Below are 72,089 nucleotides of genomic sequence, written 5' to 3' on the forward strand. Positions count from 1 at the left end.
TAAAGGAAGTCCTGGGTTGGGTGATACTTGTTGATTCCACCGCTGAAGTTCTACCTTCAGACAGTGGATGAGGGTAATTGAAAATTCTAGAGGATGTAAATGTTGCTTCCAAAGTGACTTTAAGAGCCACTGTAATTTTCTCATGTGAAGTTTGGCTAGAGGTAGCAATGGAACAGTAGATGCCATGAGGCCTGAAACCCTGAGAAACTCTCTGGCTGAAATGTGGTGAAGAGGCAGCAGGCTTTGGAAGTAGAAGGTAAGGTCCTGTGCCTTTGGAGGGAGAGAGAACCTTGTGAGGTCTGTCTGTATTCTGCACCTGAGAAAAATCTGATCTTGAAAGGGGGTGTGAATGGATCTTTTCAGGTTTATGGTGAATCCCAGAGTTTGTAGAAGAGAAATGGCAAAAGAGATATTTTATGAAAGAGAAGGTTGTCCAGGTAAGGAAAAACTAGGAAGCTCTGAAGCCTGCAGTGGGAAATCACAGGGAGTAGACATTTGGTGGAAAGCCTTGTAGAGGCACCACAGGGCAAAGCAGAGAACTGAAAATGCCAGGAAGACACAGAAAAATGTAAAAACGTCCTGCAGTTGGGATGGATTGGAATGTGCAGGTGTTAAGATGAGAAAGGTCTAGGATGGGTCTCCAATGACCATCCTCCCTGGGTACCAGGAAGAGTCTGGAGTAGAAACCACTTCCTTTTTGGTTTTGCGGAACATGCTGTATGGTCCCTTTTACCAGTACTTCTGGAAAGGAAGGTAATCATTCCCTTGGTGGTTGAGGGATGCTCCTGAAGGGAGGTTGGGAATCCCATACCATAAAGTACCCTTTTTGAATGATAGAGAGAACCCAGGAGTCTTGAGTTATGTTTTCCCAGGCTGGGAGAGACAGAGAGAGATACTGGGAAAGAGGGATGTGGGCAAGGTGATTTGGACAGTCAGAGACAGGCTGGCTTGTCAGGGAAAGGCTGTTTCTGAGCCAGAGTAGTAGGAGAAACTTTGGGTTGTGAGGCTGCCTATAACCCTTTTTTGGTTTTGGCTGGGAAGGGGGTAAGTGTCTACATTCCAAAACAGGTATAGCAGTATAGTTTCTTTGGAACTTCGGCACTGGGGAAATAAAAATTTGTTTCAATTCTTGCAGTGCCTTACCTTTTTCCTGCAGGGATTTGAACAGGTTAGCAGCTGTAGGGCCAAACAAGGCAGTGTTGTCCAAATGTCCATACATAAGCTTAGACTTAATGTCCTCATGTAAAGGCTGTAGTCTTAGCCAGGAGAATCTTCTTAAGACTGAGCTAGGGGCAGCTGCCCTGGCAGAAGCCTCTGCAGCATTATAGCTGCATTTGATGGAGTGCCATTTTATTTGGGATGATACTCCAAGTAAAGACACAGCCAAGGTCTTATTTTATGAATCAGTTAAGTCAGAAATGACCTGGGAGAGATGAGACAAAAGCTCTAGGGCAAATTTACTCATGTGCATTTGGTAATTAATGGCTCTGAATGCTAAGGTGACTGAAGTGTACACTTTCTTGCCCATCCTTTCCAGGATCCTGCTATCCTTATCAGAAGGTAGGAGAGTAGTTGAAGGTAGTGGCCTGGATGGTTTGTCTGAAGCCACTGAGCTAGCTAAAGGATTTGCTGAAGGACATCTGAACAGGAACTTGCAGTCCTCAGAGACCTTGTAAAAACAGTTGGATTTTTTAAGTGCAAGGGGCTGGGAGACTGATACCAGAGTGTTCTCCCATTTAAAATGATACGTCAGTTGGACCAAAGTCGCTCCCAAGGAAAGATCAGTCAGGCCATTGGATTCCTCCTCCAGGGTCAGTCAGTAAAAGTTTATTTTTCAAGGCTTGCTGTGCTCATTTCACATTGAAAGATTTTTACTATTAGTATGATACCATTCATTTGATTGACGAGGCATACAGGGCTTGATAAGCACTAAAAATCCTAATCATTTGCTGTTTAAAAAGGTATGCCTCTTAGGGTTGCAGCTACTGGCTCATAAGAGCCACATTTAAAAGAACAATGTTATCAGTTCCCCTAAGGGTATAATTCTTCCCTAGGATTGGTTTGCCTTACGTTTCTAAGGATGCTGATTGGTTTAATAAGAAAGCATGGAATATTACAGGTTTCAAGCAGGCCGTGAGGTGTGCTGATGTTATAACTATGATAGGAATTCATGTGAATGATTTAACTGTTTACATTGATATGAAGGGAAATACATAATGGATTTTTTACAAGGTTATAGAAAGTGATTCCTTAGCCCAAGCCTGATTGTTGGCCGGGCCAAAGGTGTGGTCTGCTAGATTCCTGTAATTGATTTGCATGGAGACATGATTAATGAAGCACTCTTATTGGCTATTAATCTTCCTAAGAGTAGATCTCCTCCCAAATGGTCGCCACTGGCATTTTGAGCCATCCTGAAGGCTATCCATTTGTTGGCACCAAACCTCGACTATTGGAAGGCTGATGGAGGTGTGTCAATTTAGACAGCTGTGATAGGGAGTTATGGGGGCATGCTCATCTGAGCCTTGCTATTGGTTTTAGCTCCTGTAAAGAAATCATCCATTCTGAACAATTTTAATTGGTTCCTGATCATTTAAAAAGAACAAAAGAACAATTACTGGTGATTGAAATAGAATCTGAAGAAGGCTAAGTCTGAAGGAGCTTATCCAAGTATCCATCTTTTTTTGGAAGGACACCTTCTCATTTGTTTTCCTGGCATTGTGAAGGATTTTAATGTTGTTTTATTAAAGCCTTGATTTTATCTGAAGTCCATGGTGGTACATCCTCTTGTTTTTCTCTGTGACTTTTTGTGCGGAGTACCTTCAGTAGCGTTTTACTCTTTTTTTTCACATTGTTTTCCTGTTTACTACACTACACATGGCTGAAAGTGCGGTTGATGTTCCCAGTATGGATTCCTCTAATAAAGAGCTTATACAGAGTAACAGACCAGCACTCAGAATGGTTACTGGTTTGGTCAAAAGCATGAACAATCCACTTCTATCATTCAACTTAGATCTTGAATGTGGCAACTTATCATTGGATTCTTTTCTCACCACCAATTTTGATACCATCTTTCAAGAAGTTGGAAAGGCAGCTTACTGGCTAAAATGCCTACAGTGGCAATGATTCCATATAGAAGCTTGCCTTCATCACCAGATCATACCTAGAGGCCTACGGGTAAGGTGTATGTCGAGTTATGGCAACACGTATCCTGATCTGTTAGCACAATGGCAAGCTATAACATTGAGACCAGTTTCAAATATATGAAACTTCTAATTGATTTCTTTGAACCTGAAGAAGAAAAAGCTGATTTAATCAGAGTGAAACAAGTTGAACTTGAGTGTGTGGATTTAACAGAAGTCTGCATTATGAAGCTTGAAAGTCTACAGAACAGATTGGATACTTATGAGAATAAACTGAAAAGTGTAAAGAGCCATAAATTAACAAGGGACTTTATTGACTACAAGAATGGCCATCTTTTTGAATGGCCAAGAGAGAAAAAAGGTAATGAAAATGAAAGACATGTAGTTAAGAATCCTAAGAGTAAACAACCACTCAAGAATGTAAATACTGAATCTCATTCCAGAGCTGGCCATCTCTATACATCAGCTAAGCATGTGCATGAAGCTGTTAATTAGACAAGTTGCTCAGAAGTTTCCACAATCAGTTTGACTAATACTTCTTCTATAGTAAATAATTTGTTGGAACCTATACATAATAAAGAGCATGATGGTTTATTGGTTGACCCTGGGAGAGCCCCTCCTGTTCCATTAAGTACCAGAGCGAAAGAAGGAGCTACCTATGCACCCATCTTTCAGAATTTACCTTTTTTAATTCAGAGCAGGAATCCGTGTGCATCCAGGTCAGTGAGCAGAGAAAGGAAGAAATGGAAAGTTTACTGAGGGATGACATTGGTCATGGATCACTAGTCTATAATATAGCTGGATGTGACTTAACTATTGAACAAAAAATATTCTTGGAGAGAGGATTATTTTTTATACTCTCTCTACTTTCTCCATTAAGTGAATTTACCATAGAGTTAAAGTGCTTTAGCAGGAATGTCACTGTCAGATACCTATTTGAAAATAATAACATCAATGAGAACAACAAAGTCAACCTATGTAAGAAAACTACTACCTTTGTACCCCTCTTACATCTAACAGTTGATGCTTTTATACGACTTTGTGAAAATGAAGTTGTCAGTCTCAGACATGGAGGAAGTAAGAAGCACTACCACAATCTAAATCATGATGAGCATCAGTCTTTAAAGGAATTAATGAAGAAAGAAGGTATCATAATTAAACCAGCCGACAAAGGGAAAGTTATAGTAGTTATGAATTGCGAGCACTACGTTAGGAAAATGGAAGATCTGTTGCGAGACTGTAACATATATGTAAAGATTGACAAAAGGGTGTATTGAAATTGCAGATGTGCAAGACATACTCTATGATAAATGAATGAGTAATGTATCACCAAGGATCAATATGATTACTTTGAGGTAATCCATCCAACTATACCTACCATCAATGGTTTACCGAAAAGACATAAGGATGATTATGATCCACCTATGTGTCCAATTGTGTCAGGGAGAGGCTGGATCACTGAGCCTTTGTCAGTTTTTATAGAAGGTGAATTAAAAAACTACTACCTAGAGACAATAGTGTATTCTGTGACACCTCCCAATTTTTGGAACATCTCTATGCAACAGTGGGACAGAGGACTAATTATAAAGGACTGTTACTAGCCACTATGGACGTGCAAAGTCTCTTCACGGTAATACCTAATGAGTATGGCATTGAAGCCATTAGAAGATTTGCTATTGCTAATGATACTGACATTGGTCTTGTTTGCTGTCTATTAGAAATGGTGCTGGAAAACAATGTTTTCATTTATGGAGATGTTTACTATTGGCAAAAATGGGGTGTCGCCATTGGCACCCCATGTGCAATTAGCTACTCGAATCTTGTACTTGCACAATGGGAGAATTAGTGGGCCTTTAACCCAAGGAATGTATGGAACCATCAACTAAAATTTTACCATAGGTTTGTGGACGACATCATCTTTGTTTGGAAAGGAAATGTATCCAGTTTACATGACCTTGTCACCTACCAAGGTAGTACCACCAGTTTTTTTTTTTTTAAATTTGATTTAAAAGTATCAGATGAAGTGATAGAATTCTTAGATGCTGAATTACATTTGGATCTGATTAAAGGAATTGACATGAATTTATATAGGAAACCTACATGGAGGAACCATATGCTGTTTCACACCAGTATGCATCCTAGACATGTCTTCCACAACCTGGTTGATAATCAGGTTACATGGATCTCTAAAATATGCACTCAAGATTATATTTACTTGGAAGAACAAAAATAATTGATTGAATGCTTCACAAAGAAGGGATTCAATAGGAATAAGATTGCTATGACTTCTAATGAAGTAATGGTCATAAGAACATGGAGGAGTCACCCTCATTACTCACAAAGAAGCATAGACACACATCATAAGATGAAGGTGAATCAAAACCAGAATACTCTAAGGTGCACTTTGACATAAAGTACAGACAATGTCTCCATCTGTGAAACCATTAGGAAATATTGGCCTGTCCTAACATCAGATGTGAAGATCAGGGATATCATGGTAGATATCCCTACGTTTGCATTCAAAAACAAAAAGAATTTGAAGAGACTGCTTTGCCATAAAGATAGTTTTGTGAATAGTGGCCATATACAGCAGAACCCTGTTAGAAAACGTACAGGGACATGGAGGTGTGGTTTTTGAAAAGCTTGTACATTTGTACTTAATAGGAATGAATTTATACATCCACAAATGGGATTGAGATATTCCTTTCAAGGCTTTGCCAACTGTAAAAACAAGAACATTTTTATGTAGCTACTTGTGAGTTATATCCAGCTTACTGTGTTGGGAAAATGAATAGAGCTTTTAAAGAGCGTATTCTTCACCATATGTCTGATGTGAGGAATCAAGTGGTAACAAATGCTTTATACAACCATATTAGCTTGTCACAGCTTTAGGTTTATGGCACTCACACAGGTTAGAGAAAGTAAAAGAGGGGGTGACCTATGGAATAAAACTGAAGTTGAGGAAACTAAAGGGATCATGGAATTAAGGACTGACCATCAACCAGGGCTAAATGGTATGGTACTGTTCAAACCCATTCTCAAAGAACGAGGTTTAAGGAAGTAAAATGACATAAAAAAGTGTATATATATCTTAAGACCTGACTATTGACTTGGGGCAGAAATAGGTTTAACAAGAAGGCAGAGATTGGCCCACATATAGATATGAATGATGCTATTGGCCCATATCCTTGAAGGCAAAGCTCTTCCCTAATAATATCATAATTGGTTTGTTGTATGTAATGAAATCTGTTGATTGGTTGAGCATAAAGCCTTAAATATTGGATGCTCTGAAGAGGAGTGCTGCTTTTGGTTACTGCGATAGGAACCTATATGGCATGGATGGCTAAACTATTGGATGTCAACATGACCATGAAAAATACATTTAGCATAAGCCCCAAATATTGCCTGATCAAAATTGTATTTTTTAAGGCTAGCTGTAATTGCTTCCTATTGAGATGTTAAAAAGATTAATACTATCAGTATGATACTGTTCACTTGATCGTTGAGGTACAAGGAAGTATACAGGGCCTGATAATTACTGAAACACTAGTCATTTGTTGAATAAAGAGGTGCGCCTCTTAAGGATGCAGATATTTGCTTATAGAGAGATATATTTAGAAGAACTAAGTCATGGCCATCATCTCCCTCTGGGTATAACTTTTCCCTTATGATTGGTTGTCATATGCTTTTAAGGTTGCTGATTGGTTAAATAAGGAAGCAGAATTAAGAAAGCAGAGATTGGTCTGTATATAGATATGAACATTGCCATTGGCCCATTTTTTTGAGGGAAAAGCTCCTCCCCAATAAGATCATGACTGGCCTATTGCATGTTTTGAAGATTGTTGATTGGTTGAGCATAAAGTCTTGAACAATGGATGCTTTGAAGAGGTGTGCTGCTTTTGGGTCATTGTGGTAGGAACCTATGTAGCATGGCTAAACGGTTTATGTTGAATCCAATGGTATATTGGATGCTAATATGACCACGAGAAGTACATTCAACATAAGCCCTAAATATTGCTTGATCAAAAGTGTATTTTTCAAGGCTTGTTGTGATCATTTCACATTGAAAGATTATTACTATCAGTATAATTCCATTAATTTGATCGTCGAGGCATACAGGGCTTGATAAGCACTAAAAATCATTTGCTGGATTAAAAGGTATGCCTCTTAAGGTTGCAGCTATTGGCTCATCGAGAGCCACATTTAAAAGAATGATGCTATCAGTTCCCCTATGGGTATAATTTTTCCCTAGGATTGGTTTGCCTTACATTTCTGAGAATGCTGATTGGTTTAATAAGAAAGTATGGAATATTACAGGTTTCAAGCAGGCTGCAAGGTGTGCTGATGTTATAACTGTGGTAGGAATTCATGTGAATGATTTAATTGTATACATTGATATAAAGGGAAATACACAATGTGTTTTTTACAAAGCTATGGGAAGTGATTTCTTAGCTCCAGCCGGAGTGTTGGCCGGGCCAAAGGTGTGGTCTGCCAGATTGCTGTAATTGATTTGCAGGGAGACATGCTTAAGGAAGTGCTCTTATTGGCTATTAATCTTGTTAAGAGTAGATCTCCTCCCCTCCCAAATGATTGCCACTGGCTTTTTGAACCATCCTGAAGGCTATCTATTGATTGGCACAAAACCTTGGAAGGCTGGTGGAGGTGTGTCAATTTAGACAGCTGCAATAGGGAGTTATGGAGGCATGCCCATCTGAGTCGTGCTATTGGTTTTAGCTCCTGTAAGGAAATCATCCATTCTGAATGATTTTTATTGGTTCCTGATCATTTAAATAGAACAATTACTGGTCATTGAAATAGAATCTTAAGAAGCCTAAGTCCAAAAGCAATTATCCATATTTTTTGGGAAGGACATCTTCTCATTTGTTTTCCTGGTGTTGCAAAGGATTTTAACATTGTTTTATTAAAGCCTTGATTTTATCTGAAGTTCTGAGGACAGTGAGTGTGCATGTCACTTCTGGCTGATGTCCAACTGCAGCCTATGTGTGACGTACCACACAGACTTTTGTATACTGGCCAATATCAAGTTGCCTACGACAAGGAACTCCCTCATGTAAAGAATGCGGCAACAGATAAATAGAAAGACATCATGTTTATAAACTTATTAGAAATACTTTTCATCCAACCCAATATTGTATTCATAGATGACTAATTACCCCACTATTGTCTGGGCATCATACACAACACTAGACATACAAGCACAGAGATTTCTGGATTTTGTAAACACAAATTCCCCGGACCAGACTGTCAATACACCAAACAAAAGTGCAATCCTAGTGGATCTAGTCCTCACCAATATGGGAAAGTTCTGCAAACTCCCCTAGTGTAATGTCTTGTCTGTAAAGGTCAGACCACAAATTGAACTCCTTTGAAGTATAAATAAAACCTGGAACCCCTGCTAACCCTGGAATATACAGGAACTACTCTAAGGCTAATTTGCTACTGTTAAATGATAACCTAGCAAAATTTCAAGTCCCCATAAATACAGAGAACATTGCTGCCTACTCTGAACTTTTCACAGACACCCTATACAAGAATAGTAATAGCTGCAGAGAGGCAGCTATACCCATCAGGAAGTAGTACAGAACCAACTCAAAAAATCAAGCCACCCTAGTGGAATCACACCAACAGGCTGTATAATGGAAGGAAGAAAATGATTGCAAAAATTAGGAAGTGCAGCACCCAGCAGGAAAAATGCACTCTCAAACTAAATAAACAACTCAGAGGATAAATAAAGTCTACCAAAGCCAAATTTGTGTTAAATCTGGTCTCCCAGGACAAGGACAACCACAAGGCATTCTTTGGCTATATGCTATACTGAGCCAGAATATATAGCAAACCAAGTGGACAAAAAAATTCAGCTCCAACTTTACCCCTCTCTCCCCCTCAACCTTCCTCATAAAATACCATCAAATATATCTCCCCCTGCTATCACTAGGGGGCAGGTCCTTAATGCTCTAAAGCAAAGAGCACTGCATCAATGGGCCCAGACAATATCTCAGGACGCCTTCTAAATAGCATGAAACATGACCTATCAAGACCTCTGGAATTACTATTAAACTGCAGCATCCAAACAAGCTCTGTGCCTCATGAATGCAGAAGAACAGTCATCCCTCTGCACAAAGGTGGGTCATCTACAAACCTTAGAAATTACAGACCCACAAGTATCACTAGTCTTATATGCAAGGCCATTGAAAGAATTATCATGGAGATGTGGACATTAGTCTAGTAAACACCTATGAACTAATCTGTATTTAGGAGCAGGAGTTGAGATTCAGGAGCCTGAAAAGCAGACCTAAAGGTATCCAACAAGGCTTCTGGAACAGGAGTGACTGCCGAAAGACTAGGGATATCCATCTGAAGCAAATTATGTCACTTCTGAGCTTCAGACATGTGAGAGCTTTTCCACTTTAAAAGGTGCATCATTTTAAGGATAGTATCCCCAAAAGGAAGTTCCTTCAAAGGGAAATCAAAAGAAACTAAATGTTCCTCACCAAAACCCACAGCAAAAGGAGACAAGCTTATTCTTCCCAAATTCAAAGACTCCTCTCAGAATCTAAATCTTCGTTCTATCAAAGGAGTGGAAGTAGAAGGAATTCCTTTAAGAAAAGAGCCTGAACAAATATGGGGAGGCTTCAAAGTGATAAGGGCTTTAAAAATCCTTGTGTACAGTCTTGCCATTCTTTCTGGGGGGGTCTTTAGCAATTAGAGAAATATGCCTTGCTTCCTACTTCTTATTTAACTGGCATCCACCCATGCAAATCTTGGAGGATCTGAAACCTGGTATACCTCTATTATGGAACCCAGGACTTCCTTCCATTCAGGGATTTGCAGAATCCACCCAGCCCTTCACTGTCCTAGTTTCCTCCTTCTCATTCATGGCAGATGTCAGCTTTAACCCAAGCAATCTTTCCTGTATCAGCTTCTGGCAGGGTCATGACAGCTGAAACAGGCATCTAAACCAGAAGGTTCAAGGTGTCATCACTGGACAAAACAATGATGTCCAGTAGGGGCTAGATAGCAAAAGTCTCAGATTTAAATTTCTTCAATTTCTCCTTTAACAAAAGGCTGGATATCCAGTTGGGAAGATTACAAGGACATGGTCCCTTGAGCAAAAGGTTTATGGCACTGGTTCTCAAGGTATACCAACAGACAGGTCAGACAGCTGTGCAGGGTTTTTGGGACTAAAGCCTGGCTGACATAATATGCCCTACAATTGCATTTCACACCCAGGCAGAAAAGGCATTTATCATGGGGAATTTCTCTCCCATGGTCACACTTCCTTTTTCTGTATGACATGTATCTTCAATAAATCATACTAGAGAAAAGGAAGGATCCCTAATGGGATACACATCTGTCCAATGGCTCAGTAGTTGCAACCTAGACATATGACCAACAGTTGAAAAACAAAGCACTGCATTCAGACTAGTAGCAAAGAACTTCTGAGAGTTTTGCAGTTATATGCTAGTTATGTACCTCATGCTTTTGGGAATAGGGCATACATCTGATATACGATGCATGGAATGGCCCGGACTTTGGTATGCTGGCTGGTTGTATGGCTACCCTTAACAGGACATCCTAATAGTAAGAAATATTTCAACAGTGATTAAGTAAGGATACCATATAATGCATAAATTGGTTACTTTCGTAAAGTGTGTGTATTTACAAGTTAGGATTCACTAATGAATGGTATGTTGGGGGTCAGTGGGATTGATGTATACTATTACTATAAAGCTCTTTTTCAATAGAAAAATCACCATGATATGAAAACAGAACATTGTGCAAGTGCATATGCTAACAGCTTGTTCAAAATATGCAGATATACTTTTGTCCCTTAAAAAGAGTTTATATGTCAAGCATACAAAAAATCCTTCACATATAGTCGTGAGCTTAACTTACACAGAAGTCTACGATTCAGGAAGCAGCCATAAACATTTTGGCTGGCTGCAAAATAAGGGGTAGCTGCATATTCTAATTAGCATATGACATGGCTCATTATGTGTTAATGAAGCAAAAAATAAATAAATAAATAAATAAACAAACAAATAAATAAATAAATAAATAAAAGATGCTTATAAACAACCAGATGTTGCTTATCCATGCACTGGCTTTGCTACTGTAAGCATCAGACAAGATAACCTCAGACTAGCATATCCTCAGCAGCATTAGCAAAGCTGTGTGATTAAGCTATCATGAAGAAAGAGTACAACACATAAAAGAAGCTCACTGATGGCTCCACATGACTATCATTGCAATAACTGATATGTATAGCAAATACAAACACCGACAATGATGTATTAAAACAAAACAGAATATAGCTTAACTATGCATTTCTTGACCACTCTGTCCATCAGTCATAATAAGACCATGTGGAAGACCCCTCCACAGAAAGCAACATAAGCAGAGAAACAATCTGGGAAATATAACTATAAAACTCGCCCAGTGACAGTCTAACTTGCATTTTATGATTGTACTAAAAAAGGTTGTAGACATGAATATGTCTTGCTAAATCCCCCCATTACGTACATTTTAGATTACTTATACAGAATTTAAAAGAAACACTGAAGGCAGAAAGCACTCATTGCAAATATTTACCAGCATACTAAGAATGCTCCATTGTATGGATCAATACATTACACTGAAAGAGTTCAGACACTAATATGTGTATTGTTGTAGCAAATTGTTTTCAGGACTTGTTCAGCAGCACTTGGAAACAAGGCAATATTTCCTAGCAAGTTTTAAGTTCCATAGCTGACCTCACACCTATAAGGTGTAGATAAAACCCTCTGGAATATGGTAATTAGCTTTCAACTCATTATCCTTTCTGACTTCCTCAATTTGCACAAAGTGCTGTGTAGATAAATACAGTGTTGGTTCCTACATGATGATGTGCACACTTTGAATAGTACAAAAATAGGGACTAAGCTTTTGCCTGTATAATGCCTTATAAGTGTGCCTCATTGGTGGTACTGATCAGTCAATGACGTGTTAAGGATTCATGCTATCGGGAATCACACTTTGAGAGGGTGTATCAGGCATTATGTAGGAGTGAACTTTGATGCACATATTTGTCAGTATAACTCCACAATGTATGTGAGGGAGGTGTGCACACATCTCAGACATAGGATGAAGATGGCTAATGATGTGGCTGAAACCTAAAGCATACCTACAATGTAAAAAGTTTTTATATTTATGCCAACTTTTAAGATATTACTTGAACAAAGGTATTACACAAGCAATGCACAACATTATGAGTAACTCTGTCCTGTTGATACTTGTTTCTATCCTCACACTGATAAAAATCTTCACATTTCCAATGATCTCATTCACAACTGTATAAGGGATAATAAAATTTTTATTTTTTAATCCACAAAGGTTGAGTAATAAATACAGTTAATTTTGTCAATATTAGTTTATTTTTGCATAACATTTGGCATTGTGCATTGGTGTCAGCCATCGATGGACATTACTGAATAACACTAGCCATCCCATGGCAAAAACTCAAAAATGTATCCTTAATGCACAAAGAGTTGCCATCAGTTGTGCAAAGAAGGCTGCTGTCTATAATCCCTTCTCAACATATTGAACATTACTGAATGCAGAAAAGTAATTCACCTGCAAGCGCTTGAATGGCTCCACTTGTTAATAAAGTAATGACAATACAATAGATACAGGGCTGGAATTCTCACACAATTTTTGTCTTGATGAAGGGCAGGCGAGAAATAGAGAATGGCAGTTCTGAGTCCAAATTGACTTGAAATACCATTGAATCTTTCTCATGTGCAATGTAGCAAAGGATAGCATTGGAATTCTTAATGCTAAGTGCACCACAGTCTCTACCTGAGGTCAAATATAACAATAGAAGGACTGGATATATATTCTGACGGGAACTGGACTTTATCTGAAGGAAGGAAGGCTGACAGTCAGTGAGTATGGATTCTTGATTCCAAGGGAAATGAGAGCCAGACATTATGAGGTTAGTACCCCAGATGGTACAGGATGTCCATTGTCAAGTGAACATCTTTTAGAAGTTTCTCTTCTGAAGAAGATTGAATGAGAGGATTGTCCACATAAGGCAAAATGTGAATTCCTTGTAGTCTGCAGAAGGGAATAATAGGAGCAAGGCACTCTGTGAATATCCTTGTGGAAGTAGAAAGACCAAAAGGTAAAGCAGAAAACCGAAAGTGAAATGAGAAACTTAATTTTAAGCATCTCCTGCAGTCTGGGTTAATAGAAATGTGCAGATAGGCATCCTTTAAATCCACTACCAATAAGAAAGCTCGAGGAAGAATCACAGGGAATAAGGGCTGAATTATCAGCATTTTGAAACTAGGAATTTTGAGAAAGATGTCGATTAAGAAGACATCCAGAATGGGTCTCTGATAATTTGGGTCTCCAATAATTGCACTCTTTTCTAGAAATCAGAAAAATTCAACCTCTTCCAACAGGATGGTGGGGGGGGCAAACTCTGTTGTTACCTGAACAAAGGGGTCCTGAAGAGGGAAGATGAAAGGAGCATGGTTTTGAGATGGCTGTGGAAAACCTGAGTGCCATGGAGCAGCAATCCAAGACATTTTGTAACCTCTGATGATGATGAAAGGATCCATATGTCTGTAGTTATGGATTCCCAGACTGTGAGAAAGAAAATTTTACAAAAAGGAGAATGGGAGACTGTCTGAGGTGGGGGGGGGGGGTATTGTCATGAAGAAGCCAGCTTATTCAAAAAAGGAGGCTTAGATCTCAGAATTCTGCTGGAATTTATCCTGGGGTTTCTTTTTGTTGGTCCTGTTACCCTTTTGAGCAGTTTTCTGATCTTTTTGAAAAAAAAAAGGCTAGGTTTTAAGCACAGTTCCTTTGAAACTTTGGTACAGAAGATACAAAGATTTGCTTTAAATCTTACATTGTCTTAATCTCTTGTAAACTTCTGAAGAGGTCTACAGCAACAGAACCAAAAATATGCTCTTTATCCAGAGAGAGAAATCTAGGAGCTTAGCTTTGACATCCTCTGGTAAGAACTGAAGTGTGAGCCAGTAGCAACTGCGTTAGACAAGAAACCAGTTGCATCATAACTGCATTTAATAGAATTTGAAGCTACCTGTGCTGCAGACTTTAGCAGAGAAAAAACAGATGACTTACTGTCTGACTCTGGCAAACCTGATACTACTTTCTTCAACTCCTCCACAATAATTAAAATATATCTGCTTATGTTAGTTTGATAATCTATAGAACTGAAATAAAACAGTAGCAAAAGTATATATTTTTGTTATATCAATCGCTCAAGTCACCAAACAAAGCATTGGAAGAGGGAAGCAGCTAAGCAGATTATTCATCTAAAGGGACATTACAACAGGATCAGAAGATGGGTTCTTATATAAAAATGTATGAGAATGAGGACCCTTATAAAATCTGTCCATTGTTTTTCGGGGCAAGGGGGCTGGGATACAGGATTGAGAGAGACAGTAAAGAGTGCATGTAATAAAGCCTCAAAGAGGGGGAGGGAAGAAGGTTTAAAGATGCACATTTTCCAAGAGGTCATAATATTTCTTCTGCCTGTCTGATACATACTTTGCTTCCCTCTGAAAAGGCTGCATTTAAGAATAGCATGCCCAGTGGAAATCTCTTCCATTGGACAGTCAGAAGACAATATATATTCTTCAAGAGATGCACACCCCACAGGGGGATATATTAGTGAGGTATAAGCTAGAGTGTCCACATCAGATTTAGAGTGCTCAGCATCTGAAGAGGAATCATGTTGCCTGTTGAGATATGAGGTAGAAGAAGCAGTAGAGAAAAACTGAGGGGACTTAAAAGACATAATGGATTTGAAAAGCCCCAGAGAGAAATTATACTAATCCCTTTGAGGGTCCTTAGGAGTCTATTGAGAGGGAGAGGAATGCTTGACTTTCTGCTTCTTTTCAGGGGCATACCTCCATCAAAGAGCCAGTTACTTCTTCTCTGACAAGAATCTGAGGCATTACCCTAGTTCCCTCCAAAATACTAGAAGAGGTTTCCTAACCCTTCTCACCAGAGGTGGACATCTTGCCAGACAGTAAGGACATGTGTGAAGGTTGTGCCATACTGACCTCCTAAGGGATAAAAATAGAGAGAGCAGCCAAGGAACCCAGGCAGTTTGAGGACTCATTTAGATACACACCAGAGATGGCCTTGTCTGTCTGGACAGCTGAAGCTTTAGGCTTGGATTTCTAAACATAGCAGGAAGTTTCAGATGTCTTATCCTGCCTAAGGTACATTACTCTCTTATTCTCTAAAATTTTAAAGACAATAATCTGCTACAAAGTGTCTTAGGAATAAATGACTGACAAGTAGAACATTATTTGTAATTATAGTTAGCTCCAAGGCAATAAAAACGACACAGTGTGATTGTCCCCATAAGGAAGATTTGTGTGTTTTAGCTGCTTTTCTGTATATATAGACTTCTCTGTATACGTAGACTAGCTACTTATTCTGCTGTGTTACTGCCTCTTAAATCATTTTTCAGTTGTGTACTTGCCTTGCGTCATTTAAAAAGTTTTAAATTGTTAATTTTGTAGAGTTTTAATTGCATTTACTGTTTAGGACTACACACTCAAGTGTGTTAGCCTTTTCTGTGTTTATTTACTGTATTGTTGCAATGTTTAGCCTGTTTCAACAAAAAAATACTATCTTGTTTGCTCGCTTCCCACCTTTTCTAGCCAGTCCATATCCCAGGCTTTGCTTGTCTCAGGACTTTATTTTCTGCGCTCAGAGCTATCCAGACCTTGTAGTGGTAGAGGGAAGTCCTACTGCTTACCAGTGGGACTGGTAAGCATTGTACTGCCTATCTAACACTAGAAGAGTGGTTTCCAGTTCTGAAATTGTAATTTTATTAGCCTTTTTGGGCTGATTTCTATCCCTTTCAACTTTCTGGCTTAAAATCGCGTGTGTTTGCACATTTTTCACATCGTGCAGCACTGCGAGGCTACAATTAAACTATTCCAGGTGCCAGAAAGTCTGCTCTTCAAATTTTCCATTAGAACTAGCTGGTTTCTCAGTAGTAGCACTAAAATCTGAACCCCTGTGACTAGCACTTGCTCTAAAACTGGCTGGAAAGCACTAGGAAGCCTGAAACTGATTCAAGCACTCAGCTCTCCTTGTCAATAAGGAGAAATTAATCATAGGCACTAAACAGCCTATAATTGCAAAGTACCTTGCAAAGGTAAGGGAAAACAGCTCTTAAACTTTACAAAAAAGCACCTAAACAGGCATGTCCAAGGGTCAGCTTCTGGTGATTTCTCCTGTCCACATGGTGAATCTGGGCATACTGGGGCAGTGTGGCAACTGCCTCATGTACACAGACAATCCTCTCCTCCTACCACCCAACACTACAACTTGCAAGAGATGCACTTACATAGCCAAACTGGAAGCAAAGCACTCTCCAGCCAAGATTGTGCTAGACAGTCAAAAGGAGAGGGTTGACACCTGCATTACACCTCAAGCAACTCATAGCCCTTCAAAACCCACACCATCAAAACCCACACATAGCAGCACTAAACCCACATATGCGGAAGCTCTTAGCATTAACCTGCCCAAGCAACAAGGACCTCCGAAGCCGAAACACAAACAAACACCAGTCACAACCAAAGTGACACATAGCTCACAACACCAGTGTGCCACCCAACAACAACCCCTAAGGCAAGATAATGTACCCAACACTTTAGTCATAGGTGACGCTATAGTCAGCCACACTGATATCCCACTCACCAGGCAGAACAAGGAGAAAATTACAGTCAGCTGCCTGTCGGGTGCCAGGATCCACCACATAACGCATGCACTCAAGTCACTCCACAACAAGTACAAATACAACTCTGTCATTGTCCATGCTGGAGTGAATGACTTGAGACGTACCTCCCTGGACTACATGAAAAGAGACATGGAAGAGCTCTTGGATCATGTGACTCAGGCAGGTATGACCCTAGCCCTGAGTAGCATCCTGCCTTCGCCCAGAATGATACCACAGTATAAGGACAAAATGATTGACTTCAACAATTGGCTAAGCTTCTGGTGTCATTCAAAGGGGATCCAGTATTTGTCTGCCTGGGAAGACATGATCGACAAACCACAATACTTTGCCAGAGATGGTCTGCATTTGTCACCCCTGGGATTCAGGTTACTGGCTAAAGCTCTTGCCACCCCTATAGTGCCTTTTTTAGGCAAGGTTCAAAGGATAAAACCACCACCATAACAGATACAAGCATGCAAAATCTGAAGGTAATGCTACTCAATGCTAGAAGTCTAAACCTCAAAATGCACTCCCTCAAGGCACTCCTAAAAATGGAGAACACCGATATCTGTGCAGTAGCTGAGACCTGGTTCAAGGCTCTAGAGAGAACAATACCAGGCTACAACTTTTATCACACTTTTCGGCCACAAAACTAAGACCAAAACACTAAAGGTGGAGGAGTGTCCATATTCACCAAGGATATTCACACCTCCAGGCTAGTTGCCCAACACAATACATCTGAAATTCTCCACATGCAACTAACACTAGCTGAGACTGCAATCCAAATTGTAGCTTGCTACAGATCCCCACCATGACCCAAGATTCTCACTATGCCTTTCTAAACATACTGGAAAATATTAAAATACAACCAAACACCCTAATACTGGGTGATTTCAACTACCCTGTCATTAATTGGGAAAACTACTCGGGTAACAACTCCTTTTCCCAATGGTTCTTGGAATTCATAAATTCCAATGCCCTGGATCAACTAATCCATTGTCTCACCAACATCCTAGACCTGGTTATTACCGACATGGGAGATAGATGCTCCACACCAGTGGTTACCCCCTCATTGGTCAGGTCTGACCATAAGCAAATCACCTTTAACATCCACATCCCACCCCCACCCCCCAGTAAGGAAACCTCCTTAAAAAAACGTTTCCAAAGCCAACTTCATGCTACTGAAGTCAGAAGTGACAAACTTCACAACACCCACGCAGATGGGATCTGGAAGTTCGACTGCAGAATCCTACACTAAGGCACTGTACGAGCACATCCACTCATGCATGAATCGTGCCATCCCAAATAGAACCAAGATGCTCTTCTCCAAAAAAAGGAAGCCAATCTGGTGGTCCCCTGCTATAAACAAACTATACAACAGAAGGAAGAAACTGTTGCAGAAAAGAGGAAAATCCCAGGATGCAAAATACTCCCTCACCAGCCTCAGTAAGAAGCTGAGATCCCTCATAAAATCCTCAAAAGCTAGTTACGAAAATAAAATTGCTAAAGATTCCAAAGACAACCACAAGGCATTCTATAGTTATAGCAAGAATCTAAATGGCAATGCTCAGATCTGCTCTGAGCTACAACAGAATGGCATTAAATATACCGATCCCAAGGATAGTGTCAATATCCTGGCAGATCGATTTAGTGCCAACTTCACCCCTCTCTCACCCGCTAAAGGGCCCATCTCAATACCAAAAGATTGCCAAATTCCGATAATCACTGTCACACAGGTAGAAACTGCACTCTCCAAAGCTAAGAATACAGCATCCATGGAACCAGATGACATCCCAGGCTGTGTACTACATGAACTACAAAATGAACTGGCAACTCACCTAAGTGTCCTGTTTAATCATAGCCTCACCTCAGGCTTCGTGGCCACTGAGTGGTGCACAGCTACAGTTATCCCGCTCCACAAGGGAGGATCAGCCTTGGATCCCAGGAACTACCGTCCCATCAGTCTGACAAGCCTGATCTGCAAGGGCATGGAACACATTATCATGGAACTTATAAACAAAGACATTGGCAACCTTCAAACACTGGACCCCACCCAGTTTGTGTGGGGGAAGGGCCAATCCTGTCTCCTGAATCTGACTGACTGCTTCAAATCAGTCTCCAGAGCTATGGACGAGGGTAAGGTGGTCCACACAGCCTATCTGGACCTTGCCAAGTCCTTCAACACCATCCCCCACTCTGGAATCATAGATAAACTTACTAAGCTGAGCATAAATCCCTACGTCACTCGATGGGTTACCAACTGGCTTACTGACAGAATCCAGACTGTAAAAGTAGCCGACTCCAAATCCAGCTCCAGACAAGTGACAAGTGGAGTACCTCAGGGTTCAGTCCTGGGACCACTCTTGCTTGGCATCTACTTCTCTGAAGTACAGACCAACACTAAGGGACTCTGGCTAACAAAGTTTGCAGATGACTGCAAACTGGGAGCCATTACTGAATCCCCAAATTATGTTTATATTCTACAAAAGGGCCTTACAGAAACAGATGCCTGGTGCCAGAGCCATGGCCTCAAGCTTAATGCCATGAAATGTATAGTTATCCCCTTTGGAAAAAAACATGTACCCATGAATTATCACATAGGTGGCAGGACACTAAACATCGAAAGTGTGATGAGAGACTTAGGGACACAGGTGGACAGTGGTCTCACTTTCGATAACCACATCTCCACAACAGTCAGGAAATCCTTCTATGTGACACACCTCATCACTAAGGGCTTTTTATCCAGAAAAAAGGAGGTCATTGTTCCACTGTACTCATCCCTCATTAGACCCATTATAGAGTATAATGCCCCATTTGCTATGTACCTCACAAGACATCTGCAACAGCTGGAAAGGCCACAGAAATACCTCACTAAAAGAATCACAGGACTAAAGCAGATGCCATATGCTGACCGTCTAAAAAAACTCCAGCTATACTCTGTGGCATATTGTCTACTCAGAGGCGATCTCTTCTTAACATACAAGGCCATGTCAAACCCTGAGCTGTTAGACATGCTCCACTTAAAGAAATCCCAATCCCTCAGAGCCACATGCTCCAGGGATCTAAACCTTGTCATCACAATGAACAAAACATGCTGGAGGGATAAGTTCCTGACCCAGAGACTCCCCATACTCTGGAATAGACTGCCCATACATGTCAAGCAGAGCGCCTCATTGTCCCACTTCAAAAGGAACCTTGATGACTGGATGGGAGATAGGAAATTCACCCCAGGGATCATGTCAGTCACCCTGCTAGACAGCAGTCCAGAGAAGTAAATATTGTGAGAAGAAATATCCAGGGAATTGTTATGGCTAGGCTTGCATAGGCCCTAGGGCCGATAGCCTATTACCAACCTATGAACCTATGAATGTGGATGCTTATTTGCGCAAGGCACAGGAAATTACATGTATCGTACATCTGACAGACCAAAGTTGAAGCAAGAATTTAGGGTTAAGTCTGGTGGCACGAAGGTTCTGAGGTAATTTGTGCTTGTAAGTCCATTATGTACCCCCTAGCATCTATGGGTTGAGGTCATACGTCAAAACATACTGTACAACAGGAAGGCTTTTGAATTCTGACCAGACATGCAGCTATTGGCAGGATATCCCAACTGTTAGTAATACTGCACAAGTGATTCAAGGAAGGACATGCATATTTCTCTGATTGAATACACGGGATTTTCACTTTTGCTGAAATGAGAGCTCAATAATGAAGTATTATAAGCCATGTCTGTATTCACTGAATAGGAGTATTATGTAAAATGGTAAACTATGGCAGTAAAAGAGACAGAAAAAGCCACAGATGGCTTTTCTTTAAAGGACTATATCTTGGCTTTCTTTGATAGTTCAATATAGACTTTCAGGTTACAATAACAGGTTAATCAGCTACAAAACACACCTAAGAATGCAATTCTAACTACAGAGCTTGCACTGCAGTACACCTCAGAATTTGATTCCATGACTTCAGCTGCTTAAAGGCAAGGCATTCTAGCCACTGTTTTTTTTCCTGTTGAAATACACAAGATTTTTACTTCTGACATTAGTCCTTAGAACCCATTTTATGCACACTAGTTTTGTCCAGCCTTTTGTGCACAGTTCAATGAGCTCCCATGTAGAAACAAATTATAATGCTATCCTGATAACAAAAGCACTCTGACTTTATTAGTTGCATGTAAGGGATGTGTCATTTCTTTTGTGTACAGTTCAGTGAGCTCCCATGTAGAAACAAATTATAATGCCAGCCTGATAACAAAAGCGCTCTGAATTTATTAGTTCCATGTAAGGGATGTGTCATTTCTCCAAGTCAGTTCAAAATAAAGCAAGTTCATAGACGTCTGTTAAGATACCTAGATTCAAAACACGCAGATGTACTGTCACTGTGTTCTGTGCCCTGAGATAGTGCATCACATTTTACTATGAAGAAATCACATCAATATAATTGCCATGTTACTCTCAGCAAACCATATGAATAATCATTTTGAACTGATCATGGAATTGCCCCGCCCTTTGCATTTTTACACAGCCTGCCCCCCCCCCCCCGTGACACCATGAAGGGAGCCAAAGAAAGCTGATATAGAATATGAACATGGTCTGATGAAGCCCTACAGGGTGAAAGCACTTACCGAACTTGTTCTGTTGGTGTAATAAAAGAATTGGTCTTGGATTGTCTCGTTGTTCTTGGATGCTTTTGGACTGCAGTAGCTGTGTTTCGCTCCGTTACTTGCGTGTGTTACTGATTTTTATATTTGAACTCTGTTTCAGTCTGCAGTGTATGCTTCCTGTTCCAGGGATTCTATGGCCTTTTCTTTTTTAAATATAAGTAAAAGTAGATGAAAAGAGAATACGTGAAAGTGGTATCTTAAATGCAACTGAAGTGGGCTTCAAAGAAGCCACTGCCAATGCTGTTGCTAGTATTCACATATGAAACCTTGTTAGAAGTCAGCTCTTTGTAGATGCTGAAGAACCAGTTTCACTACTTCTAGGTGTGTAAAAGACATTAATATAAGCTAATGTAATGTGGGAAATGATGTGATCCCTTGTTTTCTGAAGAGATGTGATGCACAGAAACATATTTGTACTTTTTAAACAACACTTGCTAGTAGTTTGAAGGGGAAATTCAGTAAAGGCTACACTATTTTCTTGTGTAGGCATCGCACCGCGATGTGTACATGAGTGCAAACAATCTTAGATTCAGTAAGCATTGCTTAATGGCACGCAAGTACATGTAAACAGGGAAACTTCCATGCAATGCAAATTTCTGCTTAAGCAGGTGAATCTTATGCAAATGTGGCAGGTGGAACAATCCAGCAAAGAGTCTACATGGACAGAAGGGGATATTAAAGGTCACAAATATGGACATAACTCCCCGAAAATAGTAGATCACATACATGCATGTGCAAAACATGCACTGTGGATGTTTCTAAAAGGAAGGGGATATGTAAAATTAGTAATAATTTTTTTTAATATTTTTCATGTTTGCAGTATGCACAGCATTGTGCTAAAAAGGCTTAACAGGAAAAAAAAACATTAAAATAAGAGCTATAATGTAGTTTTCAGAAATGTACTGTAGAACCTTGCATCAAGTCCGCATAATGGTGCATTTGTGCCGTTATCCAGGTTATATGGCTAAGAACCATGTAATTTCCAGGCTGTCAGCATGAATATTATGCAAATGAGGTTCCTTAGTTGAATCACTAAAAGGAGCAACCGTGTTTGCATATCCACTTCATGTAGTCTTCTACATGGTTTTGATATTCCTACTGGATGTGGATGACATCGGGGGGGGGGGTGTCCTGTCACTATTAGGAATTTTTTGTGCCAGTACATGTGTTGTGCCACTTAGCTTAGCATGTTCGCGCAGATAGACTATCCACATTACAATGATGATGTAGCCATCTGTCAAATAAAACCAGAAATATTCCATTAATAATATATACTTTTGTATAAGCTATGCTGCATGACACTGAGCATAGTGCTATGTTGCAGAATAAAGTAGGGCCTTTAAATCATCCTAGGCAAGTGAACTGCATCATAATTAGACAATTAGACATGGTAGACCTACAGCAGACCTGTATAAAGTATGCATACCCCCTACATTCTGATTTTCCCTCAATAATCTGAACCATTGGAGTAGTGACTTGAAAGTTTTAACTGATGAGATAATGCTAGGGGCTGCTGCAGCTATTCTATATCTGCATGTGCTAGAGGCTGAAGTCAATGCTGCTGGTGCTGCTGACAATAAGCTTAGGCCGAAAAGAAGAAGAGTGTTCAGGCTCAGGGTAACCTTCCAGGAGCTACATGAGCTGGAGACTGTAAAGCGCTACAGGGTGGACAGGGACATTTTAAACTCACTGAGTTATGATGCCCTGAACTCTGAGCCAGAGCTAACAAAGGGGTACCCATCCCAGTGGAAACCAAAATATGTGTAGAGCTTAGGATACTACCTGCAGCTACTTTTCAAAGGCCAACTGGGGACATGATCAGGGTGTCACAGGCATCTGCATCTAGGATACTCTACCAATTTCTGGATGCTATGCTCTCACATGCCAGTGACCATATATCTTTTCCTCTTCACCCTGAGATGGGGGCTAGCAATATGCAAAACTTCTACCATGTATCCCACTACCCTGAAGTACCGAGTGCCATAGATTGCAGTCATATACACATCAGGGTACCACCTGGTGAGCAGGGTAGAATTTACGTAAACCACAAGGGATACTACTCCATCAACTGCCAAGTTGTGTGCAATGCCCAGGTGATTATCATGAATGTGTGTGCTGGCAACCCTGGCAGTTATCACGACTCCCATATCTGGCACACATCGCAGGTATACCAGCTGTTTGCTATGGGGGAGATACCACAGGGCCATTTGCTGGGAGATGCTGGCTATGCCCTGCAACCATGGATGATGACACTCATCATAAATGCATACCCTCCCATGGAAGAATGCCATAATGAGGTACACACATAGACTAGGATCATCATAGACCATTTGTGTGGGCTTCTGAAGTCATGGTTTGGGTACCTCACTATATCTGGTGGAGCCCCTGCAGTATACTCCAACCACATGTGCACAGATATTCACAGTATGTGCTAAGCTACACAATCTGATCCTGCAGAAACAGCTGCAGCAGGATCAGCAAAGGGAAGGGATACGCACACCCCCACCAGTGTCTAGGTCACCACGCCCACAGTCATAGGAGGTTTCAGAGGAGGAACCAACTGCTGATGTGTCTTTAGGCAGATGTAGGCATGCTCAGTATGCCCTGGCTTTTGCTAAGAGATGATGCATAGCACATTCACTGACTACCTAGGGACCTAGGGACTAACACCTCACTCTTACTCAAATAATGCCAGCCAACTCACACATCCTGTACTTATCCAAGTATTGTCTGTGTACTGCTTGCATCTGAACTAAACATGTGTCAACTGCTGCACTTGCAAGAGAGAAAGGTTAATATTACATATAGCACACAGTGGTGGAAACTAGATTATCTATGGACCTGGGTATATAGATAGATCCACATTTGTGTTTTCCTAATCATATTATATTCCCAGCCTAGAGTACAGCTACCTGTGGACTGGCGTCAGTTTATGGAACAATAATTCTCTGATGTAAGCTATGAGCTGTCCATTTGTGTACCACTTAACAACATGCAAACAAGCAAAAATATAACTGTGCATGCCCATACACTTCAATAAGCAGAGCACAAATATGTTGCTCTTCATGCAATTTTGTTTAAAAATTTTATATATTACTATTTTATATATATATCTGTGTGTGTGTGTATGTCTGCATTGCCCTAGATAACCAGATTATGTAGCGTAAAGTTGCACTACAACACTGATAATGTTGGAAGAAGGACCAAAATGAAGGGCTCAACATTAGCTACTGCACTGACAAAAATGTGGAAGTGCATAGAATAATATGTGTTGCAATTGGAGGACTATTGGGATATCTGAAGTTCAGAGTTCTGGCAGTCTTCTCACACATCATGTATAAATGATACCACATTTGACAGAAAACCACAGTTTCATGTCAAACACACATAAGTACGAGTCAAACCTGTGTACTTGCTGCAAACATCTGGACAGTGGCGAGTCATACCATATTACAGTATGTCGAAAACTTGCAAATGTATGGCATCGTATATGAATATGTACATATACTGTCAGGCCATATAGGCTTGTATCTATGGTGCACCTGTTTTCAATACAACCCCCTGTGTCTGCCGGATTTTACCATACATACATCAACAACTGAACAAGTTGGGTAATGTAGTATGTTGGGTGTTCACTCAGTAACAAGACTAATGTATTCTTACCACAGGCTTACCCATCAAAATACAAACAGACACATATGCCCAATATGGGTGTTGTTGTCACATAGTCAGAAAACTGTTCTGTAGCCTATCAGTTAGGTTACTAGCTGCAGATGACAGTAGAAAGCAATGTGAGTCTGCAGGCCTACTAAACTGTTCAACACAGGGCTTGTTTATGTTCTCAATGATTACTTGACCTGCAGTCATTTACAAAGCAGACTTGAGCTATGGCATGTCTGTTAAGTACTATGATCTGTTGTGTGTAAGCCTAGGTAGGTAGAGGTTCTAATCTCACTCTGGCCCACTTGGTGTGTGTGTGTGTGTGTGTGTGTGTGTGTGTGTGTGTGTGTGTGTGTGTGTGTGTGTGTGTGTGTGTGTGTGTGTGTGCGTGTGCCTGTATGTGTGTGTGTGTGTGTGTGTGTGTGTGTGTGTGTGTGTGTGTGTGAGTGTGTGTGTATCTCCCTAAAGAGCAAGTGTGCATATCACACTAACTTCAAAACTGGTATTGCTTTGCACTTTTTGGCTCTTGCAGGTGATGGAGGCCTCCAAAACCTCATCCTCCACAACACCTGCTGCTGTATTTACCATAAGACTATCTAAAGAAATGTTACTGTCAGACTTAAACTGTGGCATGTGTGATAACTATTGTGATCTGTAGTGTGGAAGCCTTGATAGATTATCTCACTCCTGCCCACGTGATGTGCATGTGCAATTTCTTAAAAACAAATATGTACCCCACATTGACTTACAAACAGACATGGTTTTACACTGTTTTGAGCCTTTCAGATGATGGAGGCCTCCAAACTCTCATCCGCCACAAGGTCTGCTGATATCATCTAACATAAGACTACCTAAAGCCAGGTTACTATCAGACTTAAGCAATGGTGTGTGCAGTAAGTACTGTGATATGTAATATGTAAGCCTAGATAGGTAGGGGTTCTAATTTCACTCAAGCCAAATTGGTGTGTGTGTGTGTGTGTGTGTGTGTGTGTGTGTGTGTGTGTGTGTGTGTGTGTGTGTGTGTGTGTGTGTGTGTGTGTGTATGAATGTTAGTCAGGGCATTTTACATCAGCCTATGGGATCATAAGCTCATTGGAATTTACTAGGGTGATAGCCTAGGGCCCTTAGAATCCTAGACATATTGTTACCCCTATTTACATGATCAACATCTATCACCCCTGTCCAAGAGTGACACTGGTGGAATAACTATGGTGAAATACGGTCACCTATCCAATTGCACAGATTGCATGTAAAGAGGGCCATTGAGGTGCTCTGTCAGACATGCTGTGGGAGTCTGTTGCAAAGGTGTGTAAGCTCTGGTAGACAATTCTCTCCCTCCATCAGCTTGTATTAATGTCACATATCTGTGTAAGGAGTATACAGCGAGTAACCTGTATACCATTTAACTTAAGGATATGCAGCATCTCCAATACAGCAGGGTTAGGGATTGGCTTGTATGCAAGGCAAAGACCACCTCTGAGTAGTCTGTATGACACACACTAAAGTGACAGCGATATCAGACGATGCCCATGCACAGGTGCTGAAGACCTGAATTTCCCTTGTGGGGAACCTATATGGTCTCTCCAATAGCCAAAGGTGATTGGAAAGGTGCATGACAAAACAGCCATTGCACTCAACTATCGGTCTTCTGAGAGAAGAGAACATGGATGCTATAACGTCTTCTTTTTTCCTGAGACAATGCTCTAACCTATTACATGAGCATGATAGAATGTCCTTCTTACCACTGTGGAAACATGGTGATCTAAGGTAAGTTAGCTGTCAAGCTGTGTGCCCAGGTCTCCCATCCCTCAGTATGTGTGTCAGGTGCTGCTGTTGATGTGGTACTTAGCAGGGACATCACTGTTACTGAAAGCAATGATGATGCATATATTTGTATTTCTTTTAAGGCCATAACTTTTACAACAATCATTTGTTCAAGTAAGACCCTTGTGCAGGATGTTGACATACGTTGGAGATTCAATGACCACTCCCAATTTGCAGTCATAAGCAAACCTTGTCAGCCACAGACATTTACTTTGTGCTTGCACTTTGGAGAAATATATTCAAAATAGTAAAGACCCATGATTATATCCTGTGGAACAGCACTGGCTACATCTCTGCTATTGGTGACAGATGTCTCTACTGTGACTACACTGACTTCTATCACTGAGGCAGTGAATGACCCCTATACTGATATAAGGCTTGATGCTTAGTTGGGTGACTTTGTCAATGATGGCTGAGTGGGGGACTGTGTCAAATGCTTTGCTAAAGTACAGGTAGACTGTTCACACAGATTTCCCCTCATCCAAGTCCTTGATGACTGTCTCAAAGACATCCACCAGGTTTAACAGGCAAGATGTCCCTTTGACAAATTCAGACTCTGCAGGAAGGGTCAACTGTGTAAATATTACCTATATCTTTGTTGATAAAGTCTGTGATGATTTGCCCCATGGCCTTGCAGATATGGCTACTCAGGATAATAGGTATATAGTCTCTGTGGTCAGAGGATGCATCAACTCTGTGCAAGGGTATAATGGTGGCTGTTTTACAATCAACTGGGACTAAGCCAGTAGTTACACTATGACTGCAAAGAGGTCTTAACGGTGTTAGTCCTCCATGTTGGAGACCATGTAAGACTGAGCCTGGGATGGTATCAGGTCCCCTAGATGTTGCATTTTTGTCCTTAGAGAGGTTATTTTTTTACCTGCTTTTTACAGATACAAGGTATGGGACAGGTGAGTGATGGTTTTACAGAACCTATCAGCCATCAGGTTAGCTATGTTAACAGGCTCTATAGAAGTGGTATCATTAACTATGAGTTTGGCACAATTGTGGGCCTTTCCTTATGGATTACAGATGTAACAACATAATGCTTTGTGGTTGCTCTTTGTGGAGGAGGCTAATTTTGACCCATACTTTGTTATAGAGGGCTTTACAACAACACTTACATTTTCAAGTTTAAGCTGAGGAGGAAGTATTTCCAGTTTAGGGGGGCTCCCTCCCTCCTACCCTTACACAGCACTGTCCTTCTATTAATGTAGAGCCTGTTACTGGCAGTTGTCCACTAGGTAGGTGTGTTTCACCATGAGGAGATTGTTGTGTTCATCTCAGATACAGCTGAGTCAATGCAGTCATACAGGTGTTTATATAAGGCAGCGGTGCAGAGCTCAGCATAGTTGACAGTTACATCTGAGGGAGGAGATACATTAAAGCTATATATACCATCCCACAGAAGGTTATAATCTGTATTGGTGAAGTGTATTTCCTGTAAGGAGGGTGTGTGTGTCAGGTGTGATACTTTGAATGAGACAGATTTGTGGTCAGATCTCATCAGGGATGGCATCACAGTGGGGGTGCTACAGTGGTTGCTCACACTGGTAAGCACCAAGTAACCTTTGGGCAAAGTGAGTTTGAGCATGAGTAATCTACCCAGTCAGTGGGTAGTATAGTCACCCCAAACCATGGTGTCCGACTGTATCTTGATAGACCCATAGAGATCTAAAGAGTGGGTGTTCTGATTCATGGGGGATCTCCTGTAACTGGTAATGACTTGAAAAGGTGCCCCACAAACAGTCAGTAGCACCAGAAGTGCATCCATAGAATCATATTGTGTAACCAATGTGGGCATTTATGTATCCTTAATGAATATTTATACACTGCCACCATTACTTTGCACACCTTCAGTTTGCAGTTTACATGTGTGGAAGGAGGTGTGGGCTGGTATGAATGTGATGCACTCCACAGCCTTGAACAGGTGTCTGTGACTGCACAAAAGTCTGTTTGTTCCAAGGTGAGGACATCTTCCAGTTAGTGCAGTTTCCTCTTGACACTCAGCATTAAGCAGCATAACTTTGAAGTTGTTGGTGCATGTATTTTTTTACACAGGAATTTTTGTCCTTGAGACACCACCTAAAAATTGCACTATTGGTTGGCAATAGCCCTGGCCAGTATCCAAAATCTCAGGAGTGACAAATAAAGACCATCTGTGACAAAGCATTGGGATCTGTTGGGCATGTCATCCCAGGCTGACAGATAGTGGATACCTTTAGACTGACACCAGACACTAAGCCTATTATTGCAGTCAATTATCTTCTGTTTGTATTGAGGCATCATCCTAGGTGAAGTTAAAATGCAGCTGATGGCCAAGGCCATACCTACCTGAGACACATAGTGCAGGAGCTCAGTCATGTCCATCACACTGTCCAGAGAGGTATGTCTCAAGTCTTACACACCAACACGACCTATGATATAGTCATAACAGTACCTGTTGTTGACAGATTTGAGTGTATGTGTGCTATGCTGTATCCTTACACCTTACAGACAGCTGACCATGACCTTTCCTTTATCTAGTCTGGTGAGGGGGTCATTAATGTGATCAACTATGAGTAATATGTCTTAAATTTGTTTTTTGCAGTAAGGGTTTGACCAGTGAGATGGTGGTGCATTAACTATTATGTGCAAAGTGTTATGCAGAGGCAGTGTTATGTGTAGTGTGCTTGCGTTTCTGTTTGTGAGGTGTCTGGTGTTTAACTATATTTGTTGGTATGGACCTCCACATATGTAGGTATGTGTGATGAGGGTATGGGGTGGAGTAGGAGGTGAGGTGGGCATGTTGGCACCCCGCTCATTGTCATATGTACTGACAGGTGTGTGAGATAGTATGGAATCAATGTATTTAATCTAGATGCATCTCTCATACTTTGCATTTGTGTGGAGTTTGAGTAGAAGTTTCGGAACGCTGTTGACATCTCTGCAGCAGTCACAGATAATGCCATTACCAATAGATTATTGCTTGTGTATATGTCACAATAGGTCATAGTTAGGCAGTGGCCTGACAGATGTTTACATGTAACAGATTATTACCTTTATAGTGTCATTCTAATGTACAATAGTACCAGACATGTGGGATAGCATGGTAAATTGAGTATTCTGCTTTGCTCTGCTTGGTGCACTTGCATGACCCATAATTCTGTAATTAGGCAAGGTCACAATAGCATACTCACAAATGTGACAATGTACAACTCCAGCAAAGTAAGGGTCATGCTACCACACCCTTGGGGTTCACAGCCTGAAACACACTCTTTGTAGACACTCTTTGCAGTGAATATGTCCATGTCAGTGCATGCACAGAAATGTTGTCCAAGTTTGCAGACATTACATCAGCCTTGCAAGTCTACAATGTTTTGTCAAACAACCATATAACAAATGGATGTTGTGTGAAATGATGTGGAAACACAGTTTAGTGTCCTATGAACATAAATATACAGTATGACATACCTAAGACTTGTGGAAGGGACAGAGACATTGTCCAAAGTTGACCACCCCTCTGTAATAAGTCTCACATCCATGTCACACAGATCTCCACCATTACACTGTTGAAAGGCAGGCTGTGTGATTTATTGTGAAACTCTTACCCAACATGGATCACTGCCACTGTGGAGCTTGGTAGAGCAACCTTTGGCATCTATGTCACGTGAGACTTAACCTTATATTGTGATGCCGCAGCTGTATTCCTAATCATCATCAGGTCAGTACCCTAGTCAAATGCTATGACCCTCAGAAGCCAAGGCATAATACATGCAGACATCAAATGATTGGTCTGGTTGCTAACCAAGTCATCTACCTGGAAAAGGCTACAAAAAGCCTACAGAGCCTTGCATCAGTGGGACAGGTGTGTGGGTCAACAAGCAAGCTGTTGCCTGCTTCCTATCTTGAAATTGGTACTAACATTTTGCTTCTGGTGAGATACAAAGAATATGGGCTTTGAATCCCACCAGAGTGAGACAATGTTGAAACCAGCAGTAGTAGTAGCCAGGCAGCAGCAATTCAGGTGAAATCACCTCTTTTCAGCATTCTTCATAAGGTAATTGTTTGTTTTCAGTATGCACTGCTGGATTAGTGTGCAGCTTCAGAATAACTGCCTAAGTATCCATCCTTAACGTTACAGGGTGTATAAATCAGTTTCCCTTCCAGTGTTTGGTAGTGCTCTGTACAGACACAGACACCTTGGGTGACATTTTTCTGGGATACCATGATGGCATTAACTCCAGTACCGAGTTGCACCCAGGACAATCAGCATGCAGTGTCAAGCTTTGCCCCATAGTTCAGGAACAGATACTTCTGACATTTAGTGATATTCTCAATACAACTATTTAATCAATAATAAAAGAGCTGTTGCCATGGATATGAGGATTCCCACTGTGACCTTTACCACCCTGGTGGATATGGCCATCCTGAGGCAGTGTAGACATCATCCCATGTTTGCCAACAACCACTTCATAATCAAACAAACTGATATGATATGTCAGAGATGTATATACACAATGTCATTGGAGGCTAAGCTCTCACCTAAAAGTACTCTCAATGTCAATAAGGTAGTAGTGGTACACCTGCTACACCCATCACACAAAGTCCAAAGTAGACAGGAGCTTAGGTTCTGTCATTTAACCTACATAAATCACAAACACCTCATAGAGAAAGTCCAGATGATAAATAGCCTCAGCAACCCCATATGCACTCTGTGAAAACAACACATAGAGCAACATCTAATGGAGGACCAACCTATAAGTCCATAAGTCAAGCTGACACACAATCCAACATTCTAGTCATTGCAGACTTCATGCAAATGAGGAGCTGTCATTGAATCACACACTGACACAACTGTTCTCCAGGAGGGGCTGACACAGACATACAGTTGCTGTCAGAGACATGGGCTGACACAAAATACCAAGAAATGCACAATACAATCCTTTGGGAAGTTATCTACCCCTGGTAACTATCATATTTCCAGCACACCTCAAACAGCTGACTGGAAAGTCAGTGACTTATAGACATAGAAAATGATCAAGCCTTAATTGCCTGTAATATTCTTCTTCAAATACAAAAAAAGTTGTTTTTTAATATCCATTCCATCATTTGTACTACAAAATTAATCATGGTTGCACTTAAATTACTGTATTCTAATAGTGCATTGTTAAATAATTCCAATCTCAATTCATGGGGAATGGATCCAAAAAGGTCAACATCAATAGTTGAAATACCAGTACAGTCTGTGTAATATTCCTGTTTTATCCGAGTTAAAAAATCCCTTGAATCTTTCAGAATATAGTCTATCTTTTGTAACATGTCTTTTAATAACCTATCTATGTACACTCCCAATGGGTGTGTGGAACTACCTTGAGCTGCTATAATTAATCTATATGGTGGGTGGTAAATATCCTTGTGTACCTTTGGTATGCCGAATACAGTCGGGACAAGGGGGTGTTGGTTCTATAGGAAGTTAAAAACCTCCTCATTAATGACCTCCTGCATTAAACTGCCCTCTAGGTACATCTGTAGTCTCCTATGAACCATGTTGACTTCATTTCTAGAGACACTCGAGTATTTTTCTGTATCTTGTAATATGTCGGTTATCTCATTAATATAATCAAGTGTTTCTACTAAAATTATCCCCCCTCCCTTATCTGGCTTCACTGCCCGTATTGATTTTGACTCCCTTAGGTGGTGCTGCGGTAGCATTGTCACCTCACAGTAAGACGTTGTCCCATTCGATTCTCAGCTAAAGCGTCTTCTGTGTGGAGACATGCGTGAATGGGCTTACCTTCATTGAAGGTTGTGTGTCAGGGCCGGCAACTCGGCACATAAAAATCTACTGCCAATTATTAGTGGACCGGAGTTCCGCTGTGGCAACCCATTACCGGGAAAAGCCGAAAGACACAGCAACAACAAGCTCATTTAATAATATTTTTCATTCTCTAGACAGGTTGTGATATTCCTCTTTGTAACCATAATATTCTTTACAAATTTCCTTAGTACACGTGTTCTCAAAATGTACCAACACTGGGTTTAATGGGGGGTCAAACAGACTTTTTTTCCTTAAAGTACTTCTATTCACATTTTGTACATTCACTGACTGCTTAAAATATAACTGTAAATTTAATTTTCTTGTATATAACTTCAGCTCAGTGAGTGTTTGTGTTAATCCTGGTTTCTGCACTGGAACAAATTTAAATCCCTTCTCAAACATTGTAAAATGTGTATCTGTATCTGGGTGACCTGTATAGTTGAGAAACTTAAAACCATTCCTAGTTTGAATAATACTCGATAGACCTTCTGTAATAAGATTCTCTGTAATAAGATTCCTGTCTGTGTTTCCTTCTAAAATCTGTTGTTCCTGTTGTTGTTCCAATAGGTTCTCTGGCCCTTCAGTAATCTCCCCCTGGGTGTCTGTTGCCCCCCTAAAAATGTATTGTTATTCTGTCGGTTACGATCTCTATTCTGTAACCTTTCAGACCTTCTCAACTGGGCAAATTCTTGGTCAAAAACCTCATCCACTACATCATGGTTGTAATTATTATTTTGTCCCCCTCCATTCTCTTGGTTAACTAAAAAATCAGGATTGTTACCCGTTCCATCCATTTCAATACTTTCCCCATAGTAACTTCTTGGTAATATATAAGCTTCTTTTTGCTTATATTCCAATTCATCCCTTTTCAATTTCCATTGTTTTCTCTGTGTATTGTCCTTTTACATCCTTGTGCTTGGAATATTGTATGGTGCTTTTATTCAAGGTGAGCGGACAGACACTTCCTGGGATTGTATATCTGACAACTGTAACATCCACAGAGGGTCCTCAGTACAGCACTACATGGTGTACATAACATATCATATGCAGACCACGTTAAGGCCCTATCTGTGTATTCTGTCTCCTACATGCTTTGGAGTGGAGGTGTATGCCTGCCATGCAGGGCAGTGGCAAACCCCACTGTGGACCTCTTGCATATCCACAAAACAATTAGCACTAGAATTACCTGTTCTACAGGCCTATACCTTGCCTATAGTGTATGTATATATATATATATATATATATATATATATATATAGATAGATATAGATATATATATATATAGATAGATATATATATATATATATATATATATATATATATATATATATATATATATATATATATATAAGACATGCTGGAAAGACAGGTATGTAACCCAAAGACTACACCCTACATAGAACAGGCTCCCTACCCACGTGAAGCAGAGTTTTGCCCTAACACAATTCAAGTACAAGTTACACAGATGAATGGGAAATGGGACAATCATATCTGCTTCTGGACCAATGTCTCTGATGGACAAAGGGAAACTGTGGATAGCCACCCTCCATGTCCCAGACTGTAGATGTCTCAGCTCCCAAAACTCTGATTACACTTATCAGTGGTATCAGACCTTGACAGTGTTTAGGGATGCATGGCTAGGCTTAAAGAAGCCCTTGTGTCCATTAGCCAATTAAACACATATGAATCCCAAAACCTATACTGTGTTACCTTTCTGACAACATTTGTCTTCTGTGCTGACATTCAGTTCTGTGCTCTGACATTGATGGGTTGATTGTAGATGTGCCCACACAGGTGTTCCTACACAATCCTGAAAGTGAAATGCAAACATTTTCATATGACACCTGTCACTGTGTGACTACACAGCCATTACAACAGCGTACATCTTAATGTACACACATTATTATGGTATAGGCATTTATAAATGGCAAAGTACAACTTCTGAAAATTACCAGTACAAGTGGCATGCCAAAAGCAACATTGGGTGAAACAAAATCACATTAATGCAGATAGTCACCTTGTGCATCAGACACACAACTTTATTTCCCTGCACACATGAGAAAGATGATAGGGATATGGCACAGGTATCATCACTTGCACAGAGTATTGTGTGGGTGTGCAGAAGGCCGTGGCTGACCCAATAGGTTGGCAAGATTGTGTGTGACTCAGAAAGGGAAGCAGGCAAGACTGACTATGGAAATGTGGCATGTGTGTCTGTGGGTGACCTGAATGTGACAGTTGTGAGTGAATGTCTGTGTGAACACAGCCAAGCTCAGTGCTAGTCTATGTGTCAGTATGTTGGACAGCTGTGAGTTGTGCATGGTAGAGCTGACAGTTCATAGTCTCCACCCTGAACATGTAAGCTGGCTCTGCCAGGAGCTGCACTGGCACCTCCATGCCCAAGGTCAGGTGCTGTGCTACTACCTGAGGGTGACCACTGTCTGCTGGGAACATGTCTTCCATTGGAATGCCCAGGACCATGAGCCCATTTCCTGCCATGTCAGGGTGTGGTCAGCACACTCCCCTCTGGAGCACTGGATGTACTGCCACTATGGGACCATGATTGTGCATGGCCATGTTGACTCTCAGCAGATGTAGTTGCTGACCTACATCCATGAGGCTGATGCTCATGTCCAATCAGTTGTCCCATCACAGACAACATGCATTCCAAGACAGATAGTGTGCAATCTGTCTCAGACCCATGTTTTTCCATTGTATCAGTCAGCCATTCCAGGGTATCAGCAACATGATGGAGACAGTCAGGGATGTCAGACTGTGCTGCATCCATAGCCCTGAGAATTCATTTAGAGTTCCTTTCTGAACATACCTGTGCCTCTATGACAGCCCTAAACATACACCAAGTGACATGAGATGAGACACCTGCAACAGGTGGTGGAGGGGCAGCAGACCTCCTAAGAGCACCCCTATCAATCCGCATATGTGGAACCCCTCCAACTGTTTAGCTATGGCCAGTGTCAACAGACACTGAAGTTATAGTAGCCACACTTCTCTGTTCAATATCCCCATCTTCTGACTGTCCAATATCTGTGGCCACAGGTATGAATAGGCATATTAGCTGTGTATAGTGATAATGACTGTGGATGAGGGTTTCAGCCTCTCTGTAAGATTCAGCCTCTGCAACCCACAGCTGTGCCTCAATTTGGCAGGTATCATCAGAGTTTGAAGAGACTCTGACATCAGGTTGTGAAGGGGACAAAAACCACCCTCCACAGTCACCTGTGGAAAAAAAAATGAATAAGCAATACATTCATACCTGCACTACTATGCTCTGCCATTCTATGGTGCAACATATGTTAAGCTGTTTACACCGCTGTCACTATTACAGACTTGCATAACCCTCAACCTCACATAGTAGGACATGCAGATATTATTTTCTAATCCAAATCTGTCATTATTTGGGAATAAAACCCTTTAAAAAAGTATCTCATGAGCAAAACATAAATTATGTACAATGCTGACATTCTTCAAATGTCTGTACAGTTGACAGTTATGGCAATCTGTATTGTCCTGACAATACTGTCAATCAATCACTGTGGTAACTCCTATAAGGCATAGGTATGACTCTAAACTATGTACATCCAGGAAATATTTGCACAGTTGCAATCATGCAGACAGTACATCAATCCAGACAGGAGGCCTGTGATGACACTTTAGTAAATGTATTGAACTAAATGTACATCTCTGACGGAATGTTTTTTTGCTTATCAGCAGCAGCAGAGCCATGACCACTTCCTATTCCTGCTGGTCCTGAAAAAATTGGAAGAAGAGGTAATGTCAACAGCACTGCATGTTACAATATAACGGGGTAATATCTCAGAATATCTTACATTTACAGTAGCTGCTATGTTAACAGGTATGTGGGTCACAATCTCTACATGAGCTTAAAACTGAAGCTAACCTCCTGCCCCCAAAGCAATTGACACTAATGTAGCACTATTTATACCGCAACATATGGAACGCTACAGTATTCCAATGCTGATCTAACTAATCATACATGGACAATCCACTTGTGTCAAAATAGTTCCACCTACATCAATGACATACTGGGTGATGGATGCCTGGGAGCTGTCCTGTGTTGCAAGGTTTGCCAGGAATTCTTCAGTGGCTGCCAGAGGTTGTTCTTCTGCAATGCACCAACAGTGATTGACAATCCCTAGCCATATCATCTGCACATCTATATGCCAAGTTAATCATATCTGTGGCACGGTGTCATACCTGTTCATATGTGTAGTTCTGGTGACCTACAGCATTAATGTTGTGCATCAGTTCATCCCACAAGGCTACATGCTGTTGTCTATTTGCCCTCCCTCAGGACAGCAGGACTTGGTAGTGTTGTCTAAAGGCATCAATAATGAGGTCATTTTTCCGCCTCAGTGAAAGGTGCACAATGTCTGGCATGCATGATATCTCCTGAAAAACAAATAAATGATAACACATGTCAGGATCCCATACGTGGGAGTACAGTATGTAGAGATACAGCAATAAAGGAAGCCTATTATTATTCACAGCTGGATTACACATCTCATAATCAACAGTGTGCCAAGCATACACAGGTTGTAGAAGCCAATAGGATAGTAGCAATAGTGACCCACTCCTGTTTGTGACATGACAGGTACTCAAACACAAGAGTTCATTATAGTGTTCCCCATAGCAGGGATCCCCCCACCCATAATATAGTTATAAACAACAGTGGCAACCAAATAGCAGGGTACTACTACAACTGCTAACAAAGGAATTATCCAGGTTATCTGTGTACCTAGTTAACAAGAGCATTAAACCATTGCTGTGCTCTACATCCTCTGTAGGTGTAAAACAGATGGAGATCACTGGCATGTCATCAGCACAGTTCTAAGAAAGGATTACTGGTCTAATCCTCATTACCCCTAAGAATATTCAAACATATGCATCAAGGTGGACACAAAATAGTTACATACCTGATGGAGTTCAAAAGTCCTCTGTTCAAAGGTGATGTGCAGAATGGCTTAAATATGCTTACTGATGGGACCAGGACTATTATTATGTTTTGTTTAAAATACCTGTGCTAATTAACAGCTGTGTGGCTTGGCAGGTTAATGCACTGTACTGCAAGTGCAATGGCCATGGGTCCGAGATAGGGCGCAGGTGTAATTTTGGAACACGATTACTATTTCTTCAAATACATATATCAATATAGCACCATTTAGCTTAGCGATGCTGTGTGATGCACAGCATCATGCAAAAAAGTAAAGAAAATAAGGGAGATACGACAGTGGTGAAATGGGATGCAAGCAGGGGGGAAAATATAGTGAAAGGCAGGTAGGTATTTGCAGAAAGGGTGCAGGAAAGAACCATAGCTATTCATTTTTTCTACAGCAACAACTGTGTACTTCAACAGCTTTTGTAACTGAATTTGGACTGTCTCCCCAGAGGGTCTATATTATATTAGCAAACGCTTGAAATTGCGAATACTATATAATCGACCCAAGCACTATGAAAATGCAAAATGTCGAGCACACAGATTTTTTTTGCACCCCACACCCCCTACTTAAATATACCAACTCTGATATTGCACCAACGTGGAGGAAATGGCAAAGTCCAAAAAATGGCCAAGTGATTTTTTTTCCCATGAAAGAAAATCACTGTTCCTTGCTTTCAGCATTTTGCCATTAAACACCGAAACAGCATTCGCAACTTTAAGCATTCACTTAAATAATAGGAACCCTTCCCAGAGAGCGAGAGAGAGAGGGGTGACAACAACATAAGCATGTTGTCAAGCCAACTGGACCAAATTAAGTCTGTCCAGTATAAATGTCTGAAATGGAGAGCTATGTATGGGACTATATATATATATATATATATATATATATATATATATATATATATATATATATATATATATATATATATATATATATATATATATATATATATATATATATATATACATATATATATATATATGGTTCTACCTCAGTTAGATGGCACGCCGGAACATCGACAGGGAAATCGCGAGCCCCAGAAGATTGACAGTTCAGAAGACCGTTGCGACGGGCCCCAGAAGATCGACAGTGCAGAAGACCGACCCGACAGATGAAAGCACCGACGCCGAGGATGCCGACATGGGAAAAGGCTGTGTAAGTATCGGTAGTGGACGTTAGGCGAGTAAGGTAAGTGTGGATATTGACGGTCTGTGGGGATAGGGGTGGGTTAAGTGAGTTAGGGGTAGGAGGCCGGGTCAGGTAAGTGTGCGGTAGTGATTGTGCTTAAGAAGCGGGATAAGTGAGTTAGGGTTAGGCAGGTCAGCTAAGTGTGCGTGACGGACCTAGGTTAGGGTTGGGGTTAGGGTTGTAGGTAGTTGTGTATGTGAGGTTTAGTGTGGGTTTGTAGGGATTTTGGTGTGCTTGTGCTGTGTATGTGGTTTTGGACAGGGAATGTGTTTTGTTTGTTGAGTGTTGTGATTGTGGTGTGTGCAGTGTATGAGGTTTCATGTTTGTGTACCGTCGGTTATTTCTTTGTCGGGCATGTGGGGTTTCGTGTTTTTGTACTGTCGGTTATGTGGTGGTGGTGATTGCGTGTTGGGTGTTTTGGGGGTTTCATTTATGTCAGGTAGAACCATATATATATATATATATATATATATATATATATATATATATATATATGTATATATATTTTATTTTATTTTTATTTATTTATTTTTTTGAGGTGGGGGGCAGGTGCCCATCTTTTTTTTTTTTTGTTATTAAGGAGAGAGTGGAACATTGGGGAAGGGCATAGGCATGTGTGGCAGAGGTAAGTTGGGAAGGTGAGGAAGCTTTTGTAGACAGACAAGACAACAGACAGGGTTGGTGTGTGACACAAGAGGGGGTGAACACCTTTGTTGGGGAGGGTGTTGTGGAATCCCAGTCCCATGGACGTCAGACACAGTAGCAGTGTGACTCAGGTCCTCATCCATGGGACTGTCAGCACTGAACCATCACTGCTCCGGTGGAAGCAGTGGTCTACACCGGCGCCTGGGGCCAGACTGCCCCACCAGGATGGATAGCATGCTCTCCATCCAGCATAATTGTGCACCAATAGTTTAGGAGCACAGCCAATGCACCATGCCTGGCAGTTGATTGCAGATGACAAAATCACCCCCTCCACCTCCACTCCCAGAGGAGGCACCACCCCAGCCTGTGAGGTGGAATTACCCAATGGACCAGGTAGTTCAGGGGCAGCAAAGGGGGCACCACCAGGCTGCTGGGGGAGCCAAGGTAGGTGGATCACCTAGAACCAGCCTAACTTATTGTGCTGTGGTAAATTAAATATACATATAAGGTAAAAATAAACATAACCAAACAAATATAATTAATAAATAAATGAAGAGAAGGGATAGAGCGAGAAAGAAAAAAGTACATTAGTAACTTCACAGATAATATAACTACACATACTACTACTACTACGTACTTCTAGATATGTTAGATTTCAGTTGTGAGAACACAAATGGCTTATATTGTATAGATGATATTGCAAGTACATAGCTCTTAACCTGTTAGCATGGGACATTATGGGCAAAGCCATACCAAATGGCAGTACAAAGGCATAACTACAGGGAACATTTTTACATAGTGTGCTCATACATTGCTAGCAAGGTGTTTCTATTAACAGATTTGCCAATAAATCACATTCCAAGTAATGTCATATATCTGCAAATGAGTGGGCCAGATGTATGGGGCAGTAGTCATTAAATTCTGCAAAAATCATGACAGTTGAAAGGTATGTTTGTGTACACTAATAACACTGGACAGCTGGTCATTTCTCAGTTGACTGCCATGGGATTGGAACCCACAAGCAGTGACTACAGAAATAATGTGCAATTTATTTGAAAATAATGCATTATCAAAGCTTTATTGAGACATGTGTGAAATCGTACATTTAGACACATGCACAGCTGTGTCTGGTGTGGGAGTGGAACCCACAAAAGTGACTACAGGAATAATTAATACTTTATGTCAAAACGGTCCTTATCAAAACACCATTTCCTTTTTAACTTTTTTGTTAATGTTGCTTCAAACCTGGCATTAGGACACATGTATGGCTGTCTAGGGCTTCTGTTAAGTTACCTGTATACCATGTTCATTCACCAAGTGCTATCTACAGCATATTTCAGATAAAATTATCAGAACCCAAGCTTGACCCTTAAGCTGGGTATTGCACTACATTATTTCTGACAATTGCGGATGCATTAATTCTTACTTCACATGTTAAGAGATGACTGTTGTCAGATTTGAACACAAAAGCAGTGAATACAGGAATCATGAACACTTTATTTGAAAACATTCCCTATTAAAGCACCATCTCCTTTTAAACTGTATTGATAACGATGCTTCAAATCTGGCATTAGGACATGTTTGGCTGTCTAGTGCTTCTGTTAACTTACCCATATACCCTGTTAATTTATTGAGTGCAGCCTACAGCATATTTCAGACAATGAGCAGACCAGAAAGGTGACTCTTACTCTGGGTAGGCTACAACATTAACTGATGGCTGGAAGCTATGGTACACAGTACTGCATGCTTCCTTGCTTAAACTTGCTTTATCATTTCAGATACGCAATGACACATTAATAAAGATGTAGGATGTCCAAGGTATTTCATACCTGACTGTTTGGACTGCACGGTATATATTTACTTTACTGTATTTTTAAGTTATGCATTAAGTTATTACTCTGATAATTTTATTACTTACCACACGCATGCCTCATCCTGGCCAAACGACCAGCATTAGAGTGTGCATTGCTTGCCCTCTCTTTGGCAGCTGTGGTAAGAGAAGCAAACCATTATGCATACCAGTTTTGTACACATTCAGCTTGTATGCTCATACTTACTGGAAAACATACGTACACATCTGTGGGGTTTGCCCATCTCTAGCATCTTGGACCCAGGTGTCTAAGGTTCCCCTCTTCCTACATTTCAGGTCATCATAGTGGTGACAACATTGCTTACCAGTACGGAGGATACCAGTAGCATTGGATAGGTCCATGTCAAATGAATCCAGGCCTCAGACTTGAACTCTGAGCCCTCATACTCACCCTGCAACAGCTGGGGTCAACATCTCTCAACCAAGAGTCCAGTAAAACACCTAGGACTCCTGCACACCCCATTTTTGCACCATAAAACATGATCCCCCTCCAACTCCAGCAGCTATACCCACAGTCAAGGTCAGGCTCCAAGGAATGGTGCGGGATTCCTGCCTATTGGCCTTTATATAGGCTGCATTCCCACCCTTGCATATCATACTGTAACTTTAAAAAAAAGTGCCCCATTACTTAGCATCTCACAAACGTGCAAATTCATGTTTAATTGAAGCTTAACAATGCACAGCTTTTCTGTTTTTAAATGTAACAATTATTTAATTTAAAGTCACCCGATGTTTCAGTCACCTGACACAGTTTGACAGCACTATATGTAGAAAGCATTACTACCCAGGACTTAAAGCCTGGACTACTAGACAGTAGGTCATAACTCAACCTACTTAGCCACTGGGATAGTAAAGGAAACTTGAATATCTTCAAATATACTGGGAATGTGCCTGTAAGAGTAGCAGAGCTTTGCTGAGTAACTGAATGCATCTGGTTTCTATTTTTAGATGTCTACCAGATGTCTGCTGCATATGTGACCAAAGCTAAGCAATGCGCCATACCATGAAAACAAGCACATAAAAAAATGAAAAAAAAATGTACTAACATTGCATCCAGTTTCTAATTTTTGCTGTATACAGGATGTTTGCTGTATATGTAAGCAAAGCTAAGCATAGCTAAGCGACACACTGCACTGCGTAAACAAAGACATACACACAAAAAAATAAAAATGCAATTTAATGACATAAAAATGTATTTTACACATTTTGGACAAGGTGAACAGGATGAAATGTGTGTGCCTGCACCTTCAGTCTCACACAGATTCAATGTCCATTCAACTGTGACTTCCTTTAGGAGCACACCATAATTAATATCTATGGTGCGCAGCTGAGGGGGAACCATGGCCATGTACACGGATACATTCCATGTAGGCTCTGCATGAAGCCTACATGGATTTTACTGAATCCTTGGGTTAGTCCTTATATTCAAGTCTCTGCATGGAAGACCTTGGTGGCACATATGTGAAAAGGTTAACTACTCCACCTTTCTAATTATTTTTTCTAGCATAGAGTAATTACCTTTTCTAACATAGAGTAGTGAGGTCCACTATTTCTTTAGTAACAAACATTGAGAATATTTAGTTAGCCATAGATCAGAGGCTTCCTTATACAAACTGTTTGGTAAACTGTTGTTTTGATATTCCTTGTGCATGTTCACATTTCCCTGTCATTTTTTATTTATGTAATCTATATATTCACTGTCTGCTTTATTTCTTAAAGTTAATTAACTCATTCAAGATCTTGCGGCTTGGATTTAAATTTATTTATTGATGTACTGTTATTTATTACCTGAAAAGGGGGTACTGGGCAATGTAACATTCTGAAGTGGCTAGATCACTTTAGCCTGCTACCAGTTAACTATTCACCTATATACATGTGCATTTAAGATAAACAGCAGCAGGTAACTGGAGCACACAAGTTTGTACCCTACCTAGAATGGTGGCACTTCTACCATGCCAAGAAGAAAGCCATGACAAAATTAAAAAAATGTTTCCATCCTGAGTAGCCAAGTGCTCCAGATTATGCTGAATGCTCTGCATTCAACTGTAAACAAACTCATTGTTCTGTTGTTCCACACTGAACAGTTCTGGCTCCGCAAACAGTTGATTGACAGTAATTGTGGTATATGAACCAATCGGCATCATGGTGTACAAACCAATCAAATAGCTGCTCCACTGTTCTGCATTGAACAGCGGTGGCTGTACTACATAGTTTTTGATTGGTTTGTATACTGTAAATACAGCTATTCGCCATTGCTTTATACAAACCAATCAAGTAACTGTTGCTGAGGACAGGAGCCAATGAGAGCTCCCAAGTACATGACCATTCATGTACCAGGAATAGTTGGGAAAAATGCATTTAAAGAGAGGAAAAAAGTAAAATTGAAGCAAAACAGCACCAGAGTAAATGACTGTAATACTAGCAGTTAAAAAGGATCCTTTTAACTGCTGGTATTGCAGTAATTTACTTTGGTACTGCTTTGCTTCTATTTTTCCATCTCTTTAAACTATGTGAAAATAACTATACTGCCAATGTAACTATCACCATGACAGTATACCCATGGCAAAACCTGTAATACATGAATTTGATGACTGAGGCAACTTCTGACCGTTCTCTCTGATTACACATCCTAGGGATGTTGTAGTGTAATATTTCTGAACACCAATTTTGCTTCCTAGTTAGCTTTTCATAACAGCATACCAATGTTACTGTGCATACCTCTCAACCTCCTAGAATAAGAAATCCTTCTGTGATTTGCCAGAAAACTACATATTTTATGTGGAACAGACCAAACATATGAGGCAAATAACTGGGCATTCTGCAACATTTTGGGAGATGAGAGGTATGACAATGGTGTGTGTGTGTGTGTGTGTGTGTGTGTGTGTGTGTGTGTGTGTGTGTGTGTGTGTGTGTGTGTGTGTGTGTGTGTGTGGTTATGGAGAAATCTAGAGCTGCATAACAGTAGTACAGTGTCTTCACTGCTGTGACTGTCAGTAATAATCATTCATCTGGCTTCTACTTACCTTTATAGGGCACCTACTTACTTGACAATTCTACATGTAACTAACAGACTGCATTACTTTTTCCAGTAATCAGGTTTGTTCACAGAAGTGCAGGTCCAAACCTTCAATTCATTCTACCTAGAAATCAGCTGTTTCAATGAGCATAGCTCTCAACCTCTTAGCAGAAGAAATCTGGACATAGCTTCACTGGGGGAACAAAGGCCCAAAAAAAGGAAACAATTTTAAATATTGCTCTTATAAACTTAGTAAGTTGCTAGAATAATGGGATGAGTGTTAGCATGCATTTTCTGAAGGATATAAAGTTTAAAACTGAAATGTATATAATTAGAGGCTCAGACTTCAGTGTCTTGTCAGAAAACATAGATTTTATGAGGAAAAGACCAAACAAAAGAGGCAAAAACATGGACACTTGAGAGGTATGGTGTGTACATAAGCATCTGACAATGTCTTGGCTCAAGAATCAGGGATGAAAAAAAACTGAAGACAAAATTCCCAAATCAGACAGATTTTAAAACTGTTATATACTTTGAAATTTGATAAAATAACACATTTTGCCTTAGCATGCATTTAACTGTTAATGATTATTCAGGGACTGCAGTCCTCAGTGTGTGAAATATCTGAAGTACAGACAGCAATATGAGAAAAAATCAGGGACTTTTAACAAGGATAGATGAGTACATCATATGTCTGTGTGTGAGGAGGAGGGGCAATGGAGATGTAATGCATTGGACTGTATGTGTCTGACAGCAGTGACTTCACTGTTGGTACAATGTATGTATTTCTTCCTTCAGTGAATCAGAATGAAATATCTTAGAAGTACTGGGTCAGTAAAGTGTCTCAAATTGTTGGATATATTTCTGTGACTGGGTGTGGTGGATCACCTTTGTATCTGTGCCTTTGCATCTTTGTGTGTCACTATCTGTATCCAGTGGTTATAGCCACTTAACTGACAGAGTTTCCTTCGATGTTTTATTCTGAATGAATAAAGAAATATGTAAATTATACCAACGGTGAAGTTACTGCTGTGTGTGTGCGTGTGTTAAATACTTACATATGGCACATTTCGGTTGAAAGGCCATAGCCAAGGTCAAGATATGCTTTTTGGGCAGTGCAAAAATAGGGTGTTCAACATTTTGACTGTTTGTCACACATTGCTATGGTGTATGTTCTACACTGGCTTCTTAGTAGGTTGAGACCTATGCTACTATCCTTCCTTGGGAATCTGTTCACAACCTTGACCCCTTAATTCTGAAAAATCACACAGCTGATATAACTATCCTATTCTCAAAACAGTTCAGTGGACAGGACAAAGGTAAAGTAAAGTTTTACTGTGCATTTGCTCTCTGTATTGCCAACTGATGTCATTATAGCAATGTGTGTGTGGGTGTGTGAAAGTGCTTGTGTAAATTATAACTTGTTTGAAAAACAGTCACTGTGGTTAAGGGACACTGTAAGTCAAAGTCTTTTTCTTAGATTGGTAGTTGATCTTCCTTGTGTTTTGACTATTGGTTTATATTAGCATATTCATTTAGAGTGATGTTTTCTCTGAGTTAGATAGGCTGCTATTTTGCATACATTTATGATGTGTTATTTGTCACATGAAGTTATATTATGAGTTTTATTGGCCGTTTAGTCTTTTTTATGAATGGATGTTGTTTGTATTGTCTAAGGATCTGAGGAAGTGCCATATAAGGCGTGAAAGCTCTTGTCCATTTTTTTATATATTTTATGATATTACTGTTTGATATTAAAGTTTCTATTTTCCAGCTTTGCTCTGCATCCTGATTTTTCATTTGGTTTGCCTTTTTGTTGAGATAGATATGAATAACTTCCACTGGACAGTTGTTTTTTGCATTTATACACTCTGGAAGGCACTGTAGTTTACTGAGAGAGGAGTACAAAAGGGGCCTGAGGTGTTAGGCCAAAGACTCAGCTCTGCAAGTTGACTGTGTGCAATCTAGTTTGGGTGTGTATGATGGAAGCTCATGCATTGGACATCAGTCCATATTTATTTATTTTATTTATTTGGCATTTGTTTACCAGGATACTCTATCTGGGTATGTAGTCATTTTCAGCAGAGGCCAAGGAAGAAAACTTCCAAGTATAGGGCACACTTCACACTGCAATACATAAAGAATTTACATTTATAACAGTAAATACAAAAATAATTTATAACACTAATACAGAAAGTCAAATGTTTACAAGATACAGATAAACTAGGGTTTGCTATCAAAATCTCCCACCTGCAACGTGCAAGTGTTCGTATTTCCGACCTGAAATGTCAGAAATCAAATATACGAGCATGAATGTGAATGAATGAGGTATTTAAGGATAGTCGACAACTCAGGATTTTCGACTTTACCGAAAATACCACACTTCCGGTCATGAGATATGAATATTTTGCAGGGAGGGCAAGCCCTTTGCACCCCCACCTACTACTAATATATACAAGCTCTGAGATTGCATTACAGTGAGGGAAAGGGTACATTTCCCAATCCCCACTATAGTGCGATTTGCATTCAAAATGTTGAATCCACAACAGTGAATGCTAGTGTGCATTTATTGTTGTGAATTCATTTTTTTTTTCGGTATTGAGAAATGTTGAACTAGGCCATTTGAGTTTTCCAATTTGGACATTGTCTGAACAAGATTTTGATAGTAAACCATAAACTGGATATATAGAGTTAAATATTTACATAACTGAGAGGCAACATATTAGGTGTAACAGAATGAAATAAGTTGCTGACATGAGAGTTTAAAATTGTTATGGGGGTGTTTAGTTTCAGATATACTAATGAAGACAGACATGATGTCTATGTATTGTGAGATGCAATTTATACTGAATGCAGTAAACAATAGGACCACATGAGATTGGTTAACTGTATATTAGAGACAGGCAGAAGTTGTGATACAGAGTTTTCATCAATGTACAAAGCACAGTTGTGCATTTCGTGTGTGTGTGTGTGTGTGTGTGTGTGTGTGTGTGTGTGTGTGTGTGTGTGTGTGTGTGTGTGTGTGTGTGTATATATATATATATATATATATATATAATATATATATATATATATATATATATATATATATATATATATATATATATATATATATATATATATATATATATATATGTATGTATATATATATTAATATTATGAGTTTAACGAGAGTTAAGGAAAATATGAAGAAAATAAAGTTATTACAGAGATACTAAGATAAATTCCATAGGAATGTTTTCAAGGATAGGGGATCAAAGGCAGATCTGGGCATAAAGTAGGAGAGAAGATGATTATCCTAGTATAGAGCAAGAGCAGAGCAATTTTTAGTGGTCCTTTAGATAGAGTTTGTAGGATTTGTAAGAGGTAGCTAGTCGTATGGTAGTAGGGTGGGAATTCCAGGCTTTAGCGATGGAGTAGGAGTAAAGGGAATGTCCTGCTGAATTCTTTGGTCTATAGATAGTTTCTTTTGGTCATTTAATTACAAAAGATGACTGCAGGAATATTTTGGTAGGGTTGTATTTAGAGCGGTGCAAGTGTCAGGATAATTAGTGACCTTATATGCAGTGAGTGACTGAGTATATTTTAGGTAGTTGGGTAGTTCTAGCCAGTGAAGGACTTTTAGTGTAATGCATTGATGGGTACAGTATTGAGCATTAGCAAGAAATTTGGCAATTTTATTATAACACTGTTCCAGAATGAGGGCACTGTAGAGTAGAGGAGAGGAGAAGGAGGTAAATTTTTGCCAGTGTAATTCTAGAGGTGGGGGTGAGGAAGTTTCTAGCTCTGTAGAATAGACCTAATTTTTGATATTTTTAATGGCATTTTGTATGCAGTAATTAAATTTAAGAGTGCCATCTATTATAATTCCTAGCAGCTTAGTTTGAGAGGTTAGGTCAAAATATTTTAACTCAATAGTATCAAAATTGAAGTTATTTTTTTTAATTGGACTTTGCTATGTGGAAAAATAGTAGTTTGGTTTTGTTGATATTAAGCATAAGTTGATAGCATTGTAACCATTTTTCTGTGGCAGTGAAGGATTCCTCAGTAATTTGCTGTAGATGAGTTGGATAATTTGATAAGCATATATGTGTTGAATAATCAGCATACTGTATAATGGAGGCATGTTGTGTGCATGTATGGAGGGAGTTGGTACGTATATTAAACAACAGGGGTCCAAGGATTGAACCTTGTGGGACACATTACTGGGAGAAAGTGGGAATAGAGTGTTCTGCCATTTTACTGATTGGAATCAGTCTTTTGGATAGCTCTGAAACCAGTTTAAGGTATTTTCTGTAACACCTAATAATGACATTCCTGTTAGAAGTTGTGTGTGGCTAATAGAATCAAACTTTTGATATATCAAGGAATAACACAGATATGAATTTAACACTAACCCTAGTTTTATTGACTATTTCCATGAATGAATGTAGAGTTGTATTAGTACTACGTGATGGTTAAAAATCATGCTGGGTTGAGATTGCAAGTTGTTCCTGTTTAAGATATTGTAAAAGCTGCTTATGGATACATTTTTCAGTAATTTTGAAAGTGGGGATATTATTGCTGTTGGCCTGAATTTTGTGATATCAGCTGAATTACCTCATTTGTGGAGAAGGGATGGTGTGTGACTTCTTCCAGAGCTTGGGGACATATGATTCTTGTATAGACCTATTTAGGAGAATAGAAACAGGGTAGGGTATACCATCAGCTGCCATTTTTGGAAACTCACTATGTAAATTATCTGCAGAGGTAGAGCATACTTTTAATTTGTTTAGCAGTTTACCATTGAATATAGAAGTGACTTGATATTCCCCGGGATTCATTTAGTTTGGCGCAATGCCAGCAGTAGGCTTCCGCTGACAGTGCGGCGTGAAGATGGCACAGTAGCACCAAATGCATATTAATGAAGGTGCGCTGCCACCATAGCCACATGCATAGGAAAGGAGCGCGAGTGCATAGGGTGTGTCAAAGTGCTGTACGGAGGCATGGAAATGCCAGCTGTTGATGTACAACCTAAAATGCTTGCATATAACAACTTGAAAGATAGTAATCACATCTGTCAGTGTCCATGGATACTGAAACGTATGCAAAGCATGCAAGATAGTTCCTGCAAACACAAAATGAAGAAGCAAACACAAATGCATGGTAGGGAATAACGGGTCCCTATCCCGTGAACAAATGACATGGAAAACCGTGTGCCCGTAGTCCAACGCAGTGTAGATAGCTATACCAAGTGGACGTGAAAAGCATCATATGTTAGCGCGCAGCCAGTAGGTATGTCCAGCCCAATGGTTAGGGTCACCAGCTGACTCATAATGTGAAGGATGGTACACAGCTGGGCAGATGTGTCCATAACAAAATACACAATAAATGTACGTATCTAGCGACTGTATGACCGAATCATATCCCACAAGGCATGTAATAGTCACATACAAAAGGTATGTCCGTATTTCACATACCAAATGTGACAAGAAATAGAATAAGCATGTAAACGAAACAGAAGGAGCATATAAACTGCTACAACAATAAGGCAACATGTAGGCTGAAAGGAACAGTATTATCCATACCGTCGACTGTGGGTACGCGCTGTCCAGTACATTTGGATATGTGCCTGGAATATATCCCATCCTGGACATAGGAAAAGGTGGCATCCTACCAATGATTAGAACAGTCTGCCAAAATCCACACATCAGCGGTACAAGCTGAACTTGTCAGGATGTGTCCCAGTTGAACGGGTATTACCTGGGTATACCAACCATGTAATGAAAGTTAAGTATAGGCTTGTACCTATGTGCATCAGGTATAGCATGTGGAAATCAAACATGGCAGGGTAGTCCACACAACCATACAGGTACCTGACATATGTATGGTATTCAATGTGTTACTCTGGCCGTGTCATGGGCCAACAACCAAAGCAGTGATGTATGGGGTGTGAGGAATATGTGTGTGTGTGGGGGGATGGGTAATGGTACAATCCTACAAGGCGATACTGTGTTGTATGCAGAAAAGGTGAACTGGAGGTGTATGAGGGAGCAGCAGGTGAAGCAGAAAGAAACACAAAAACATGTGTAAACATCTGCAATACAACTAGACAGGCCATACTGTAGAACACAATCCCACAAACATATGAATATTGAAATGTGCGATACAAATTTATAGACATGTCACCGGCACATACCCACAGATTGGTCCTGATGGAACTGGCCATATCAAATGCAACACACCTGGATGCATAATGGACTACTCAGCATCCCCTCCACATCACACAACCTGCTCCCTTACCTGAACGTCCACCAAATCCAGCCATACTTAGCCTACTGGTTTGGTGCAGCCACATCTACACATAGTGACCACTACGCATATGTAGTAGGTAGTGTCACCCTAGGCAGTTTCAGGATTGCACACTATGTATCCCTTGCATGTAAAACCCCCAGCACATTTTCATAACGCCAGAAGAATGTTCAGTATTTGTCTTGTTTTGGTCTTGTTCAATTTTTGGGATATCCCTCATGGGATAAGTAACCTGTGTAAACATTAGAATGGAAGACACAAAGTCCAGTCCTGTAGATATTTGGACACAAGTTTGAATGTGCATTAGTGCTGCACGACACTGTCCAGCCCTAGATGGTCATGCTTAACCTACTACCCAGGATCAAACACCTGCCCATGACGCACGTGTCAGGACACGAATAAGCGAGAGAATATATTGCACACATTCGCATAGTGGCACATGGTATAAGGGTGATGAAGGCAATGACGTAAACAGGATACCCCTGATCCACTGTGTGAGGGACAATTAATGTGTGTGTAGGTGTGACCTGACTAACAATGGTAAAATGCCAAATGTCCTGTGATCATAGGAAATAACTATGCACCATACTGCATGTAACAGTTGCCTAAAGCGGTCACATCAGGAAAGAATAAATGTAATTCATACAAGAAACAGGCAAACAACAAAAGTGCCAAAGGTATAAGGCTCAGAGCTACGAAACAAATGAATGTTCTAAACCTGCACTGACTGTGGTTATGTGTTGGCCCAAACAATCTGGTGTCCGCAGTAGGGTTATCATCTGTCCCACTTTGCGAGGGACAGTCCATCTTTGGACAGTTGTGTCCTGACAAAATACATTACAAATGGCAAATATCCTGGGATTGTAGGACATAATTATGTCCCATATGTTATGTAATAGTTGCAGAAAATAATTATTGCAGTATCTACAATACCTAAATGTTACAAGAAACAGAATAAGCAACTGAACTGCAACAACAATAGGCTTTTATGTAGGCAAATAAGTAAAGTTCTATCCATTGTACTGACCGTGGGTATGTGTTGGCTTGTAAAATCTGATGTGTGTTCCGAAAATGTCCCATCTTGGCCATTTGAAAAGGTGCCAACCCTAGTTCCCAGAATACATCCCAACCTGTACATATGACAATGTCAACGATACCAGTGGTCAGAGCATTCGCACAATAACTGGCCAGACCCTTAAAAACTCACAAAGCCAGTGACCTTTGAGGAAAAGGTGTTGAATGAGAATGACTACTTACAACAATGAAGAGTAATAGACGCATTTAACTGCAGAAAATTAGTAGTATTACAAATCTGTCAACACGTTCCAAGTTAATAGTACTAATATGGTAGAAGTGTCCGTGATTGTCCCTGAGATGTCATAGCCCTGTCCCTGTCACTGTAGACACGAGTCCCCGAGTATCAGAGAGGTCCGTACACATAAGTACACCAACCAACTGTCACATCTGTTGACAGGGCTATTGCATACCTGTAGTGAATTTATAACAGATGTCCAGAATAATATTCATTGTATGTATAAATGAATGAAATAGTCAAATGGGAAGGGAAACATGTGGAAACCACCCCCCTCAACCTGCATTATGTAATGGAACCCCTCCCAGCCCTAAATTATGTAGCGCTGACCCAATAATGTGGTCAGAGGTGCCCAAACACCTGCATCTGTAAATGCAGATAAAATGTTAAACTCTGGACTAACTGTCCATGTGCTACATCTGATCTTTGAACAGCAGCAAGGCAGTGCTAGTCACCAGTCGGCCGAGCCTAAACCCGTACCAGCACATGAACACCCTGACAATCAAACACGCGTATCTGCGAGGACTATAAGCGTAGGAGTTTTGAATAACCTTGAAGTGAGTAGACTTGCAGCATGGGTCCAGAGCAGCAGGAAACAGGGAATGTCTTAATTGTAGTACTGTGGTTTTCCCAGCAAGAGAATGGATGCCTGCTGTGTAAGGGAAGCGGTGAGGCGTATGTCAGAGTAGCTATGAATCATGGGTATACATATAAATGAGCCAGAACACTAATAGTGTAGTGGTTACAGCATCCGCCCAACGTAAAGACATTCCCGGTTCAAGTACGACTATAGCACATATTAATTGTGTAATTAATGACTCTGTGCTGTAAAGGCAACATTTATACATGTAAAGGTGACGGCGTTCGCATGAGTCTGTTAACCGGATTCCATCAAAGTGGTACTGTCATAAGGAATAAGGCACATGTAATTCCAAAGACGTGCCTGTAAACATATGTAACTCAGAATAAGTAGATGCAAGTGGGCCTGCACGGGTGCACGCAGCTATTAGCATAGCAAATGTATGTTGTCTTGTACAAATGTAACTTTTGTATATATAGTTAGATAGATGTGTGTATAGATAAATATCCACTAGACATAACAGAAATATGCAATTATATATCTACATATTTATCTATATATATATATATATATATATATATATATATATATATATATATATATATATATATATATATATATATATATATATATATATATATACACACACACACACACACACACACACACACACATATATATATATATATATATATATATATATATATATATATATATATATATATATATATATATATATATATATATATATATACATATATATATATATATATATATATATATATATATATATATATATATATATATATATATATATATATATATATATATATATATATATATACATATATATATAGATATGTTAGGAATGCCGAAAGACGAAAGCAAATTTAAGGGCTGTGAAGCGAATCCAGAGCAAGTTAGGAATTATCAAGTGCTCACGTTCGTAATCCATAACGCCAGGAAAGGCACATATGTGCAAATATGAATGGATGGTGAGCCTGTGAATACACAAGGTGGTACAAAATGTGTGTAGGGCCCCAACACTCATGAGAGGGCAATGTGTAAAGGTGTGTCATGGCTGCGATATCAGGTGTATAATGGCTGTTATGCGGGGAAACTCAACACGGGTGTGCAGGAGAAACTATGGATATGCGAGCATGGACACAGGAGTGATAGGGTATGTTGCGCCGGGTGCAATGGAGCGGCCCGTGGAGGTCAGCTAGTACGTAGGTGCGATTCCCAGATAGAGCGTAGTTTGCGTGGAGACATGCGTGAATGGGCGTATCATTGTCGGATGTTGTGCGTGTGGTCTGGCAGCCCGGCACATAAAACCTATACGCCACCCATGAGCGGAACGGAGTTCTGCTGTGACAAGCCCAAACCGGTTAAAGCAGAAAGACACGACTACATGAAGACAACAATTTGTTGACGTACAGTCACAGTAACACAAACAAACATCCTATCAACAATAATAATATTAATGTGCAAAGAAACAAACACAGTAGCAGGAAAAATAGGCTGCGCATATGAGTAATAGTTCGAATTACACTATCACATCCCAGTTAGCAGCGGCACCCCAGACATGAAAAACGTGCAACATCTGTCCGCTGCATAATGTGCAATATACTGAGCACAAGTTCACCGGAGTGAAGTGTCAGTGTCAGAATGACTAAGGCAATAGTATGCTGTTGAAGCAGGGATAAAATCAATACACATGTGTAAGTGTCCATGTCCGGGAAATGTATAGGTTAACGGACACACAGATGTATTTATAGATAAAAATGTATATATACATATAGCTATATTAATTTACATACACAAATATATCCATACGGATATGTGTATATATATATATATATATATATATATATATATATATATATATATATATATATATATATATATATACACACACATACTACAGATATATATAGATAGATATATACACAAACAACAGGTAGTGATATATACGCATACACACAAAACAAAATATATATGTCAGTGTAGATGTACACAAGTACATAAACAGGTTACATCACAGCAATTAGGGGTAACATATTTACAGCCCAGGCATATGTGACTGGGAGGTCCAATAAAGAAACGTTGCACTACCCACATCGGCCAGCTAGGCTGGACAGACATACAGACAGGCAATACAGATCAATGCACTGCTGCTGTCCAAAACACCGATAAGAAAGGACCAGTGGGAGAATTCTGCAAGGTCTACACTTTAAACATGGATAACGGTGTCCCTTGTGGGACCCCAAAAATTCAGGGTTCCTGAGAATCTGCTGAAATTAATACGAGCAGGATGTAGGTGTACATGGGACAGTAGGTTGTGCAAGTGTGATAATACATGGGTTGACAAAACGTACGACATGTGTCCTGAGATGGGGAGAGTGGGCAACGTGTAGGGGTGTGCTCATACCCCAGCTGCGCTTGCAGTAAGTATTTGTCATGACTGCTGTAGAGGGGTGCCAGGTAGGTGGACCATGGGTATGCATTAATGGGCTAAAGTGTGCAGGTGCTGGTTGGCAGAGATGTAGTAGGCCTGCCCAGTGGATGTCATTAATATTCCTATGTGGGCATAGCATATGCCTACACCTCCCAAACCTGAAGAGCACATCTGCCGGATAGTTTGTAAACCACTGGGGAATACATAGAGACCTACACAGTGCCGTGTACCCGATTAGCATGGACGTCCATAGTTATGTATCAGAATGTAACAAAGTCCAACTAAACACTGCCAGAACTAGTGATATTAGGTGAACAGGTGGCAGAATACAGGTAATGACAGATGACAACATGTATGAGTCATAAGCGGCATGTACCTCAACAAACGTGAATGAATACATATGCTCTGTGACTGTGAATGTGTCTGGTTAATAGAACCAATCATCTAAATGTGTCCCGCAGGGTGTTATGCATTGTTCCTGATACAGTGTTCATTCATACCCATTGGTATGTGAGTTCTGCTACCTGACGGAAAGTGCATAAGTTGCTGACCACCTCAGGTAGATGATAGCATAATAGAAGAGGTTCAACACCCGTACGCCTGCGAGGAAAACACCCATCTGGGCAGTTGTGTCTTGCAAAATGACAGTTGTGGCACATGGCCTGTGAGTTCAGGAATGGAGGCTATATAGTGTGTGTAGTGGTGTCAGACATCAATTTGTTGTATCAATAACAGCTACATGTAATAGGAAACAGTATTATCAATTATAATGTTACATGAATAACCTTAACGTATGCAAACCGTGGAAGTCGTCTGTTTACTACTGGCTGTGGGGCAGACCTCTCAACCAATTGGGGACAAATTTCAACAGAATCAGGGACAAGTCAAGAAAAACTCAAGGACAATCAGGGACACTTTTAAAATATTAGTGCTATTAACTGGAAACCTTGACAGAATCAGAGCATATGAATTAATACACATTTTCTGAAGTAAAAGAAGTTTGTAACTCTTAATTATTGTCATCATTCATTAAGTGTAATTCACCACCTTTCCTCCAAAAGTCACTAGTTTTAGGAGAGATTAAGAGGGACAGAGTTAAAATTTGAGTCAAAATCAGGGATGTCCCTGAAAATCAGGGACAGTTGAGAGGTATGCTGTGGGTATGTGTTGCCTTGACACATATCATTGCTCTACATATAGGGTCTATAGGGCCGCCACCAGTCTGAACGGCCAAAGTGGAACCTGCTGTGTAGAACGGTCAGATGTATAGTACAGAAATATATATATCGGAACAAATCAAAGTGTAGTCTAGCAGCAGTATAGTTGTGTATGCTACTACATATGACATATCGACGTGTCAGGTATACAAGACCTGTAACAACAACCAGTACAGACACCTACAACATGAGAAGGTCCCCTAATCAGGACAGTTGCAATGGCTAGAGTATTGTCCATACCACTCAACTGTCCCTGAATGCCAGGTACGTCCCTGAGTTTGACTGAAAGTCTAACTGTCCTTCTTAATCCCTCCTAAAATTAGTGGCTGTTGAAGGAAAGGTGGTGAATTACACTCACTGACTAATGACAATAAGTAAGAGTTATAAACAACTGTTACTTCAGAATATGTGTATTAAGTCATATGCTCTGATTCTGTCAATGTATCAAGTTAATAGCACTACTTTTGTAAAAGTGTCCCTGTTTTTCTTGACCTGTCCCTGATTCTGCAGAAATGTGTCTCCGATTGGTGGAGAGTTCTGGTATTGTCACATGTGATATGTGTGATGAGGGACTGTCCCATGCAAAGTAGGAAAGGCGTCGCTCCTACAGTCTCCCGTCAAGCAATCTGAAAGGTGGTCAACGTGCAGTCGTTATGCGGTAGCATGACTCGGCAGACAGCTGCGTTAACAAACTCAAGTCACATGTCAGCATTACAGAGTATCGGTTTCCATGTATCAGGCAGATGGGAGCAGATCATATGAGGAACATGTATATAATATGATTATGTCACTGGACAGGCTGCCAAGTCCGCACAGTCTGCCATCGCAAAATGGTTACACATACCCGATACTGCAATCATGTAGTCCGATGTAATACGCATCACAAGGGATCGCACACACCCAGCGTGAGTGACAAATGTAAACAGAAATGTCGGAGAGCGAGCAGCTGTAAGCGTGTTTGTCTACCAGTATGCCAGTAGTGCACTGTCAAAGAAATGTGGAGTCTAAATGTGTATAAGGTGCTGTGACCAGAGGTCAGCAGTGCTTAACACTGTGCAAACCCACGCACAACAGCTCCAACCTGCTGGACTGTGCCTTACCCGGTTTGTATCCAAAGACATCGGCCTGTCCACAAACAAAGAACCGCCCTATACACGTGATGGAAGAAGTACCCTGCGCACATAGCTCAAGTGAATTAACAATAGACCATGGCATATGTACAGGCAATAGACCGCAAACACCATACAGCGCAGACATCCAACAGTATAGCAATGTACTGGCACATATGTCCAGACCACTGGTGTGTGCATGCCTAGCCGTCCTGTGTTTCAGTGTTCATGCTCAGTATGACTGTTACGCATGTTGTCGACCGACAATACCATCATACCGTCACATGTGTGAGCATGGAAAGTATGGTCAACTGTATTGCATGTGTCACATGTTCAGATAGTTAATACTGTGTTGCTGACCCCTCCATTCTACATAGACAGGTGTCATGCTGTGTCTGCAGGGTAGCTAATAGTCATGTGGCATTGACAGTTGCTACATGTCTGCATAGCGTGGGGCGACATGCAACCACAACCACAGTCCTACACAGCACCGTGGGTGGTGCACATGACTCTCACATGTGTAGGTGTGATGGGGGGCACAGCCAACAGTTGTACACATCTACCGCTACTGTACTGGTCTGCCAGGTACTCCATGTCAGTGTGTGGTCCTACCTAAATTGCTGGTTGGAGGGATACCAGGGTACGTCAGTTCCCAGCTTTAATTACCAGCATAGTGGTGTTGGACATCCCAGCTTACACAACCTACATCAAACTGCCTGGCCTGCTGTCATCTGTGTGTGTCATAGGGGGTTGGGGTCAGTCATTGGGCATACCCATAGGCCATCATATATCATTTGTCTGTATTGGTCCACATCTGTCCAGCTGCATGGAACGTGTGTGGGCTGTACGGACACACATGATGGTCAGCCCATAATCTGCAGTGGGTTAGGACACCCTGTGTACTACAGGCTACCATTGTGACCCCCGTATGTGCTACAGAGGTCATGGTGCCAGTATGGATGTGTACTGTCTGCTGCCCTAACATGTGGCCACCACAGTCACTTATATGCTCACATACATACCATAGCAATGGGTAAGTACACATTCTAATACAACTGCCACTTGTTAGGTCAATAGATATACCCTGGGTGTGTTCTTGACTTGAGGACGGATCTGGAGTGCTGCCTATGTTGGATGCACACAGTGCACCTCCTATACATGGCCGAGCACAGGTACTGTCATGTTTGGCATCCATTGTACTGTGTGCGGGTCAGAGAGGGGAAATCCGTGGGTACCTACTGTGTCAGTGCATATGCCTTGTGTTGCCTCTTTGCCAAGGGCAGGTCATAGTGTGCATGGGCTTTCGCCGACTGTGCCCTACTCAGGTAGTTCCTTCACCAAGTCACACTGTGCCTGTACAGGTCTTGGCAGTGGTGTTGGGCTGTGTGGCCCTGCCCCATGCTGTTCCTGCTGCAACTGTTACTGCAGGATAACATTGTGTAGCATAGCAAATACCATAACAACTTGTATGCATGTAGCTTGTGAATACTGCAGAGCTCCAACACATGTGTCCGGATACCAGAACTGTGAACCGAGCATCCCAAACACATGCACAAGTATATGTCTTGCCTGTGCATCCGCCTTAGTATGGTGTGAGTGTTCAGGTGTGTGTTCATTGCTGATGGGTGTCATCAGCCACTACACCAGTGTTTACCTAGCATCCCCCACTAGGAGACTGTTGGGGATGTCCATATAGGTATTGGTGTGCTACAGCTGTGTCAGAAGCCATATATTGGACACATCATAGCTTCCAGGGCAGACAGCACACACATTCAATCTCATGACCTGGCCATTACATATGGCCTAGCTGTTGGAGGGTATGCCCCTGCACTAATTGTAGGCCCTACCCTGCTCCCCGGGTGGTGCTACATGTGCAGACTATAGCACCCAGTACCCCAGGGTAGTCATCCATGTGGTTGAACAGATGCATATTGCTGGTCCACTAATCACATGTGTTGAGGACATGTACGTGCTCACTAGCATGTGTTGACATGGCATCTGTGAACTGGTACAATACTCTGGATGCAGATGCCTGTGAGATACCCATGATATCCCCAGTTGTGCTGTGTGAGGTACCTGTGGCTAGTACACCTAGGCCAACACATCCCATGGTATCCACTGTGATGCGTTTCCCTTGGCCTGTTTGATGTGTCAGGCACAGGTCAACAAGCTGCTGTAGGAGGTCTCTGTCCACCCCATAGTGCTCCAACATCCCCAGCCCATGTAGCGCCTGGTAAGTCACCCTAGGTCTATAAAGTCTTATGTCACCTCAGTAAGGGTTGTTTGGCAGCATACACATCCTCACTACCCCAGCCACCTGCACATGTTGGTATATGTTGCCTGCTGCAGCCCGTGTCATTTGGTTGGACTTTGTCGTGAAATGTCCCTGCAAGTATACACCGGTGGTGTAGAGTGTGGACGAAACCTGAGTATATGCTGCTTGCTCGCATTAACGTACTGTTCATGTGTGGGCTGGCCATGTCATCTGCTGATTGTGCTGATCAACATCTGTTTGTGCAGCCTGTACACCCTGGACTACCCCACCACTGCTGTCATCCCTCCCAATGTCACCAGGCAGGTATAGACACACCCCTAGCTTAGGTGTGCTAATGCAGGAGCACTCCCGAGGCACAGTTCTGCAATGTATGTACAGTATGCCTGACCCCCCCTCCCATGCTGTCAACTATATTCGAGACCTGCACCTGGCTGACTACACAAATACACTTCAGGGACCAGCAGCACATGCTGGTGATAAATGTGATACACCATAGTCAACCTCATCTGCATAGTATAGACTTTTAATAAATAGTTATATGACCCATACCAAACATCCAACTTATTAACCACTGCTCAGTGTCTCTCAGATCCATACACAACTGGCAACAGGTGCCTTACCATCACCATATTTGATGTCCCATGGTCTTCCCAGCAACAAAATAACCAGTGTCTACACGACTACAACCCGTGGCCCTGCATACCACAACAATGTGCATTACCACCACGCCATGGCAGATATACATAGATCCCAAGTTATCACATACAGATCATCCGGCACAATCATTCAATAGTGCTGATGTCCCCAGACATATGTTCACATCTATGTCCACCTCTACATCTACATATATCCTATATATTATTTGTATACATATATACATATATATATATATATATATATATATATATATATATATATATATATATATACATATACACATATACATGTACACACATATGTAGATATGGTATTTATATCACAACAGTGGACCACATGACAGCAATGCATTAGACAGGAATGGAAAGGAAACTACATGTGCCACCTGCGTCATGTAGTGTTGTTACTATCAAGGCACGTGTGTCATGTTGTGTTACACGGGTCAGACCGTATCAAGGGAAAGAGTAGGGCTGCTGACAGTTACTCACCAGACCTATTGGCGAATGTATGTGTAAACAACCCAGTGTCTTGGCAGAATATGAGGGCTGTGGACACTATATAGGTCAGCTACAAAACAAACTGAACACATCCCACAGATAGCCACCCACAGATACCAACACATACGGTATAACTGCCAAACACACACACAGCATATGCAGTAACAGAACGCGCTACCAAGTTCCGGCATCACTGCACTCCCACAGGCATACTTCTAGGTGGATGACATCATCCACAAAGGCAAAGATGCTGATAGGGAATGTATGTGGAGTGAGCCGTCTAAAAGCATTACTCTTTCCAGAGGCAGCTAGAAACACACACACACACACACACACACACACACACACACACACACACACACACACACACACACACTTGGCAGGGCTGGGAGTCGAACATACACCTAACTACCTTATCACACTACAGCATTGCGCAGTTACAGAATGTACTACCGAGATTACTGGAACACAGCACTCCCAGAGGCATACTTCTAGGTGGATGACAGCATCTGCAAAGGCAAAGACGCCAATAAGGAATGTATAGAGAGTGAGCAGTCTAAAAGCATATTACTGCCCCCAAGGTAGACATAGACAAACACATGGCAGTGGTGTGACTGGGACAACTGCCTATCTACGGAGCACTATTACAACACTACATAGACACGGGACGTGCCACAGACAGTACACCCTTCTAGACAGTCAACCAGTGTGTTCAATGTAGGCATCCATCGTGACATGGAAAATGGACATATGTTGCCTGGATGACCACCATCACTATACAGGATGTCAATGGCCATGCCCATACACAGAGGCACATCACCGACACACACTTCGTATCACACGTCCATTTGGAATGCACTGTGTGTCCATCTACACAACGGTGTACTGGGCATGCTCACACAGCAGTTGCAAAGGGCTGTCTTGCATGCACAAGGATTCTAAACACGGAAGGGCACAGTTTAGAATGTACTGTGTGTCCATCTACACAACAGTGTACTGGGCATGCTCACACACTTAGCAGTTGCAAAGGGCTGTCTTGAATGCATGTGGATTCTAAACATGGAAGGGCACAGTATGGTGTTACTGTCCCCATGTACATGAAGGCTACTCACATGTACTGACCAGTACACACTCAGGAGCCATCACAGATGTCTCAGGTGCAGATCACAGAGGTACACGCCGCAGTCTACTATGTAGCCCTCCGACATCACCATGTCGTTGGACCAGCAACACACAGCCATACATTACCACAACACCATGTGACTCATGACCAGTGGACTGTACATAGGTCTACAGCAACTGTGCAGACTACACATGTACCGACAGGGTTCCATCATGTGTTATGCATTGCAATGATACCACTGTACATAACCAGGTCATCTCTACACATAACAGGGGCCCTGGGTCTTACACAGCTGTGACAGATGACTGTCGCTCTACACCAAAGAACACCCATGTTTGGATATGACATACATGTAATCACAGTGGATATGTGCATGGACCACACACACACACACACACACACACACACACACACACACACACACACACACACACACACAACACATATGTACATAGCATAGCTTTTGCTGTCCTCCATGCAGACAAGTGGCTACAGCAATCACACGCATGCAAATGGAAGGTAGGTCCATGGCTGTTGAATGCTAACAGTACATGAGGTAGCAATGTTGACTGAGGACACATTCCCTCTGTACTACTTACCCATGACACCCATCATATCATACAACAGTCCATGTGTTATGTATGTCATCACACATGTCCACCAATTGCAATGCATACAAACATGGCTACATGACAGGCATGTAGGACCAACACACATGTACAATTAGTAGTGTGCATGCAGCTACCATGCATGTGCAGTAGCTGATGTATGTAACTCATCTGTGCCTAACTACAACATGCAGTTGCAATGCAGCCCCATCATTGACACCTGTATATGGTGAAATACTGACAGTATGGTAGGATGTACATCAGGTATGGATGGATGTGTGTACATAAAGTGGTGATCCACCTTTGCAGATGGATGTTTGCTGGGGACGGCTCACAGGTGTGTCACACATCATCCTACCATTACATGTGCAAACAGTACACTATGTTACTGTTACTTGATGGTGAAGACATAAAACCTACACAGCGGTCAGGTGTTACTGACCGTAAGTCACCTGCCACCTGTAACACTTACACCCTCCCATGTGCATATAGCAGCACAATTGCTGGAGTAGCGTTGGTAAACATAATGTGGCCAAAACTGCTGCATGTCTGTCAGACATATCATCATATAGCAGGTGTATCATTCACAGTACTGCCATGTGTGTTTGCTTGTGTGACCATATATGCCACATATGGTGGGGAATACATCCCAATTGTTACACGCCCCTGTACACTGTTGTAGAGATCTGTACATACTGCAGTGTGGAAAGCATGACATAGGCAGTAGTGGTGTGTGTATCACACACATGTCAGATATCCGTATGTAAATGACATTTGTGGACTCTACAGTGTGTGTGTGTGTGTGTGTGTGTGTGTGTGTGTGTGTGTGTGTGTGTGTGTATGTGTATGTATGTATGGCTGTCTGGTGCATGGAATGAGGGTGTATGCTACCATACAGAACACACAGGATCCCTAACCCCTCATGGTGATGCAGTCTACTACCCTGTTGATGCCATCGGTCTCAGCCATATTGGCTACCTGTACATGTTCATTCTCTGAGTTGCATCGTGTGGGTGCACAGTATTGTGAGGGTGATAGGCAGGGGTCCTCACCTCAACACTATGGAGTGTGCATTATAGTGTTGTTGACCCCGGGAATGTGGGCATGTTCCTGTAATGTGACAGGGTATTACTGCTACACAGTGAGGCCTCATGCTATCAAATGGCCTCTAACGTTTTCATCGGCCGGACCGCTGTGTACACCCCCCGCACCATGTCAACATACCTGTGATATGACCTGGTATGGATGTCACGTCTCTAGCCACTGTAGCCTATTAAACAGCCCACATGCTTCTGGATCAGTATATGTGTGGACATCTGTGGTATGTTAGCCTTTCCAACAGTCAGGTTGAGGCTACGTATAGCATGCTGATATTGCCGTACATGCCTGTGAGTACTCCACATGTACACATGGGAGACTGCAAACACTGCTACCTATTGGCACATGCAAGTAGACCATAAGGAGGGAACCAGGGCATCATTACCAACATGATGTTACTGTTGTTACTGAGACACATACTGTGAACATATAACAATGCATGATAAACCTGTACTACATGGTATGTCTGGTGCTTGTCAACAGTACACAACTAATGTAATATACACTTCTCTCACTATTCTCTTCACCCTGTGCATCAGACCATTTGAGCATGTCCCTGCACCGATGGTGTGGATGACAGGAATGTGGCACAGGCTTCATCATATGCACAGGGTGATAATGTTTGCCAGGGGCATAGGCTGCACCAATGGATGACATCATGTGTGTGGGTAAGGGCTGGTGATCTGATTGGACATGTCTGGTCATTATGCATGTGGGTGTTGCGGTGCCCTACAGATGTGTTTGCTGTGTGTGTGTATGTGTGCACAAAGTTCTGCCTTTTGTGAGGCCTACACAGGGGTATTATTGACAGCTCCAGATTGTGCAGACCAAGATGTACAGCTCACTGTGTCTGGCCATGGCCACATGACCTGTGCCTGCCAGGGGTTGCACAGGCACTACCAGGTGGAGGTACAGATTGGCTACTGTCTGACGACACATGTCCACTGGTACCATGTCCCCGCTCCCGCTGGGAACATCCAGGGCCATGTCCACGTGGCCTGCGGTGTCCTGGTGTGGACAGCGCAGCACTAGCTGCACTGCTACTGCTACTGGCACTATGAGAATGGGCATGTGAGGTGGCATGCTCACACTGACCTACACTAGGTGGTGTAGCTGGCCTACGTTCAGGTGGCCTATGCCTCACTCCTACCAGATGTTCCAGCACAGACAGCTCACACTCGTGGATTGCAATGCCACGGTCAAGGATTCTGACCATGTCACCCAATCGCCTGTCCAGAACATCAGCAATCTGCTGTTGAGCATTTGCCAAAGCCTGGATGTTGTCGTTTGAGTACGGATAGCAGCCCTCTGCAGCCTCTGCCCTTCTCTGTTCTGCCATTCAGCATGTGCCTGTGCCACCATTACAGTCTGGAACATGCGTCTGGTGACACCAGCTGCTGTGCTCTGTCCTGCAGATGCATGTCTGTCAGAGGTCCTCCTATGAGCAGCACTGGCCACATGCCTGAGTGGCACATCTGCAGTAATTACACTGACACCACGGTGTGGAGACACATATTCTGTAATTGCCACACGTTCCTGTTCCATGCTAACAGACGCTGACCGTCCTACCTCTATGGCCACTGGTGATGCGGTATGTGTTGGCTGCAGAACTGTATGCGGGGAAGAGGGGGACATAGCTGGGATGGCAACCATTGGCACAGATTCAGCCCCTGACAACCCTGCCTGTACCTCATGCATATGTTCATCACTGCTAGTATCTGTGGGAACATAACATCAGATGGACAGCAGAAGGGTAACGCACCTACATCACCTGTGAATGCAAAGAAAGACTCTAAATTACAATAGACGCACTCACACACACACACACACACACACACACACACAGAAAGACACACATACACACAGACACACACACACACACACACACACACACACACACACAGACACACACACACAGACACACACACACACACACACACACACACAGACACACCATGCATGTGATTTGACAGACGGCATGCAGCATGCATGTGATACAGCAGACGGCATGCATCTTAGACATTAATAGTGTTAGTTAGCATACCTCCCTGGGTTGCACACAACAGCAAGCAGGTGTCATATCAGTAGCCATGCAGTTCACACAATCATGGTAGTAAGCATGCATCCCCGTGATACACCATGTGGACCAGAACAGGTTAACAGTACACATGGCTGAAATGATCTTGACATGTAATCTGCTGACGTGTGCATTAACATGCATACATGTCTGACACAATGGTATCCTGACACATGTACAGCATTGTAATGGGCATCACATTGCAGTGTTGTCTGTATGCCCTACAGATAGAATGCATGTTTAACAAATGTGCATGAGCATGGAAGGGTAGTGTGAGCCGTCTACATTGCTATACAGTGTGAAGTACAGACACTGTGCCATTGCATGGCATCATGAGGCATCTATATTGCTATACAGTGCGTAATATGCACACATTGCATAGCCATAACTGCATGCATACTCATGACATAACTGTGGATTGTGACCCACGATGCTGAGGTGTATACACACCAAACCATGCTGTGCCATGTGACAGGTCACTGGAAGACCTACAGATGACACCCCTGCACAACTACTACAGAGTCTTAGCTGCCTGGCAACCATGTCCACACATGGCAGACTTGTCAATTCACCATGTCCCACATGACATTGATGTACCACACACATGAGTTGCACAGCTAACGGTGATTTCCTACAGCAGCAAGGGAAATGTACAGTATCTGTGGCCTGATGTGGTGTCAATGTCTGTGGAAGCTGTACAGGTGACTACTGTCATGCTATGACACAGTCGTGATGTTCAACACATCTTATATGGTAGACTTAAGTGACACCTCCACTAGCTGTGCACAGGCTTTTAGGATGTCCAGTGTACCACATCAACTGTATAATCAGTCAACTAAGGCTATAATTGGACCATGTGTGGACAATGTGCAACAGGGTGTATACACATCACATCTACTGTGTGGCAACATGTCTCTGGCCATCCCCCATGGCCATGTGTGAACATGTGTTGGCCAAATATTTGTGATGGCCGTCTATCTCACATGTCTGTGTTGTCCCATATGACATACACCCATAGATGTCAGATATGTCACCATCCACAGGGCTATGCAGACAACGGGTTGTATGTTTGGTATGTGGGGTATGTGTTATGGGATAGTGCGACAATATTGCAGCCAGAACACTACGTGTCTGGGACATGTCAGATGGCACATCACAATGTGTGCACCCATTGCAGGGGCATATAACACAATGGTGACTCCTGTGGGCTGCCCATATCCCAGCTCACTGTCTGGTACTGTTTGCGTACCACACGTGTTGCTCCAATGTATAGTACATATGCTTACATTGTATAACACCTCCACCATTGTATGCACAGCTGTCTACACATGTAGCAATGACAAATACTGTGGTTTCATGTCGGTGTATCATTTTTTTTCTATGTATTGCACATGGGTAGACAGTGTGAATGATGGGAGATGCGACCTGTATATCATGACTGGACCAAACATCAAGTGTACAAGTGTTAACTGGCCACATGGCGAATAGATCTATGCGTTAACATGCCTGATACTGATGACAGTCTCACCTGCAACGGACTGATGTCTGTGCAGCATGCCAGAGGTACCTGTATAGGGGTGACACAGCAGTTTGAACATTATCCATGACTGTATGACAGCCACAGGGTGCACTGTGCATGTTAACACATTTGCCTGTACAATAGCATATAGTATGCACATGTGTGCATACACAGGGTAGCATACTGTAGTATGCAGCATGTGTGTAAACATACCTTGCATATGATGTTACATTAAGTATTGTACAGTGACACATGCAACTAAATGGGATATAATAGTCATATGTGCAGTACTGACTTACCAGGCAAGTCCAGGCTCATTGGTTGGGAGACACCCACCTCCACGATGGCAGCTAGTGTTTGTGGATGCTGTTCTGAGGGTGTCCCCAGACTGTCCAGTAGCTCCTCGGTGTGTGTGAGTGGGGGCTGGGTTGGTGGCCCACCACCTGTTCCACCTTGTTCCCTGGCGATTGCAGTGGCACGCTGTTTTGCATGTCATATCAAGTCCATGCAGTGTCTGTGCACCTGCTAGTGGGTGCGGTTATGGCCACCCACATCATTAACCCTCCTGCAAAGATACTGCCACAGGTCATCACGCTGCTGGGCATGCTGTGGCACATGGCTGAGCAACACCACATAGTTCTCATGGAGGTGCGGTATGAGGAAATCATCCTCCTGGTGGCTGTATGCTGGCAGGCATGAACGAGGCATTATCTGTAATACATAATGATGGTGACAGGTCACAGTATCACAGAGATGTACAGAGATACTGCTGCACATACATTTGTAGTAAATCTAGTACATCTTCACAGTTATCTTTGTAAATCATCATGACACTGACATGACTGACATGTTTGTGTCACACACATGTAACACCCGTTATGCATTGGATATTATCACCATATATGTGTGTCACCTCATTACATTGTTCATACTCCATGTGAATGCTTTCTTGATGTGGGCATGTCTGTTTGCCTGCACTGGTGTTCTTACCTATCAGCACATGCCTGGATGTGTCCACAGTAATGCTGTTGACCTTGATGCTAAGTATATGTCACATATCAACACATACACTGCCTTAATGGACTTGAGCAGTGACAATGCACACATATGCATGGAAACCTTTACATGCATGTGTTTTGCCATATACATCTACATGGCACTGTACAGCAGTTCAACATCCTGCCATGGATTGCCTGTGTTGCACATGTGATAGACATGGGACAATGGCTAGTCGGACGTCATTCACAGGGATGGTTATCAACTATAGCATGTACGGGCAAGGTTTCCTAGCTGTATCCAACAGCCATTTTGCCACCACGAGGTGCATCAGTGCCACATTACTGATCCAGACAGTTGATAATACATCTAACATGCGGTCATCACACCATGTATGACAGAGATGACATGTGCAGCTTTGATGGACAGGGTTGCATGGTATGGCGGGAAAATGTCACATGTATGGCACAGGGATCTGTCCAGCATGTAGCGATCCTAGTAGTAGGACAGTGGTTGTCTATGACGTATGTCTTTCAGATCAGGATATGTACGTGTAGCATGTCCAACATCATAGTGTAGCACATGTCTTTATGCAAGGTAGCCAGCATGCTGCATAGTGGAGGTGAGGATTGTGGAGGCTGGTATCACCCATCCACACATGGCCAATATCCCTTAAAGGTGATATGTGATCCAATATTGGTCACCCAAGTGCTGAGTATGCCTGTCCAATGATCTCCATGCTCATGGATGGCACCTTGTCATGACATGGGTGCCTCGTATGACTACCTAAGAGGCCTGGAGACGTCACCAACTCAGGGAGGTGAACTGCACAGCACCATCTCTTACACAGTGTCCATAATGTTCCATACCTCTGGAAATACAGTGATATGTAAAGGAATGCTACTAAATGACAGCTGTCCCATGTATTTCTGTCCCAGATATTTGCACTCATTACAGTTGTGTTGGTAACTGAACCTCTTTGGCATGGGTTGCCACCTTTTCAAATGGCCATTGTGAGACACTTGCGGGACACACATCGGTATTTATAGGCAGACACATACCCTCGGTCAGTACACAGGATAGCACATACTTTTATCCTGAATACATACTTATTGTTGTAGGACTTTGGCTACTTATCATATTGCATGCAACATTTACGTTTCTTACATACAAGCATAACTATTTAATGCAACTATTACATAATATATGGGACATAATAATGTCCTACAATCTCAGACATTTGCCCTTTTTAATGTTTTATGTCAGGACACAACTGCCCAGGGAGGGGCTGTCCCTCCTAATATGGGACAGGTGGTAACCGTATGCCTACAGCTAGCTATAACCACACCTACTGTAATGATCTACCTCTGAGTTGGCACTAACAGACACATGATGCAGACACACACACACACATTACAGTCACATGGAAATGCACACGGCACCCTCAACACACACATACACAGACTACCGCAATCACAAACACAGTTGAACACAGTACCTATGTGGACCGCAACACCAGCAGCGGTAACTAAATATCCCTTCATATTGTGATAATATTACTCATGGTTCTAGTGCTCTGGTACTGTGTTCTTTTGGTCTTTCAGCCTCGTGGTTACGCGTGTCGGTATGTGACACATTCCATAGTTGGTGGTATCCTATTTATTTGTACCTCCATGGTTGTGTACATGTCGTTGACCTATCTATATATTTGCAGATAGCAGTGAATCCGTATATATCAACATATATCTCTCTATCACCCTTTCTATCTGTATTATGTATATATATATATATATATATATATATATATATATATATATATATATATATATATCTGACAGAGAGAGTGACAGGCAGAATACACCTTTCATTGTGTACTTGTCGGTGTATACTGTTTCCTGAACTCCGTACGCTTGTGTTTGAACCTGCCACATTACACACCTGCTGTAGGTACATCTTGGCTACCATAGTGTTAGGTGATTGTGTACATGATTGCGTGTTCTACTCCTGGCAGTGGTCGATTTACCCTTCAGAGCAGGCACTATTAGTACAGGGGTGAATAATGCTGGTTTCACATGTTCTGGACAGCACTGACCGTGATCTGCACGATATTCAGAGAAGTTTAGCCCTGTTTCGCGCATATCCATATAGTCATATTTAAATGATGCTTACCAGCACTGGGCAATGCATATTCCCGCTAACATCTGCTAAACATGATCTGATGACCTGCATCTAACATGCATTATTCGTGCCTTCGGGATTACGTTACATCCCTTGCAGGACGTGGGACTGGGAACATGCACGACGGTCACTGCATTTACCACTTGGGCACCTGGGATTTGTACACGTGTTATGGCATTTTGTATGTGGACTATCCTACAGCTGTTACTCCATACTGCAATCACATGGGTAACTCAGTTAGTTTACATATGGATGAGTCCTATTAATGGTATGTCCATGTGATGTTTAATGGATGTGCTCCAGCATTGGGTATAAATATCACAGTGAGCCACACACGATAATGTGCTACACCTTCAAACGACCGTAGGTGGAGCATGCTGGGGTGACAGATACCTGTCATGGGTACACCCCATGCCTTGACACGACATCCATGATTACATTATGTGGAGCCCCTCATTAGCGCACCAGGGAATCTGTGCAGAGTGTGTGGAGAATAGTGCTTACATACATGTGATCCCGCGATTGCCTCTGCTCCATTGAGTGACAGATGGTTACTCAATGTTGTGGCGACAGCAGACACTGTTTGCCTTGATTGGTGTATGGCCTCTGACTGTTGGGCGTGTACCTACCGATGTACCTAGGAACCTATACACACAGTACCAACATATGCTGATAGGTGCATGTACTGTTCGGGTGTTGACATTCCTTGTTCCAATAGCTGTTGTGTGTACAATGGTTGAGGGCTGCCTATGTAGGATTCACACAGTAGCCCACCTATACATTACAATTTACTGGTGGTCATGTGTGTGTGTGCCATCCATTTTACTGTGTGTGCAGGTGGAGAGGTGTGTCAGTCCATAGGGACCTACACTGTCAGCGTATGTGCTATACGTTCTCTGTTTGCCAAGGCATAGGCATATTGGGCACACCTCCATTTGCCTACTGGGGCTGGCACAGGGTGTTCGTGGTCTGAATCCCTCTGTGCCTGTGATGGCCTCGGGAATTGCGGTGGGCTATGAGGGCCTTCACTATTTTGTCCCTGCTGCAGCTGTTTCCAGAGGATCATATTATGTAGCATGGCACATACTATGAAGATGTGGGCACATGTGCCTGGAGAGTACTGCAAGGCTCCACCAGATGTGACCAAGCAAAGGAACTGTAATTTCAGCATCCCAAACACATGCTCTATGATGATTCTGGTTTGTGCATGTGCCTCATTATGGTGTTCTTGCATGGGTGTGTGTGCATTTCTGATGGGAATCATCATCCACGGCTCCAGTGCATAGCCAGCATCCCCCACAAGGTGGCCATGTGGGATGTCCAGTGCGGCATGCCAGATATGGGAGTCATGGTAGCTTCCAGGGCTACCAGCACACACATCCATGATAATGCTCTGGGCATTGCACATGACCTGGTAGTTGATGGAGTGGAATCCCTTGCGGTTAATGTAGTGCCTACCATGCTCTCTGGGTGGTGACTTGATATGTATATGGGTGCAGTCTATCACACCCAGTACCTCCAGGATGTGTGCCACA

This window comes from Protopterus annectens, chromosome 11.part0 (genome assembly GCF_019279795.1).
Source record: "Protopterus annectens isolate FY-2018-M chromosome 11.part0, PAN1.0, whole genome shotgun sequence".
Taxonomy (NCBI): Eukaryota; Metazoa; Chordata; order Ceratodontiformes; family Protopteridae; genus Protopterus; species Protopterus annectens.